The 68,246-nt window shown below is 55.5% G+C and overlaps 4 protein-coding genes across 4 annotated transcripts in view; 3 read left to right on the plus strand and 1 right to left on the minus strand.

Moving 5' to 3' along the window:
• DNAI2 (dynein axonemal intermediate chain 2) overlaps nucleotides 1-747 on the plus strand; it is an 18,714-nt gene extending 17,967 nt beyond the window's left edge. Inside the window, exon 12 of the mRNA XM_033089073.1 lies at nucleotides 18-747. Coding sequence (XP_032944964.1) covers nucleotides 18-104 — 87 coding nt within the window. The 3' untranslated portion in view covers nucleotides 105-747. The remainder of the gene's footprint in view (nucleotides 1-17) is intronic.
• Nucleotides 748-6,054: 5,307 nt separating this feature from the next.
• On the plus strand, nucleotides 6,055-30,102 carry KIF19 (kinesin family member 19). The gene is made up of 20 exons (XM_033090976.1): nucleotides 6,055-6,359; nucleotides 7,873-7,953; nucleotides 17,246-17,356; nucleotides 18,018-18,105; nucleotides 18,396-18,532; nucleotides 19,536-19,661; nucleotides 20,019-20,213; nucleotides 21,653-21,799; nucleotides 23,042-23,164; nucleotides 24,312-24,477; nucleotides 25,101-25,275; nucleotides 25,405-25,603; nucleotides 26,217-26,487; nucleotides 26,576-26,697; nucleotides 27,144-27,277; nucleotides 27,522-27,627; nucleotides 27,820-27,916; nucleotides 28,451-28,848; nucleotides 29,048-29,207; nucleotides 29,445-30,102. Exons 1-20 carry the CDS (start codon nucleotides 6,321-6,323, stop codon nucleotides 29,576-29,578), a joined length of 3,009 nt encoding a protein of 1,002 aa, XP_032946867.1. The 5' UTR covers nucleotides 6,055-6,320; the 3' UTR covers nucleotides 29,579-30,102.
• Nucleotides 30,103-30,241: 139 nt separating this feature from the next.
• On the minus strand, nucleotides 30,242-35,196 carry BTBD17 (BTB domain containing 17). The gene is made up of 3 exons (XM_033090974.1): nucleotides 35,037-35,196; nucleotides 33,237-33,513; nucleotides 30,242-31,972 (listed from the first exon to the last, which is right to left on the minus strand). The coding sequence occupies exons 1-3, from the start codon at nucleotides 35,119-35,121 to the stop codon at nucleotides 30,898-30,900; spliced, it is 1,437 nt and encodes a 478-aa protein (XP_032946865.1). The 5' UTR covers nucleotides 35,122-35,196; the 3' UTR covers nucleotides 30,242-30,897.
• A 4,318-nt stretch (nucleotides 35,197-39,514) lies between these two features.
• On the plus strand, nucleotides 39,515-42,663 carry GPR142 (G protein-coupled receptor 142). The gene is made up of 3 exons (XM_033090975.1): nucleotides 39,515-39,603; nucleotides 40,541-40,699; nucleotides 41,382-42,663. Exons 1-3 carry the CDS (start codon nucleotides 39,579-39,581, stop codon nucleotides 42,251-42,253), a joined length of 1,056 nt encoding a protein of 351 aa, XP_032946866.1. The 5' UTR covers nucleotides 39,515-39,578; the 3' UTR covers nucleotides 42,254-42,663.
• The last annotated feature ends 25,583 nt before the right edge of the window (nucleotides 42,664-68,246 follow it).

The following is a 68,246-nucleotide window of genomic DNA, read 5'->3' on the forward strand; positions in this document are numbered from 1 at the left end:
CTGTCTTTCCTTTGCAGAAACAACGTAAGATGGAGGGAGATGAGGAGGTGGAGGAACAGGACGAGGAAGAAAAAGAAGGGGCCTCTGAAGAGACTCCAGCCTAGAAGGTCAGCCTTGCCTACGGCCCCCTCAACCATGTGCCTCCATCTCCCACCTCTTGGCACTGCCCTGGTTTTACAAGTGGGAGGCTGACCTCCTCCCTTACAGTGTTACTGGGGTGAGGGCAGGGGGAGCAAAGGGGCCCCGACCCAGCCCCCACGACCCACAGATTGCTGGCCCACACTAACTCACTGACCCCTGTCCTCAGCAACCCCTGGGAGGGGAGAAGGGGCAGGGTGCATCCCTGAGATGGGTGCCCCTGTCTCAGCCACGCCGGCCAGCTCCACCTCAGGTCCCACACAGCTGTCAGCCTGGCCCTGCACGTTCCTTTGATTCAGCTTCTCAAGGGCTTTCCCTCCATCATTTTCCTTCACAAGCTTGCAAAGCCTCACTGGGCTTGTCGCAGCCGAGACAGGGCCTTGGACAGAGCTGGGGGCGAGGTCTCTCCTTCTCCCTTCTTCACCCTCCCTGTCCACAGACAACCCAAGGAACAGAAAGCCTGTCCACTCTAAGACGTCTTTCCAAGCAACTCTCCCAGCCATGTTTACCTCCAAGAACGTGAGAGTAGATCAATGAATCGAGCTTGGTTATTCTTATGCTCTGCAAGCTTTCTATTATCTTAATTCTTGTAAAATTAAATTAATAATAACAAGGCTAACCATTAGTCTTATTATGTATTCTGCACTGACAGCTTTTCATGTTATCTCGTGTAATTCCTTTCAAAAGTCCCTGAATGTTTGTACTCTGGTTACCCTCACTCTGCAGAGGAAGAAACAGGTTCCGGGAGAGGTATGGGGACCTGCCCAGGCCACGGGGTGGGTGAGGGCAGAGCAGGGCAGGAGGCCAGGCAGCTCACTCACAACCCTGAATGTCAGTCACCTGTAGCCAGGCACTGGGTAGGTCCCACAGGGGCCCCCATAGACTCCCCTGAAATCAGGGCACAACAAAATTTGGTGACCATTGCCAGAAATGTCATAGGCAAGAGGGCACCTCAGAGCCAGCTTTGCTCCAGGAGACGTCCCAACCACCATTCATTCTGTGGGTGTCTGGTGGTCCTGACAGGGACCCAAAATACCCTTTCTAAAATGCCTGTGTTAAGAATCTTATTGGGAAGGGACCCAGGGCCAGCTGTCCCTTGTGCCACCCCCAAAAAAATTGAGTGTCCATTGTGGCTAGACCTTGATAAAATAATCACCACGGTCACATTGATTGGGCACTTGATCTTCAAAATATCCCCCGGAAGGAGTGCCATCATCATCTTCCATCCCTGAGTCACGGATGTGCCAAGTGAGACACACAGGGAATGAGTTGCCTTAGTCTCACGGGAGAGAGTGGAAAAGCTGACGATCAGCCCACAGGCCCAGCCCTGTTGCAAACGCCTGTCCACACTCCTGTCTAAGGCCTCCCAGGAAGAGGCTTCCGTGCAGAGGGTGTCCACATGTCATGTGTCCCTCTTTGTACCGTTTCCTGTGATGGGCGCCTCCCTGTGCAGGGACGCAGGGAGCCCTGGACTGCCCATAGAGCAGTGGTTTCCACCGGGGTGGTTTTGTCCCCGATGGGACACTTGGCAATGTCTGGGCACGTGTTGGATTGGCATAAGTTGTTGGAGGATGCTCCTGGCATCCGGTGGGAAGAGGCCAGGGAAGCTGCCCAATATCCTACAGTGCGGGGACCGCCCGCACCACCAGTGATCTGGCCTGAATGTCAGTGGGTCAGGGTGGAGAAACCCTGACTTAGAAAAACCCGTCCCAGTGAAATGTCCCAGGAGAAAGTTACAGCTCCCTGTTGCGTTAGCCCTGGGCACACTGACGGACCCCTCGGTGAGCTGCTGGCGTGACAAGTTCCAGTGTTCTCCAAAGGAGAATATTCTTTTGCTGCAGTAGGCTTTTGGCTTTTGGCTTTTGGCTTGTGCTGGTAAGTGTGGGCCACCGGCTGGCGTCTGCAAACCTTTCACCATGGGTACAGAGGCTACCACTGTGCCAGGATGGCACTTGAGGAATGGGTGTGGGAGAGAAGAGGAGGGCCTCACAGACATCGCTGGGCAAGGGGCAGCGTGAACTCTGTGAATTCAACACCCATCACTGCCTGTCCTTAGGGCCATGACCTTCACCTCCTCGTTTCAGCAGCCTCACACGGAACCTGTTGCTTAGTTTCTCCCAAGGGGAACAAAACCAAACCATAAGGCCTCATCGGAGACCCGGAGGCTGCTGGAGGAAACCGCCCCTGTGGGTGTGGAATGTGGCATGTGGAACGTGGATGACAGGGCCTGGGTGCAGGGACACATCCCAGCAGGGTCAGAAAGTGGCAGAAGCAGGGGCCGGACCCAAGTGTCCGCAGCACAGTTAGGTCCCGCCTCTCCATGCACACGTGGGGAGAGCGTGCCCCTTCTCTTGGACCTGTTCTACTCAGCTGACTCCATTGATAAGCTCGTAAGCTTGCAGCCATGACAGCCCCGTGGGCTCCGAGGAAATTGATCACTTTCCCACATTCCCTGTGGGTGGCAGCTGGGTACAATGGGCCCCAGGGCAGGACTCTGTTAGAAACAAAAGAAAGTGCCCCACCCCCCGCCAGGGTCCAGAGGCCCCTGGGATGACACTGAGCCAGAGGGATGCAAAGGTGGCTGCTGGTAACCCGCAGGGTCCGATCAGTACCCCACCTCGGCTCTCCCCTGGCTCCCAGAACCAGAGCCCCGGGGGCTAGCTCCTCTGAGTGCCGAGGGCCTGTGGGATGGAAATGGGAACGGTGGACAGCGGAGGTGTGTTCTGGAGCTTACAGGCAGGCAGAGGGGTCTGGCCTTCGAAATCTGCATCCAGCTCAGGCACTTGCCGTCTAGGAAACATGCTTCTGCTCAGCACTGTATCTGGCACTGGGAACAGAGCGACCATTAAGCCAGACAGACTCTGCCGTCCCAGAGCTTGTACGCTAATGGGAGACAGAGAGAGAGAGCTGGCGGCTGTGCAAAGCAATGAGCTAAGGAGAAGTGCGGGTGCTAAGAGGGATACTAGGAGGAACTAACCTAGACTCTAGGGGGGACACAGCTGTCGGGGAGGCCTCCCTGAGAAAGTGACAATGAAGCTGAGAACTCAGTGTGACGGAAGTGTGGTCAGCAAGGGCTGGAAAGGCAGGAACGAGCGTAGAGAACATGCAGGGGCCAGGCGGGTGGGGACTCGAAGGTCCAGTTAAGGATTTCACCCTTTCTCCTAAGGTCACTGAGAAGCAGGGGAGAGGTGTGGTTGGTCAGATTTACACTTTTACAAAATGACTGGGCAGCTCATGGATGATGGCCTGGAGGGAGGCAGCCTGGAGGCAGGGTGGGAGGACATCGGGGTGTCAGGTGACAGAAGATGGCAGCTTGGATGGGGGCGATGGCTGCGGAGTCTCTTACCTGTCTGCACCTGTTACCTACCTTGCGGTGGGGGTGAGGGGGTGGGAGAGAGCTATTTGGGAGTGTAAATGAAATACATGGCAACAAAACACTGCAACTAGGTTCAAAGTGAACACTCAGTTTCTATTACCTCCCTCACAACCAAGACAGCCTTCCCCAGGGACACCAAGTTCAAGGTCAGCAGGAGGAGCTACTAGGATGGTGTGTGAACTGGTTACTTGGGATCCCTTCAGCATGTGGACGCCAGACCTAGAGGGATCCTGGGCTTCTTCAGAGAAAAATGCGCAGTGGATGTTTGTTTCCTAATCACTCTCTTTCATTTCCCCTCCCAAGCTCTAAGTAGTCATCTCCAGCTTACAAGCCAGGGGTCTTTGGTCCCTTGGGCCCCAGAGGGTCACAGGACTTTAGGAAGTACTCAGAGTTCATGGAAACTAATGAATTCGACAGCAGGTGGGTTTGGAGGGAACAGGATAGAGTCACATATCTCTAATGGAAAATATCGTTGCCACGTGGGAATGAAGGTCACTGATGACGTCAACACTCGGGGCGCAGCAGTGACCTCTTCATTAGGTGAGGGAGCTTTTGCCCCTTGGAAACTTCAGGCAAATGGATGAAGAGCTCAGTGAGCTCAGAAAGAGGCGAGGGGACCTGTAAGATGAGTTCTGAAGAAGGACTGAGCCAGTCTAATAAGTGGAAGATGGAACTCCAGGGATAAGAGGCAGGGATATCCAGAATGCTGCACGTGGATGAGCACAGCCAGAGCAGAGGTGGGAGGAGGGGAACAGGCCAAAGGTAAGGCAGGGAAGGCAGGGGCTCCAGGCTATAGGCAGACTCCACCTGGGAGGCAGTGGGGAGCCATGGCAGCATCTCAGTGAGGGGACAGCACCCATCTGTCTGTCAGAACGACGACAGGTGGAAGTGCATTGGAAGGTAGAACATGCAGACTGCTGTGGTCATCCAGATGGGACCCTGTGAGGTCCCAGCCTGTGGGCAGTGGCAGCGGAGATGTGGAGGAGGGACCGAAGCCATGGGATTGAATGCGTGATGATTCCAGCGCCGTGCCTGTCTGTGGAGGGCCGGTACTGAGCACTCACCCAGGGCCCAGGAGCTCGCTCTGAGGGGTCTTGAAGAGCAAAAGTAAGAGTTTGGTGGAAAAGGAGGGAGGGGTCTCGACCTCGTGATGAGCATGTAACACGGGCTGGGACCGCCTGCTTAGAAGCTTCTCTTATTTTGACCACGGGGCCATCTGGGTGGGTTTGTGCCCGTGGAGGAACAGAAAAAGAAAAGTAGCTCTGGTCCAATTGACCAGGGGCATTCTGCGACTGACCATAATAGATTAGATTCAGGGGTCTGAAATGTAAGCCAGGAGGGCATTTTCGACCCTTCAAATTGACCGATTCTCATTGCAGCACGCCAGCCTCAGGGTGAGCCTCGGGGCAGCCCGGGCCAGAGGGCAGGACAAAACCTTGGGACCGCCAGCAGGAGTGTTTGGTTTCTGCCAAACTTCTCTTGGTTTATCTATTTATCAAGCCCGAAGCCACAGGCGGCTTCCTGCTTATTAATAACTATAAAACACAAGCTCCTTGGGGAAGCCAGTCCCCGGGCACCGGCTGGCTCTGCTCTGCTCTGCCTCTGGATGTGTGCCAGGCCATCTGAGACAGCGCCCGGGGAGGAGCTTCCTGACCCAGCTACTTCCGTGGGAAGTGAACCCCCTGGCTCCCCTTGCCCAGCCTCTGCAGGAGGGTTGTCCTGCTCAGCTTCAGTGGGAGCAGGAGAAGGCAAGAAAGATGGAATTAGAAGTGGGAGGAGCTCCACCATCACCCAGGAAACCAAGGCCCCGTGCGGGCAGGAAACACCTGCTCCTGGTGGTTTGGCAAGTTGGATGCAGAGCTGGGACTAGATTCCTGTTTTCCAGGGGCCTCCTGAGACCAGGAATCTTTCCATTGTGCTCCCGGAGTGTGTAATTGCTGTTGTTCTCACTAACCACGGAGACTGTGGTGTTTGGCCTACACTTTCTTGCACAGTATTGTGGCTCTTCCAGCAGGCAGAGAGCCAGAAGGGCACTCAGACATGTCTCAACCATCTTGACCTAGATTCTGGGTTTCCCGATAGGGCTATTTGCCAGTGGGGTACGCTGAGGTGGGCTCTTCTGTCACACACCCCAAGTAATGTAAGTGCTCCCCTGCACCACTCCGGTAGGGACACCTCTTTACCCCCTCTGTCATTGGAGACAGAGACTAGACACGCCAGAGACACCAGCCACAGCCACGATGCGCCCATGGAAACACCAGGCAGCCAGCCGCCGCCCTGGAGATGCTGAGAGAGAGAGAGAGAGGCAGGCATGCCGGCAGCAGGTGCGCGAGGCCAGAAGGGCAGGGAGGGCCGCTGTCCAGTGAGCGGCGTGGCCGCAGGGCGCCCCCTGGTGGGCAGTGAGAAAGGGGTCCGCGCCGCGAGCCGTGGGGCGCGGGGAGGCACCCACAGCTACCAAACGGATGCGGCGGCGCCGGGCGGACGCAGGGCCGCGCCGAGGGCCGGAGGGACGCACAGGCGGGCATTCGCTGGAAAAGCGGCGCAGGCTCGGGCGCCTCCCTGGCGGAGGCAGCCAATTCTCGGCCGCAGCACGGGAGGGGCGGGAGAGCAGGAGGCAGGAGGTGCCGTCGGGGCCCTCCCCTTGCCCCGCCTCCCGGTCAGAGCGCTTTGCCGCGGGCGCGTTGTTGGTTTCGGGTTGTCAGGCAGCCGCAGCTTAGGCGAGGCTGCGGGGGACCCAGAGGCGGTGGGGGTTTGGCTCGGCCATGCCCGCTGCTGTCGCGGCCTGAGCCCCTCCATCCCCGCAAGCATGAAGGACAGTGGGGACTCCAAAGACCAGCAACTCATGGTGAGACCCCATCAACCTCCTCGATTCCATCCGCAGCCCAGACTCCTAGTCGGCCTCCTGGCTCCCCCCACCCGGCCAAAAGGACGTTCAAGATCAGGGCATGGGACTATCCAGCGCAACTTTCCCTAAGTCCTGGATGTCAAGAAGGACGGCATCATGGCCATCCTGCTGAGGCCTGAAAAATTAGCCCAGCTTCAACCCCGGCCCCCTTTCCACCTTTCCACCAGGGGACCCCTCCCTCCCCCAAACCCTGTGCAGATGGGTCTCCTGGGGCAAGACTGATCTCTGATCCAGAAATGCCAAGGGCAGGGTGGGCTTGACCTACCTGGGAGTTTCCTGGGGAACCAGCCGGATGGGGTCAGGAGGTTAAAGGGACTGGGGATCACAGGTCGGCAGACAAGAGCCCTCAAGTGCCAGAGGAGCTGACAGGTGTTGGGGACTGGCTGGTTATTGGGTTGCAGTACAGATGCTGCCCCAAGTCAGAGCCAAATATTTCAGAGGAGTGCTGGAATTGACTGGGGGGGGGCCCCAGAGCCCGAGGGTCTGGTGCAGATGAAGAGGTGTGAATGGGGGCAGGGTGGGGGCAGGTAGAGACTGAAGACAGATTCCTGATTATCAGTGGTGTTGGGTCAGAGTGATGAGGGAGAAGGCTCAAGTGACCCCCAGGCCACCACCCCCTCTCTAACGTCTGAGATATGGGACTGGGCCTTTGTCACCAGCAGGTGGGTGGTGATGTAACTGGAGGATAATGCTGTCCTCAGCCCCCAGCCCCCAAGCAAGCCTCTGGAACAACTTCTCTGGCTGTTTGGAATGTGTCTCTTTGAAAAAGGCTTGATGCTGTGCGCCCCCACACCAGGACAGGGACAGAGGGTCCTCGCCTCCCACCGGTGGAGTTTGGCTGAGGAGGCTGGCACAGGAGATCCGACAGGCAGTGGAAGCCCCTCTGAGAGTGGAGTTCTCTACTCAGTGGAAGGGCCCACACCCCCCATTCTTTTGGGGAGGCCCAAGCACATAGTGAAAACCCGCCAACTCTCACTGGCTGGAGAATAGAGAAAGGAGGGGCCCCGATGACACTGGCCCCCGGTAGGAATGTGGTCAGACTGTTAGGATAAGGAGGGGAAGATCCCCAGGCCCCCAAACGCCCCCCGCCACTCTCAGTGCGTGTACTATTGGTTGCAGTGCGTCATTCACAGATGCACAGACAGGTTGCTCCAGTCCCAAAGGCTCCAAGTTCAAAGCGCACAGGAGCTGCCAGTGCTTAATTTGGATGTGTGCCTGATGCAGCGCAGAGGAGCAGGCAGCTCTCCCCCTGGGGCTCTCCCTGAGCCACAGGCTCCTGGGGAAATTCATAAACTCAGATATAGCCCACAAGCTGTGGACTTGCTTACCCTTGACACAGCCAGTGGCCGTAAACCACTTAGTTTTCCTTAAGACAAAGGAGGCCTGGGATGGCTGGATGCAGGAGGACCCATGAGTCTTTGTCTAATCTCAGGTATCTGGCCTTCCCTCCCAGGTGGCGCTCCGGGTTCGGCCCATCAACATGGCAGAACTGGAGGAAGGAGCCACCCTCATCGCCCATAAAGTAGATGAGCAGGTACACGGTGTTGTGTCTGGGAGCTGCAGGGCAGGACAGGGCAGAGGTCTGTTCACACCTGATGGGGGCAGGTACCTGCTCACCTGATATGGACAGGAAGGGCCCCCTGTGGCTTGCAGCACCATTCTTCCTCTACCCCCCAATTCTTGGGCTGACCTTGAACTGGCAACATCGTCAAGGAAACCAGGGTTCTTCTTTCAGGAAGCCTTCCTAGATTGATCCAAAGAGCTGAAAGCTTCCCTAGTCTGAGTGGTTCCTGATCCCCTCAGTCCAGCCCTAAAAGTTTCACATACCTTCCATGTGCTCATGCCATGACTTTCCCACCTTAATACGTCTACTACCTAGAGAGCACATATTTATATGGTCTAGAGTTAAAGCCCATCTCCAGAGGGTTCATGTTTTGCAAAGTCGTAGGATGTCTGTTTGCTCTCTTAATCCTCATGTCACCATAATGAGGTGGGCAGGGCAAGTCCCACCTCTGTTTACACAGGAGGCAATAAATCAAGTACCCACAACATACTGGGGACACTGCTAGGAGCCGGGAAACTATGGTGAACAGAAAAGACCCTGACCTCCCTTCGTTACCTTAGAGTCCAGTGTGGGAGGACAAGACATTAATCAAAGAACTGAAGCACAAACAGATGTGAGTTTGCAGCCAGCGAGGCTTACAAAGAAAAGCACAGTGCTATGCGATCATGTGAGAGAGGGACTTGACCTAGCCCGCAGGTCAGGGAGGGCTCCCTAAAGAAATGGTGCTGGAGCTGAAACAGGAGGGCTGAAGAAGAGGTCATCAGGAGGGTGTGTGAAGGGAGAAATTTGAACCAGAGGGACTTGCATGTGCAAAGGCCCAGTGGTGAGAGGGATTGTGAAGCACTCAGGTAACGTGGCTCAAGCAGGAGAGAGACAGGGCGAGAGGTGCGGGAGGAGGCTGCAGGCGTGGGGAGGCACCGGACCACACAGGCTGTAGACCACGGCCAGGATGCTTCCGTAGGTAGCCACTGAGGACTCAGGTGCTGGGGTGGGGATGGCCGCAGTGGTGGGGGCAGCAGGGGCAGGTTTGGTGCCCGGGTAGGAGCCTCACGGTGGCATGGCCTGTGGTGAGTCCGAGAGTGACCACTTGCCTCCCTTCAGTGGCTGCTGCCACTCGCTTTTCCTGAGTGTCACTGCTCATCAAGGCAGCAGGATGTGCTGGTGAAGTGGGCATGGCACTGTGCCATGAAGAGAAAGGCACAGGTGGGCACCTGCTAAGCCTGGGCCTGGCAGGCTGGATTCAGGAAGCCCAAGGTCCATGGGAAGCACATCAGAGGTGGACTGCATAGTGTGCCTTTCCTGCCTGCCTCTGGGCTCCCTGAGGGGCAGGTGCCCACTCCAGCCTCTCCTTCAGCTCAGATGGTGGAGCTGTGGGCATAGCAGAGACAGGTGGTACCAGCCTCCTGATTGCTCTGCCACTGTTCCCTCTTGGAAAGAGTAGCCTTTCTCAAACACTTTGGGGAAAGTAGGGCATGACTGGGAGGATCCCAACTAACCCGGCTCGGTCAGCAGGAGCAGAAGGGACGCACGGAGCTCTGTGTACTCTGCCATTTGTTGGCAGTGTGGCCTTGGGCAGGCTGCTTTGAGGACCCCCAGTTGCCTCCTCTGTAAGTGGGGACGGTGACTGTGATGCCCCCTCCAGAAGGTCTCTGTGGGCTGATGTAGGTACAGTGCTTCCCCAGTGCATGGCATATAGTAGGAGTCTAATAGATGGGAGTTCTTGTTGTCTATTAGTGACTGAAAGTCCCCAGGTTGCTGGATTGGCTGATGAGAGGGGCCAGCCATCAAGAGCCAGAGAACACAGGCGGTGAAATGTTCCAGGCGAGGCCACTCCCTGTTTGTCCAATTTGTCCCCAAGGATCTCAGGTCCTCAGGGTGGGGACAATGATGGCTCTCTCTCTCGGCTGCTCTTGGCTCCCAGCTGGAATGGGGGCTGATAGATATGAACTGATGCTGATAGAAATGCTCCAGTCTGGGGACAGCCCATTCTCTGCCCACACGTGGTGAACACTGGTTCCTTTCTGTCCCTGCCAGTGGAGAGGGAGGGTCTGGCCTGATTGGGCTGAGCTGCGCCTCCAGGATGGACCCGGCTGGGCCGTGCCAACAGGGCTGCTCCTTTGTCAGCTTAGGGTGCAAGGAGGGTTGTCTGAGTAGCGTGGGCTCAAGGCGGTCAGCATAGACCCCGAGCTCCTTCTGTCCCCACTGGATTCAAAGATGCACTGGCCTGGCCTGCAGCTGGGGAGGAGCCACAGCAAATGGCAGGCTGGGAACCTCTGGAAAACCAGCCGTCCCCCAGTTGCTCTGTCCCTCTGACCAGTAAGGCTCTGACGAGCAGGGGTCCGAGAAGCAAAATGGACGACTGACTTTCCTTGCTTCCCACTCTGAGCAGTCCCCACCCCAGACCTCCATCCTTCTCCAGTGACCCCCACAGCTTGTCTGTGGCCCTGGTCCTGAGGAAGGCTGGGTACACAGGCTTGGTCAGCCTCACTGATGGGCCAACTGGCTTGTCGTAGCTCCTTGTTCCTTTCCTCCTGCGGTCCGGAGCCCTGTGGGCTGCTGGGATGAGTTTGGGAGCGTCCCCAGGACAACGTGGCCGTGGAGTCTTTCCAGCACAGGTGCAGCTGGGCCTGATCAGCGGACACAGTACCCTGCCACCTCTAAAGAGACATCTGGTTGGGATGTGGAATTACCCACCTGCTTTGCTTTGCTGCCTTGCTTGTGGCCGTCTGGCCTGTGTGGCCCAACTCCACAGGAGGCTCCCCAACCCAGCTTCTTCTGGCCGGGGCTCCTGGGCTCTGCCTGGTGCCTCTGATCTCCCCTCTGTGATGTGTGTTCCTTTGCCCCTGCTGGGGATATCTCAGGCCTAGCGGTGGGGAGCCACTGAGCAGAGCAGCCCAGAGGTCACTACTGGGGGCCCAGACCCTTGGTGGTCAGCAGGGAGGCAGGTGCTACCAAAGCCCACCAGTTGGGGGTCCTGAATGGGGAGATGCGGACCAAGGACTCCGTCACCCACTAGCTTGGGCCACTGCAATGGGTCCTAGGGACAGCTTTCCTTAGAGCGAGGCATTATTCTTCTGGGGACGCTGCAGATTGTAGCAACAGTCTGTGCAGAGGTGGGGACAAGAGGCCAGTGTGGCTGGATTCCGGGGAAGCTGGAGTTAGGGTTTGGATGTGTAGAAGGGACGGTTCGGGTGCCTTGGCCGGCCTGTGGTCCTGGGACCCCAGTTTAATTCAGGACAGGAATCATACGGCCTTCTTTAAAGGTCTGTGTGAGCTAATGTACACACATGCTTACCCAGTGCCTGGCACACAGTAGGGCTTTAATAGATGTTAGTCTATCTCGAGGGCTGAAATACGCGATGGTTTTAGGCCCCAGAAGTAAGTGAAACAGGGCCCTCCTGCTGCCTCCCTACTGCCTGTGTCAGAGCTCTCAGGCTGGGGTCCCCCGGCGGTCACCTCCACACGTCTATGTTCCTGGAAGAGTGTGGTAGGAGCGCAGTCTCCTAGTAGCATCTGGACTGGGACAGGGCCTGACACCAGACCTCTCAGAGATGCCATTTTGGGGGGCAGGCAGCCTGAGAGGCTGGTGGGGCCCAGGGGGTCCTGGCTGGAAGCAGAAGCTCCAGAACAAACAGCTACCTTCTTCCTCTTCCTCTCCCCCACCCCCACACAAAGCCCACAGCCTGCTGACCCTCCTCCCAGCTTTCTAGACTGTTTATTGGCAGGATTTAAGTCACCTGACAATACGTATAATCCCATAATTAGCCTTTATCTGCTCAAAGCCCAACTGTCACCCGCTGTGCCTCTGGGGTCCTGTCTGAGGAGCCATGCAAGAGCCCTCCAGCACCTGGCTGGGTCTCCATTTCCTCATCAGAGGACAGGAATTAACCCACTCCACCCAGCTGCTGAGAGGATTGTAGGCGCTCCTGCACGGGGGAGCTGTGGCCACACAAATGGAAGGCTATTGTGAAACATAAATAAAGTATAAGGTGACAGACGCCGAGTGTGGAGACGGTGGGTGCTGTGGGGGGCAGCCAGCCGCCTTGGGCCCTTGTGCCTGCCTGGGGGAGGGGCTCCCTCCACACCCACCACCTGGATGCTTTTTGGCCCCATTGCCCCAAGAGCTGAGCCTGGTGGCGAGTGACTGGGAGAGGACGGGAAGGTTCTTTACCTGGCGCCCCTTAGTTGTCACCCCACCGACCCCCCCGGCCCCAGACAACCCTAATTTGCTTCCCATCTCTATAGATGCACCTATTTTTGATGTTTCATATAAATGGAATCATACAAAGTGTGGTCTTTTGGTCGAGCTTCTTTCACTGCCCAGTGTCTTCAGGGTTCATTCGTGCTGTAGCACGTTCCGTGCTTCACTCCTTTTTGTGTGGCTGAGTACCATTCCACGCTGTGGATGCACCACATTTGTTTGTCCATTCATCAGTTGATGGGCGTTTGGTAGGGTTTCCCACCTTGGGGCTGTTGTGAATGACACTGCGAGGAGGCAAGGATTCTTACACTTAGTGTCTGGATGGCTAAGAGGCAAGAGTGCCGGTTAAAAAGGCAGCTTTGTGGGCCCACTTCCCCACAGATTCAGGGAAGCTGGGCAGTGCCTGGACGTCTGCCTTTCACAAGCTCCTTGGGGGACTCTGAGGAAGGCATCTGCAGACCCGTGAAAGACACAGCCCTAGACTATCTTGTAGGTCACACCTCCCCTTGTTCTGGGCCGCGGGGCCCTCGGAGTCCGGTAGGCAGGTGGGGACTTGGCCAGGACATCCGTCAGGTATGGCTCTGTCCTAAGCAACCAGCAGGGGCCTGGTGGCTTTACAAGCTCAGCGGGCTCCTCCTTTCTGGTCTTTTCTATTTAGCCTGAAGGCTGACAGGGCCTGGGGACGCCCCTCCTGGATCAAAGTCTCCTTTCTTGAGCACTCACGGGATGGCACATTTACAACTAGAAATAAGACCAGTAACAAGTTCTCCTTCTTAAAGAAAAAAACAAAACAATAAAAAGCCTTCCAGGGGTGATATCTACCTGGAATCAGGCTTTTGCTTTGCCTTGTCTTGTTTTCACCCTGAGAATAAAGGGGCTTTGGGCCTGGCTCCCGGGACTGGTCCCCCAGGTTCTGATTCTTGGCTGGGGCTCCCTGAGTAAGCTGGGGGTGTTGGTATGATTTCTTCTCTCAAGATTGTGGCCCTGTTGGTCCTCCCTGACTTCCAACCTGGAAGAACGTGAGGCTCAGAGAGGTGATGCAGCTTCGTCTAGGCCACACAGCAGTGGTGGGCCGGAACCCCATTGGTGGCACCTCCTCCCTCGGGGAATCTTTGCTGCCAGTCTTGGAGGTTTCAGAAGGCATCGTCTAGGTGAGAGGTTCTCAACCAGGGGGCGATTTTGCTCCTTGGGACATTGGGCAATGTCGCGACCGGGAGGAGGTTGTGCTACTGGCATCTGGTGGGTAAAAGGCGCTAAACATTCTACAGTACACAGGACACCTCCTGACAACAATGATCCAGCCCAAAGTGTCAGTATTGCCAAGACTGAGAAAGCCTGGCCTAGGTTTAGCCATCTCAAGGCCAAAAAGAAGCGGGTTCAAACTGCAGAGTTGCCCAGGGCACCGGCAGCCTAGTGGGGTGCAGCTGGAAGGACTCCTGACATGCTTTCTTCATGATACTTCTCACCTAGGAGATGCTGGCAACCAGCCTGGTCCCTAATGGGGACACAGTTTACAGATTACACACCCTTCCGCTGGCCTAGTGGATCTCGGGTTTCTGGGCTCAAAGTCTGGCACTGTGGAAACCCTGAATTAAGAGGAGGTCTGGGAGAGGAGGCAGTGGGGGTGGGCAGAGGTCACCGTGGAGCCTCTGCTGAGTGAGGAAGCCTGGGACTGCAGGGCAGAGTGCCCCCTCCCCGGTGAAGCTGTCCACCTCTCGGCTCCTGGCCCTGCCGGCCACCCCCTCACCTGCACTGGGAGGCCCCTATGCGACCTGTGTGAGCAACATCCCCACTGAAACCTCCCAGAGGCAGGTGCCCAGCGTGCCACGGGCATGAGCGTTGTGAAAGAGAAGGCCAGTGCTGAGCCCACCACCTTAGGGCTGGGGGACGGGCCGGCTGCGGGCCCAGCTGGGGTAGTGGCAACCCACGTCCACCTCCCTGCAGCAGGTGAGCCTGCCGAGGTGCTGCATTAGCTCTCGAGGCTGCTGTAACGGAGTACCATAGACTGGGTAACTTCAGCAACAGAAGTTTATTCTGCCGTGGTTCTGGAGGCCGGAAGTCTAAAGGGCCGGTTCCTTCTAAGGCTGTGAGGGAGAATCTGGTCCAGGCCCCTCTCCTTGGCTTGCAGATGCCACCATCTTCTCCCTGTGTGTCTTCATATGGCCTTCCCTCGATGAGTGCCTGTGTCCAAGTTTCCCCTCTTTGTAAGGACACCAGTCACACTCCTGTATGACCATATCCTTCCTGAACTATTTACTTCCGGAACGACACTGTTTCCAAAATAGATCACGTTCTGAGGTCCTGAAGGTTAGGATTTCAAACAGTGGGATTTGGGAGAGGACACATTTCAGCCCATAAGAGATGGGCATTTGCCTGGCCAGGCCATGTTGGGCCACATGTTCACTCGAGAGGCGGGGCGGGCGGACTGGTGGTTAGGAGTCTGGGCTCTAGAACCCAACAGCTGTGAGTCAGAGCAGCTCTGGCTACATTACCAATCCAATTCCTCCTTAACGTCCAGAGATAATGCGAGTGTTACTCTAAGTTATCAGATAAAATGAGAACATGTGTGCAAAGCGTTTAGCACTGCGCCTGGCACACTCAAAGCTCCCCCAAAGGCCGCTTTATTCAGCAAACATTCCTTGGGCATATTTGAGTGCCAGCCAGGGTGACATTTAGGGGAAGTCTTGAAGGATGTACAGGAGCCTCCCAGAGCGGGGGCCAGCATGTCTCACAGAGGGGCCCAGACGTCTCGCCTCTGTGGCCATCTTGGGTCTATGCTCTGGAGATTCCTGGCTGTGAGGACAGGAAGGGAAATTCCTCGGCTCTCTTCCCAACTCTGCATTTCTCACAAGAATCCCCAGTGATTCGGAGCTGAGACCCGCTGCCCACAGCCTGCCTCTCCCCGCATGGCCTTGCTCATGCTTTTCTCTAGAAGGCTCTCCTCACCTCACATCTCTCGGCCAACTCCTGTTCAAAGACTCAGTGCTGGTGCCACCTCTTCCAGGAAGCCTTGCTCTAGTGGGAAAGTTAGATCAGGTGCCTCTCCTCTATGTTCCGATTGCCTCCTGTAGCCCAGCACTTGTTATTAAAATGATCTGTTCTCTGTTCACCTGTGAGTGTCAGAGGCAGGAAACCAACCTCACTATCTCTCCCCGGGGCCTCGCTTAATGCCTGGTCCATAAAAGGTACCCAGCAATTGTGCTCACCTGGCCTGACTCCCTGTGCTGCTCTCTCTGGCATCCCAGAGCACCCCTGCCCAGCCCTCCATGGCTCGTCTCCAGTTCACCTGGCCGAGGGCACAAGGGCTCCATTGTATGCCAGAGTGGCCAGGGAAGGGGGAGATGCTCTGGATGGTGGGGTGCAGGCTGGGGCCCAGACAGATGGAGACCCAGACAAAGCCCTCTTTTAGAGGGCATCATGGCAGCCGTGCTGACAATGCACTGATTCAGGAGCCTGGATATCAAAGGAACAAAATGCCCAGGCGGCCATGAACTTGGCAGTGCCGGAAGGTCGTTTGAAGGTGATCAGTGGGTGAGGGGACTCAGTGCATGCTGTTCCCCTCCTCCTGCACCAAAGGCCCCCAGAGGGTACCTCTCAGGCCCTGCCTGTGTCCACACTGGCACCCGAGAGGTGAGAACAGGTATGGCTGGTCAGGTTCCCATTACATCCCTCTGGGACCCACGCCGGGGACTTGTCAGCGGGTTTATCTTCAGTTGGGTCTGAAACTTGATCAGGGCTCATGCTGCTGCCTTTAGGGCCTGAGACAGGAACTGGATCCTGGAAGAGGCTGACAGGGCAGCGGGACTGAAGCCCGGAGGAGGTGGCTGGGGACAGGTGGGCACCCCAGGTAACAGCACAGGCCCAGACGACCTGTGTCCAGTACACTGACCACCTAGCCTTCGGCAAGCTGTGTGTGTGTGTGTGTGTGTGTGGGTGGGTGTGTGTGTGTGTGGGAGTGGGGGGTGGGGGCCCAAAGTCAGTGCTTCCCTGCACAAAGCCCCAGCCCAGCCTGTCTGGAGCTGTCCCCTCCAACTGGCTTACCTGGAATCCCATCTGACTGGATGAGACTTCTGGGAAAAGGCTGCCAGGGTCGGGTCTCCTGGGGAGCTGCCTCACCCCTCCCACTCCCCTCCCTCCATGGAGAACCCCAAAAGAGGGCCGTGCTCGGCTGCTGAGGGTCTTGGGCCGGTTTGAGGCAGTGAGCCCAGGTGTGTACCTACTGCAGGAGTCCAGGTGCTGAAGGGCGCATGTAGGGTGCTGAGGAGAGTCTGGTGGCAGTCCCAAGGCTGTGGTCCTCCTGGGCCTGAGGCACCTGCTTCCTCACCTGTCACTCAGCCACCAGTGGCTCTTTGCCCAACCCCTGGGCTTACCCACTGGCTGAAGGGGTGTGTGGAGGGGTGAGGCAGGGCAGGCCAGGCAGGGTCCCAGGTGCCTCACGGCTGCAGTGAGACAGTAAAGGGTCTGCAGCCTTTGAACCCAGATCCTGAGTTGGAGTCCTGTTCCCCCACTTGCTAGCATGTGAGCTTAGACAGGTCACTGCGTTGGGCCCCCATTTCCTCCCCTGTAAAGTGGAACTAACAATGAGCCTCTCTGCCTGGCCTGTGCGGGGAATTAAAGGAGTCCATACGTTATGTGCTCAAAATAGGTCTATTTAATAGACACAAATGAAATGCTTAACACATGTGAACCATTGTTACGGTCGCTCCTCCTTTGGGGAGGCACATGGGGCATGGTGTTGCAGTTAGAAGAAGTGGATGCAAATCTGGTGCCTCCCGGGGCCTGGGGCACCATGGCACTCTCAGCTCCTTTGGAGCATTGTCAGGTTGAAGGGGGACGTCCCCTTTAGGCATCCAGGCCCAAGCGCCCAGACCGGACCCCTGAGAGCTGATGAGGGCCGGGCTGGGCCGGGGCTCGGGCCGAGGGCTGCCGGCTCCAGGACCTCCAGCAAGACCTGGCCGTGGACCCCTGGCTTCTGGCGCCCCCACCCCTTGCCCCCACCCCGAGGTCCGTGTGGGCCTGGAGATCCTGGGTGACTGCCGGCGGCCTCGGGGACCTTTGCAGATGGTGGTTCTCATGGACCCAATGGAGGACCCTGACGACATCCTGCGGGCTCATCGGTCACGGGAGAAGTCCTACCTGTTTGACGTGGCCTTTGACTTCACTGCTACTCAGGTGACAGAGGGCCTGGGTCAGGGACACCTGGGCCTGGAGGCAACCTTTGCCCCACTGAGAAGGGAGCCCTCCGGCGACCTGCCACCGACCCTCAGCCTTCCCTCTCCCACTCGCTCACTGGCTTTCACCCTGCTGGGTCCCCACGCACTCTGCTGGGTCCCCATGCACACAAGTGTGCACGTGCCTGCATGGCGCATACACAGCCTCCCACATGGACACACCCAGGTCGATGTGCAGACCCCACCCTACATGGGTACCCACACAGCACACCCTGCCGTTGGCCCTTATGGGGGAAGGTGCTTGAAGCCCATCTGGTGTGGGGAGGAGAGCCTCAGGGAAGCTGACACCCTCCCAGGGACCCCCATCTTGCCCATCTGCAGGATGATCCCAGGAGCAGATGTAATGCGTCCTTGGGGCTGGGGGCCAGGAGCCAGCTGTGGGGGGGAGGGGTGTCTCAGGTGTCCTGAGCTCTCTTTCAGGCTGGCATCCCCCCATGGGGTGAAAGCAGAGACATCCATCCCCCACTCCCCACCCCCACTTCTCTGAGCCAAGGGCTCCAGGGACAGAAACCCTCCTGTTGGGGGCCAGCACATGCCAGTGGGCGTGTGTGCTCTGCCCTGCCAATGTTCCAGGCCCCTAATGGGTCTCCTCTTCCATACAGGAGATGGTGTATCAGGCCACCACCAAGAGCCTCATCAAAGGTGTCATTTCAGGCTACAATGCCACCGTCTTTGCCTATGGCCCCACAGGTGAGGAGCTCAGACCATGGGCGAGGACTGGATGCCCACTGCCCCCCTGAGGGACAAGCCCCCTCGTTCTCCATCAGAGAACTAGTCTGGCCCCAGCGGGTGCAGGAATCAAGGATATGGCTGACCGAGGGGCCCCATCCCCAGCCAATGACGCCATCCTCTCTGCTCCCCACCTCTCTACCATCTGGGGGGCTCAGCCTTGAGGACAGACCCAGGGTGCCAGGAGCCCCTACCCAGTAAGGTCACGCTACCGGCTCACCCTGCTCACCCACCCACCTCTTCTGCCCCAGGCTGCGGGAAAACCTACACCATGCTGGGCACAGACCATGAGCCCGGCATCTACGTTCGGACCCTCAATGACCTCTTCCGCGCCATTGAGGAGACCAGCAATGACATGGAATATGACGTGTCCATGTCCTACCTGGAGGTGAGCCCTCCCCCCACACCAGCTTGGACAAGCAGCCCTGGGGCCAGGTCACTGGGCAGCTTCCTGGCGTGCTTATTGCTCTTGCTCTCCCACACACACTGTTGACTTCACTTTACAAAAATCTAAGGCTCAGAGAAGTTAGGCAACTAGGTCAACATCACACTGTAAACGAGGAAGCAGGGATTCAAACTCAGGACCCCATGGCTTTAAAGCCAAGCCCTGCTTGTTGTCCCACACTCCAAAATAGCCTTGTCACTGAGCACAGGCTCAGCTGCCCTCCCAGATGGCTCACCATGTCGCCATCCTCACAGATCCATTTCTTAAAGCCAACCCTGTCTGCCCTGCCAGGCTACCTCCAGGCACTGCCTGTACATGGGGGCAGGTGAAAACCGTACATGCATGGACAGGCTTGAACCTGCTGGCCTCTGCTACCTACGCACAGACCCCGGTGCTCACCTGTGGGAGTGCTACCACAGGCAGTAATGAGTCAGCGGGGGTGGGAGCACCGAGAGCCCAGAAGAGGCGGGAGAGCCAGTGGGCTGGACTCCATCTGGTTCCTTGCTCCTTTGGCTCCCTCCAGGAGCTGATAATCTCCTGGGTGACAGCTCAGGAAGGGCAGTGAGGCATGGCTGCCAGAAGCTGCTTCTCCAGCATGCTTTTGACCCTACCAGCAAGTTGCACTTGGTGTGGGCAGCGGGGAGAAGTGGCGTAAGGGTTACCTAGCAACAAGCAGGGCTGGCCATCAGTCAGGTCCCCATCCTCTGCCCAGTGCCCAGCCTGGCCGCAAAGGGAGTCCCACTTGGCTTTGCTGCCTCGAATCCTTGGCTCTGGCAGCCTGATGTTCGCCTGTGGATACTGAAGTCCTCACCTCCACCCCACAGACAGGAAGGGGCCTGTGGGCTCCTGTCCCCTTCTCACTCGGGAGGAATGGGGAACCTGACCCTTGCCTGGACCTCCTGCCCTTAGTCTCCCATTGACACCAGTCACCCACCTGTCCCATCAGATCTACAATGAGATGATCCGGGACCTGCTGAACCCCGCCCTGGGGTACCTGGAGCTGAGGGAGGACTCCAAAGGGGTGATCCAGGTGGCAGGAATCACGGAGGTCTCCACCATCAATGCCAAAGAGGCAAGTCTTATGCAGCCAGCCGGGGCAGTGGAAAAGGACACTGACCCCCCAGGGCACAGGAGGGGTTAGAGAACTGGAGCCAGGGAGCAGCTGCTACTCAGCTGGGGCCGGGACAGACACAGAGAATCCTGTATGACCGCAAGCAGGGGACTGGCACACCTGCGTCCATGCCCCCAGCCCGTGCTGACCCTGGGGGACTGACCCGGCCACCGGCCTCCCCGTTTACACACAGACGCTACACTACCTTCCCCAGGCTTCACACATAAGGGCTGACCCACCCCTTCCTGGGCCCCTGCCCAACCTGTGGGAGCCTCACCAAGAGTGGCTCCCCTCCTTCCCTCCCACCCACCCACCCAGATAATGCAGCTGCTGATGAAGGGGAACCGGCAGAGGACCCAGGAGCCCACGGCAGCCAACCAGACATCCTCGCGCTCCCACGCCGTGCTCCAGGTGGCGGTGCGTCAGCGCAGCCGCGTCAAGAACGTCCTGCAGGAGGTGCGGCTGGGCCGGCTGTTCATGATTGACCTGGCGGGGTCTGAGCGGGCGTCCCAGGTGAGGCCCGAGCCCCTGCAGGCTGGGGGACAGGATGTCAGTGGGGAATGTCGGCCTGCAAGGTGAGGTCGGCTCCCAGGGACTGGGGAGAACAGTTTTGGGTGGGGGAGGGCAAGGATGCTGGCTTCCCAGTTCCCTAGGCAATGGGGGAAGGGTAAAAAGCCACCCCAGGGAGGGTGGGGATAAGGAGGTCCCCAGAGTAAGGGACGGGGGTGGGGTGGGGTGGGGGGGTGTTACCGAGGAGCAGGATGGGAGTGTGGGGTGGGGTGTCCTGAGGAAGCCCCCAGGGGCTTTTTGTGGAAAGGGGCATGGGGGGATGGGGGTTTCTCCAGGGAAGGAGACTGACTGCCCTGGAAGAGGTTCAGATGGGAAAGAAAATGAATGGACCCAGATTAGGAGCTGGTATGGGGGAACAAATATCCCCTGCCGGGGGGGCCCTGGGCAGAGCCTGGGAGAGGGCCCTGCCAACCACATCAAGTCGAGAAAATGGTCTGTCACCCATTTCTCACAGCATTTGTCCCCTACCACTAAGCCCTGCTTGTCTGGCTTTTCAGCCCTGGGCCAACAGCAGCACCCAGCAAGTGTAGGTCCAGGACCCCATCCTGTGGGCAAATGGAGCTCCGTGTTCACCTGCCCCACGAGTCTGGGTGATGTCACTGTTAGCACTCAAGCAAATGTAAGGGACAGGACATCGGCCTGGGAGAATTAACAGGGGTTTGTGTCTGAACGTGTGGGGTTGGGTTTGAACAGGGTGAGGTTCGGGATACATACCCCTCTCTTCCAGCAAGGCCCCCGGGCTTCCTGGAGGGGCACCGGGGAGCAGCCAGTGGGAGAGAGTGTGCTCTGCCGCCATTGGAACAAGTCCCAGCTTTGGAAGGCTGGGCGGATACGCGTCCTGTGGGCACATCCTCCCCGGCCTGACACTGCCCTGCAGGTCTAGGGGAGAGAAATCTACCCTCCAACACACACGCTCACACATATCCATACACGCTCACAGATACACACCCTGTCTCACACACATGCTGTCACACTCACTACACGCACATCCACACCTTTCCCTCCTGCCCCCCTGAAGCCTGGGACGCCCTCTAGAGCCAGGTGCCTGTGGGCCCGCTGCCTGGAAAGCCACCACCTCCCTCCATCTCATTCTCCCCCATGCACTAAGGTGCGAGGGGTGCCAGCCTCGGGGACACAAAGAAGCAGGCTGTCTCAGCCCTACTCGGAAGCCTCCAGTCTGTCACTTTTCGTTCAGAGGCCTTCTTGTTCTCTTACCTTCTCAAATGCTTGGAAGGAGGGTGGGGCAAAACCCGTAGTCATCTCTACATTTCAGAGCCCTGAGGGAGAGGGAGGAGTTTATAACCCAGGATCCCCAGGGTGTTGGTGGTGACACCTGTCCTCTGCCGCATAAGGCCACAAGTATGCCCCCTGCTTGCCCCCAGACACAGAACCGTGGGCAGCGCATGAAAGAGGGGGCCCACATCAACCGCTCCCTGCTGGCCCTGGGCAACTGTATCAATGCACTGAGTGACAAGAGCGGCAACAAATACATCAACTATCGTGACAGCAAGCTCACGCGGCTCCTGAAGGTACCAGCTGCAGCCGGGGCTAGGCGCTGGGCACCAAGGTGGGGGTGCCAGACTTAGCAAATAAAAACACAGGATGCCCAGCTACATTTGAATTTCAGATAAACAACAAAATTTGTTTTAGAATAAGTATGTCACATGCACTATTTGGGACATACTTATACTAAAAAGAAGAAATCATTTGTTGTTTATCTGAAATTCAAATATAACCGGGTATCCTGTATTTTGCCTGGTGACCCTCACCAAAGAGTGGGCAACAGGGAGGGAAAGGAGCTGCACTGGGGCTGTGGGTGTGAAAGAACTAAGAGCCGTCTGGATTTGGGGTTTAGGTGGATAGATAGGCTTGTGGCTCACAAGTCTGCTGTTTGGGGGCCCACTTCTGGCTGGGCTCTGTGTTCAGTGCTTCACCCACTGGCTCCTTTCATGCTGTGAACTTCTCTTTGAATTAGGGGGATTAGTATTTCCATTTGCAGGTGGAGAAACCGAGGCACAAAGAGGCTAAGTAGCTTTCCTAAGGGGTCTCACTAGTGGGAGTGCTGGAGGCAGGATCCAAACAGGTCTGTCGGGTCTAATGTCATAGCTGCAGTTTGCTTCACGGCCACCCGCCATCATACTGCACCCACAAGCTGGGAGGTAGGGACAGCTGCGTAATTACTGCCAATTTTAGAAAGCGTGGAAGCTAGGGGTTAGACAGGTGAGGCGCTTGCCAGAGGTCACTCAGTTGCATCACTCTCCAGGACACGGTCAAGCCCAGGGCAAAGGAGGGGGTGGCCACAGGCCATTCAACCTTCATACAGAAGTCCCCATCCCTCACTCAAGCCAAAACAGCAGTGTCATCAGCAGTCAGAAAAGGGGTACCTGGGGGCCAGAGGTGATGGGATGGAGGAGGGAAGAACCCCCTCTGATTCCCATGCAACCATGGCTGCTGCCTTCCCTTGTTCTCCTGTATGAAAGGAAGGAAAGGGAAAGCCAGAAGGTCCTGATCAGGATACTCGAAATTTTCAAATTAGAATTTGGAGAAGAAACTGGAAGTGGAATGGAGGGGTATGGGAGAGGAGGAGAGGAAACCTGGGCTCAGGACCTGTGAGTGTGTGTGTGTGTGTGTGTGTGTGTGTGTGTGTGTGTGAGAGAGAGAGAGAGAGAGAGAGTGAGAGACAGAGCGAGAAGGAAGGCACCCACGACAGGTGCCGGCTGGGGTGGGGGGGACGTCCCCAGCGGGCCACAGCCACCGCCCTCCCCCCCCAGGATTCCCTCGGGGGGAACAGCCGCACCGTGATGATTGCTCACATCAGCCCAGCGAGCAGTGCCTTCGAGGAGTCCCGGAACACCCTGACCTACGCCGGCCGGGCCAAGAATATCAAGACCAGGGTGAGGGCCCCTGCTCTGTCCCCCAGGGCACACCGTCCTGGGCCGAGATTCGAGCCCGGGACCGATTTCAGACCCTGCCACTCCTGCCCCACTCTCTCTGGAACCAGCCACCATTGCACTAGCTTCATTCCCCAGTCGAACGTCACCCTCGGGTCCCCTCCCTGCACCTTGAACACCTGCTCGCCTGCCAGGAAGCCTACAGCTCCCGAGGGTCCCCTTCTTCTTCTTGTTCAAGGTCTGTGCTCCCCTGGCCCAGACGTTGACATTCTCAAAGTACCTCCTCATCAACGCTGAGCCTTCTAACATATCATCCCATATGATCCTCAAATGAGGCAGGAGTTATCACGATCCCCACTTTACAGTTTAGGAAAATGGAGCTGAGGGAAGTTATGTGACTTCCCAGGTGGGCAGTGATGACGCTGAGATTATCCCCGCTGCCTACTAGGAACTCTGTTCCGACCTGTGCGTGCAGAGGGGCAGGAATGGATAAACATAGATAGGAATATTCTCCCAACACTACAATTTTCCAGCCACTCTTCCCGGTGCTTTGATGTTCTATTCCAACCCTCAAGGAACTTAATGGGGGAGGAGACATGTCCTTAAAACAGTTCATTGACCGTTCAGAATATTATTAAGAGCAGGTAAGTGATGCCAGCAGTCAGTGGGTCACGTGCTCCCTATAGGTGAAGCTGGGATCCCATGGAGCTCTTTGGAGACTAGGAGCGGGACTCTGAAGCATGGGGGGACATTCCAGAAGAGAGGGAGCAGTGGGGGTAGAGGTTCCAGAGGCAGGAAGGAGATGGTGTCTGTGGTGTGGGGATGGGGAGAGCAGGATGAGTCCTTGGCTAGAGCAAAATGTTCATGATGGAGCAGTGAATCCAGAGGAAATCCAGAGAGACAGTGCTGGGCCTTCAACACCAGGTGGAGGAATTAGGGCATCCCCCAAGCAGCAGGAAAAGCATTTTAGGAGCATGGCTCTGTCAGTCAGGTAGTGTGACAGGTTGTGGGGTTGCAAGCAAGGAGGCCATTACTTTCATCCAGAAAGACGGGAGGGTGGGGGAGAGAAAGAGAAAGGAAGACCCGGCAGCCAGGCCCTGGCACCTGGGGTGACTGTCCCTGCTCTGCCCCCGTCCCGTGCTCCCTACAGGTGAAGCAGAACCTGCTCAGTGTCTCCTACCACATTGCACAGTACACCAGCATCATCGCCGACCTGCGGGGCGAGATCCAGCGCCTCAAGTGCAAGATCGACGAGCAGGGTGGGCGAGGCCAGGCCAGGGGACGGCTGGAACGGGGTGACATTCGCCACATCCAAGGTATGTGGGTCTATGCTAGTGGGAGCCCGGCTCCTGCAGCCTTTCCAGGCTGTCTCAAATTGCTCTGGGGTCAGGCAGTGCTGGGTTCAAATCCAGACTCTGCCCGGGTAGCCTTGGGCTAGTAGTCACTCTACTGCTCTGAGCCTTCTATCAACTGTGATCTCTGAAGATTAGGTGGGGTCACAGGAGTGAGAGGCACCTGAGCATTTAGCTGTGTAGGACGTGACCCTCAGGGTTGCAATGTAGGACTGGGAGGCTATGCCCAGCTAAAACCAGAAGGGGCACAGTCTATAAGAGACTATATTTGCAATGTATACTTGCAATGATGGTTTTCCCACAGATGGCAGGGAAGTGTCTAAAGGACGCCTTTTTATAGTTAAGGGCTAGCAGAAGCCCAGTTCATACACAGGAGCTGGGGATCACCTTCAGGCCACAGCCTGAAGGCTCAGTGTGGAAGTGGGGTGTGGGAGGAGGTAGCAATCTAGGAGGTCTTTCTAGTGGAGGTGATTGGACCGGAAGTAGTTTGGAAAGAAAGGGAGGGGAGGGCCCCAGGTGGGACTAGACTTTCCTGGCCTGAAGCTTCCTTCTTCACTGAGCTCCCCCATACCTCATCTGATGGGCAGCCGAGGTCCAACAGCACAGCGGGCAGGATGAGCAGGCCGACATGGGACAGCTGCGGGAGCAGCTCATCAGCGCTTTCCAGGAGCAGATGGACGTGCGAAGACGCCTGCTGGAGCTGGAGAACCATGCCATGGAGGTCCAGATAGACACCTCCCGCCACCTGCTCACCATCGCTGGGTGAGCAGCCCCTACCTGCCCCAGGACCTGGGCTGGGGACAGAGGGGCTGGAAGCTGTAGCTACTCATTGTGCCCTGTGCCCCATGGCCTAAATCCTGTGTCTCCCCCGGGGGGGTGGGGCTGTGGCAGCTGGGAGCACGAGAAGTCTCGCAGGGCACTCAAATGGAGGGAGGAGCAGCGGAAAGAATCCTACACCAAGGACGACAGCGAGAAGGAGTCGGACACGGGTGATGACCAGCCAGACATCCTTGAGCCGCCAGAGGTGGCCTCAGCGCGGGAGAGGATTGCTGCCCTGGTGGGCGAGCAGAAAAAACTGCGCAAGCAGAAGGTACCCATGATTTGGGGACAGGGAGACAGGGTTTGAGAGGCTAGAGCCAGAAGGGGCCGAGGGCAGTACGAGAAGAATGAGACCTGGTAGTTCAGGCCACAAACTCTGTGTGACCTTGCTAAGTTCCTTAGTAACCTCTTTGCACCTCAGCTTCCTCACCTGTAAAATGGGAGGAGTCATGGTGCAGCCTAGTGGAGTTGTTGGGAGGATTAAATAAATGCCTTTCACATACCAAGGACTCAAACAATGGTAGTCAATATTGTAATTAGGGTTTTCCAAATAACGGGTCTTTGCCTTCTGTTCTGGAGCATAACCACACGGGGGGGGGGGGGGGGGGGGGGCTTCAGGGTACGTGAGCCGTGAGAACCTGAGATGGGCTGGGGTTGATGGATGGGTTGTGGTCAGGGCGTCCAGAAGGTGGGCACACAGAGGCCACCAGGAACAACCCCTGGGTGCAAGGTCCAAGATAGAGCTTCCAGAGTGGGCCTCAGAGTGGAGCTTCAGCGGGGAGCTCGGAGTCTGTGGGGAGCTCGGAGTCTGGGGGCTGGAGAGACGTGGACAAGCTGGACGACCCCTTGCCCGCTGCCTGGCGCTGACCTCGCGCTGTCCCCAGCTGGCGCTGGAGCAGCGCTGCCGCGAGCTGCGCACACGCAGTCGGCGCCTGGAGGAGACGCTGCCGCGGCGCATTGGCTCCGAAGAGCAGCGCGAGGTGCTTAGCCTGCTGTGCCGCGTGCACGAGCTGGAGGTGGAGAACACCGGGATGCAGTCGCACGCGCTGCTCCGCGACGGAGCGCTCCGCCACCGCCGCGAGGCCGTGCGCCGCCTGGAGCAGCACCGCAGCCTCTGCGAAGAGATCATCCAGGGCCAGCGGCAGATCATCGATGGTAGGCCCCGCGCCTTGGAGCCACCCACGGGCCCCACTGACCCGCAGAGGGTCCGAGGGCGCGCCTGAGCCCTGCCCTCCCCCAGCAGACTACAACCTGGCCGTCCCCCAACACCTGGAGGAGCTCTACGAAGTGTACCTGCGGGAGCTGGAGGAGGGCAGCCTGGAGCGGGCCACCATCATGGACCGGGTGGCCTCTAGGGCCCTGCAGGTGGGTGCCTGGGCATGTGCTGATGTCCATGCCAATGCCTGCAGGGAGATGGAATGGCCATGGGACCAGGCCGGCTGGTACCCCAGGGAGCTGACTCCCTTTCCTTCTTACCCCATCCAAAGCCTGGCCAAGTCTGAGTAAGGTCCCCATCCTGGGGTGTTCTTCTCTGGCATTTGTCCCCACCCAGGGTCTGAAGGGCCGGGCTGGCTATTCAAGATATCACAAATGGCCCCGGATGCCCTCCCAAGAGACTAAGCCATCAGGTGGTGACGCTGGGGATGCTTAGCAGCCTCAGCTTATTCTTTGGGACCCAGAACACAAACCCACTGCCTTCTGGGACCCCCAGCCCACGTTATGGCCCTGGTCTCCCCGTGTACCTTTGCCACCCTGTGCCGATATCTGGGCCAGGACCAAGTCTCCTGACGGTCCATCCCTGTCCCCTCCAGGACTGCTCCTTGCCCAGAATTACCCCAGCAGGAGCCACGCTGACCCCGGAGTCTGACCCGGAGAGTGTGAATATGCTGAGCTCTGAAGCCCAGCGCCTACAGAACAGTGTCCTCCCTCCTCTCAGCACGGAGAGGTGAGACCAGGACCCACTTCCCGCCCGTCCCACAGGCTGTGGCATGTCCCAGGCATGCCAACCCAGATTAGGGCCTCCTGGGGGAGATGGAGCAGGAGCAAAAGGGAGGATGCGGCATAGGTCTAGAGCCAGGACTCCTGAGTTCTCTCTCTCTTCACGAAAGTAGATCTTCCCTGGGCTGGGGGTGGGACCTCTGTGGGACCAGCCTGGTCACCAAATACCCATCCTCCTCTGCCAATCTCAGTGAAAGCAACCGTGTATTCAAGGCCAGTCCCCGGGCCTGGCAGGTGAAGAGCTCCTCTGTGACCACGCACCCTCCCATCCAGATCGGCGGCCTGGTGACCCAGGAGGTGAGCCCTGAGCACCTGCTGGGCCCATGGGCTCCACTGCTGAGGGTGGGGGCACAGGGGTGCACACCCAGCTGTTGGGATGGGTCCTTTCCAAAACGGACACCACCCGTGAGGCCCTGCTGTCTCTGTGAGTGGGTCCTGGGGTCCCTGCCGTGTTCAATGCCTTTCCCTTCCCAACCACTTTCCCTGCAGGCCCCCACTCAGGACGGCCTGGTCAGCCTGAGCAGCCGAATCAACTCTTCCCCCGACAGCAGCGAGACCCTGTCAGAGATCCCTTTAAACTACAAAGGTGTGCCCCCTGCCTGGCATCCTGAGCCTGGCATCATCTAAACTGCTCAGATCACGCAGCTTATAGACCTTTCCAGCCCTGTGCACTGCTGAACACACCCCTGCTACCCATTCTATGAAAGGGAGTCACCAATGTCCAGACAGGATTAACCACCTGCCCAAAGACACACCGACCTGGGTGCACAATCAGAAATCAGATTGGGTAACACATGGCACGTAGGATCATAGCACCCCTTCCCACGCAGTAATAATTGTAATGGCAAATATAGCTCAAACCCATACCCCTTGGCCATAGACTAAGCCTGTTATCTCAGTTAATCTCATAATAACCCTACAGGGTTAGTTTTACCACCCCCAGTTTACAGAGGAAAGTGAATTCTTAAATGGCAAGCAAATGGGGCGTGCGGGGGTTGAAACCAGGCATTCTGCTTCCTATTCATTTCTGCCTAAACAGAGGAAGGGTGTTGGAGGTGCAGGAGGGAGAGGACTATGTGGCTTTGATCCCAGGCTGGGTGTCCCCTCTGTCTTGCTCCAGAAAAGAAGGCGATCCTGACAGGTACCAAGTGCATCTCAGTGAAGGCGGCCCGGAGGCGCTCGAAAGCCCTGGGCACCGAGGGGCGCCACCTGCTGGCACCTTCCACGGAGCGCAGCAGCCTATCCCTGCGCTCGCTGAGTGAGGCAGAGGATTCGCGGCCACCCGGCCCGCTGGCCTGCAAGCGGCCACCCAGCCCCACGCTGCAGCACGCTGCCAGCGAGGACAACCTGTCCAGCAGCACGGGCGAGGCCCCGTCCCAGGGGGTTGAGCATCGTGGCGATGACCCTGGGCCTTGGCTGCGAGGCCAGAAGAAAAGCCTGGGCAAGAAACGGGAGGAGTCACTGGAGGCAAAGAGGAGGAAGCGGAGGTCCCGGTCCTTCGAGGTCACGGGGCAAGGGGTGAGGCCAGGGATCTGGGCCCCTTCCTGCAGGTGGGGGATGGAGGACTGGATCCCTCCAGAGCCTCCAGGGCACCTGCACCAGCCCTGCACCACTCCGCATGCCTCTGTCTCCAGGCTCACATGGGAGCTGGAGCAGATCCCTGTAGCGGATCCTGATGCAGCCCCTCCTCCCCTCACTTGTTCTCCAACCAACACAGCTCACCCGCCCCAAGACACACCTCCTGGGCCCTCGTCCCTTGGAGAACACTGCGGACCACAGGATGCCAGTGTGTGGGCGCCCAGCCCCTGGTATCCGGCATCTGGGAAAAGTCATGCTGCCTTTGGCCAAAGTCAAACTCCCTCCAAGACAAAGTATCGGTCAGTACCAGCAAGGGAGGGAATGGGGAAGGGGAGCCCTTGATCAGCCCAGGGAGGACGCATGTTGAGCTGCCTGCCTAGATCTGTGGCTGCCCCTTGCTAGAAACAGGGTTCTTGCAGAATATTCATGGGACTAGCAGGTTGGGGTTGTGCCCTGAGGGAGTTCAAGGCTACTGGGTGATCAGAGAGGAGAGGGAGACATCCTAATCCCTGCTCCTGGCCCTTCCCCTGTTGCAGGCCCTAGGGACTCCTCCCCTCTTGCTGTTCCCTCCAACCCAGCTGGTGTTTCCCGACGGGCTACACAAGGGCCCCGCCTGCCCCATGGCAGCGCAAGCACCCACGGCAAAGATGGACGCTTCCGGCATAACTGAGGGGCCTTGGCCGGAACCCTCCCGCCTGCCCCTAAGACTGAATGGGGTATAGCAGGAAATGGGAGATGGAGGCTGGGCAGATGGGGTGACCTGGGGACAAGAGCTCAGGATCTCAGAAGGCTGGGGCTCCTGAGGCCCAGGAATTGTGAGGGTGTCTGTCCACCCCTTCCACGCGTGCAGTGCCACTGGGGAAGGAAGGTGAGCTCAGGAGGCATGGCCAGGATGACAGGGCTCCCTGGCCTCCCAGCCCTGGACAGAACCCTGTTGCCAAAACCCTGCCCAGACCTGTGGCCAGACTTGGCCTCGGAAATGGGGGTGGGGGCGGAGGTGGTAGTGGGACAGGGCTCCTCGGCCCACACCTGGGGTGACGGATCCTGGATGGTGGGGAAGGGGCCAGCCAGCACTTCACATACTGCGGGGTGCGATGGGGTGTGGGGGAAGGAGGGGGCGGAACCTGGTTTTGTTCCTTGGCAGTGGATTTTTCTCCCCTCCTTTTTAACAGTAAAATCCCATGTTGGTCTTGACAGCTGTGTTAGAAACTACACCTTGTCTGGAATGTGGTAGCCATGACTGATTTGAGATTCAACTCAACTCCCTTGCCCCTTCCTCCCCCGAAACCCCATCTCCCTCTGGCCGGTTGCACAGCACCAACCTACAAACACCTGGGGGGGAGGGGTTTTTCTCTAGACCCTGAGGCCACTCCCAGGAAGGGCGGGGCTAGCAAGTCCCATTCATGTCCCATCACACCTGCCCCGGGCCCCTCCTCCGAGAGGTCAGAAAGGGGGGTGGGGTGGCGCAGACCACAGGAAGCCGCAGAACTCAAATGAAATTGCCCAGCTAAGCTCCTAAGCTTCAAGGTGAGAAAACTCCTCAGGCTGGACTTGCTCAGGCTACCCAGGCTGGCAGGAACCCTGACCATTCAGCTGTTCTAGCTGCCCTGTTCTGTGTGGGGGTAGGAGGCCTCCAAAAAACGAATGAAAGATGAGGAACCCCTAGACTTGTGGGATCCCCCTTGGGCTGATTTCTTTCCCCCTGGGATCCAGCGGTTCAATCATCCCATTGCCTCTCCGAGCGAGCGTCGGTTTATTCAACCAAGTCAGCTGTAAAAGCAACTCCTGAAACCTGGCATCTGGTCTACCGCCCTCACCTAGACTCCACCCACCTCCGAAGTCACCAGTTTCTGGCCAGCCCAGGGGGCCAGTGTAGGCCCCTCCACTTGCAAGGCCCCTCCCAGTTCCTCTGAGCTATCTATGCCAGGCCTTTATTTCCCCATGCGGAGACTTCCGGGACCCAGTGTTCCCCGCTCCAGCCCCGCATAGCTATTTGGGGGTCCGGATGAGGGTGTGATAGACGGGCTTGATGATGAGGTGGAGATGCAGGGCGTTCTCCACCAGGTACTCGGAGTTGCGCCGCTGCAGGTCGGCGTGAGCCAGGAAGTCGCCGGCCTCCTCGCTGCTCTGGTGGAAGCTGTAGGCGTGGCGGACCAGCAGGCGGCCGTGCTGGCGCGCCCCCACCAGCACCGTCTTCTGGAAGCTTACACCGGCCGCTTCGCCGCTGCTGCTGGCCGGCGTGACCACGAGCCGCGGACGGCCGTCCTCCGGGCGCGCGGCTGGCAGTGCGGTGCCCGCGGCGTCCGCGTAGACAGGCCTCAGGCTGATGGGCAGCCAGCGCGGTGAGAAGAGCACGTTCCACGTGACGCGGCGGCCCAAGTCGTGGCCACTCGGGCCCAACTGCGTCTGGAAGCTGGTGCTACGGTCGTCGCGGGCCGGGTTGTTGATGACCCACGGGGCGCCCCAGGCGGGCGCGAGGTAGTTGCGAGGCAGGAAGGCACTGCTGTTGACATCGAAGAATTTGGCGTAGTGCAATGGCGAGGCGGCGTGGAACTGGTAGGCCTGCAGCAGAAGGTCGGCCACAGCCTGGCCGTAGCGCGCCAGGACCGCCGAGCGCGCTTGCAGCTGGAACAGCTGTGCGGGCGGGATCATGGGGTAGCGGATGGCACGGAGAGCCCACTCGGCCACCTCGGGTGATGGCCGCGCGCGGCTCAGCCACGCCTCCAGCGCTTGGAACAGCTCCAGCTCGTCCTGTAGCACCAGGTCCGAGCGCGGCAAGAGCTGTGCCAGCAGCTCGGGGCTCACGGCGCCCCACTCGGCGCTGCCCACCACGGCTGACAGGTTCCAGGCCAGAAACTGCAGGCAGCTCTGGCGCAGGGCTTCGTCCCCCATGCTCACCGCGTAGTGGTACCAGCCCACCGCTGGGCCTGCGCCCCCTGCCAGGTGCCCGCGCATGTAGTCGGCCACGCCCCGCTGCAGAGAGGCCACTCGGTACTTGGTGGCCAACCTGTGCAGAGGGATGGCCTGGGCCAGCAGCACCGTCAGCTCGCCGCAGTAGAGGTACCTGTGGGAGAGATGCAGATATGGGACAGCGTCAGGGCGGAGCCACCCCCTCCACACACACCTCCGCCCCCACCCTGTGACGATTTCTGAGTCCGGAGGGGACCCGGCCATAGGGGGAGTGCTTCGTAGTAGGGACACAAACAGAGCAGCGGGCCTCCAGGGTTTGTCCTGGGGACATGGAAATAGCATGTATTTACTGAGCATCTTCTAGGTCCTGAGCTCTATGCTAGACCGAGACAGACGTGCTCCTGCCATTGTTGGGTTTACTTGGATCTACGTTCAGATCCAAGTTCTACCACCTACTTGCTATGAGTGAGCGAATAATTTAACTTCATTTATCACTCAACCTTATGTTAACCGTCTAGGAAATCGGGAATAACATCCACCCCCTCAGGGTTATTGAGACAATTGGAGAAGGAACTGTACTTGCTACAAAGCAGGTGGCCACAGGTTAATTCCCATTCTCCCATCCCCCTTTTCTAGCAATCCCATCTTTCCCACTGTGTCTTCCCCCCTCATTGTGCGTGTGCCTCTGGGAATAAAAGATGTTTCCCGGGTTCCCTCATGTGAGTGTGACCATGTGACTAAATTCTAGCCAGGAAAATGTTAGCAGAGGCACGGTATGGGGTTGGGAAAAGTCTGGTGAAGTAGAAACTACTGGGGTGGGAGGAAGACCCTCTTTGCCCTTCTGTGTTATCCCTCTTCCTGTTGTCTGGAACTTGGACGTGATGCTGGAGTTCTTGCAACCGTTTTGTCTAAGCCATTAACACAGGCTTACTTTCTGAGACTACAGCACGCATGGCACCTCCTGTGCCGTCCACTGGCAGTAGGAAGGAGCAGAAGAGAGCTGGCTAATGTTTTCACTCCCCAGCCCTGTGGTTTAAAGCCTGGCCAGACACCAAATCACACAGAGGCTTTAAAAATTAAAAAATGCCTGCTAAACCCAATCCCAGACCTGAAGCCAATATTCCAGGGTGGAGCCCAGGAATCTGTAGTTTTAAAAAGCTCTCCTGGCCAGGTTTGGAAACAGCTCTGCGGGCATTTGGTAACTGACATCAAACCACAGGGCTTACAGTCAGGGACGGAGAGTCACGCTGCATTTGCAAGAAAGAGAGCCGTGGGAGACGGGATGGAGGAGGTGGTGGCATCATTGTCCCAATGGACACAATGACCTAAGCGGCTAGGGCTTCCATGACCCTGTGTGTAGAAGGGTCGCAGGCTTGGGAAGGGGTGAAGCTTCCCCCCCCAGTCCTTCCCCTCCCTACCTGATGAACTTGTCAAAGATGGCAGCGCAGTCCCTGGGCTCCAGCAGCATCACCTCGCTCTGGTTACTCAGCAGCTCCCGGAACAGCTCGCTGTGCAGTCCTAGTAACAGGCGGTGGGCATGGAAGACTCGGACCTCATCCGTGCCTGCAGCCTGCACCCGCAGAACCACGTCGCTGGCATTGCCCTGCCTCAGAAGCTCCTGCAGGCGCTGGAGCAGCATCTGGGAGTGGTTGATGGAGGTGCCTGCTGCCTCGCCACTGACATCGGCTCTCTGGGCTGCAGCGGGAAGGAACACAGCATCACCTGAGAAGACCCCCTGAGCCTGGGACGGTGATCTAGGGGTGCAGAGGGACCCGCTGGAGACACCTGTGCCTGGGTGTGAGAAGAGACTGGATGGGCCTGGGGAAGCCATGTGCACACCGGTTTGTGCTCATGAAGTGCATGGATTCCTGTGTCTGCACACAAGCCCATCCTGAGTGGGGAAGGTGGTGAACCTGACCCTGAGCAGAACCTGAGAGGATGCTCTTGAAAGGGAGGTGGGTTCCTGGAAGGCAGAAGACATAAATCAGTGTGGGACAAAATGCCCAGAACTGGTCTCCATAACGCCAGACCCCCAGGCAAGGGTTGGGGAATCTCTTGGTACCCACCCTTCACTTCCCGAAGAATTGTCCTTGAAGTTGTGTGTTCACTAACCAGTATTACATGCCAGACACTCTCCTAGGAGCTCAGAATAGGGCAGTGAACAAAACAAGGGAGGTCCTTACGCTCAGGAAAGTCACAGTAAGTACACAAATAAGCACTCTAGTTTTAGATAGTGACAAATAAGGGAGGTGACAGTAGTGGGGGTGAGGCTACTTTAGGTACGGGAACCAGAGATGGGCTCCCTGAGGAAGAGATGAGAAGGAGCCAGGTGGAGGATGAGTGTCCAGGCTGAGAACCTGCCCTGCAAAGGCTGAGAGAATGGGCCTGGGGTGCTCAGAGAGGAGAGGGGGTTAGGGGGCTGGAGCACCGAGTGGGAGGGGAGGGGTGGAGCATGAGAAGAGATTGTGGGCATGGAAGGGAGCCGTTTCCAGGCCCAGCCACCTCATTGGGACCCCAGCTGTGAGATAGAGTCCACTCTCAGCGAGTGGCCTAGCCAGTGCTGGAATGGGACTCTCGTGGTACCTGCATGTCAGGGCTGGCATCCCCCTTCCGGGCTGGCCATGTGGGGCCTGTCATGTTTCTAGGGATGCCATGAGGTCAGACGGGGACACGCACTCAGATACGGAAACCTCGGTGACAGAAAACGCTGCCAGCAGCTTCCCTAAGCAGAGAGTGGTGTGAGGAGCCTCACAGGGCAGCAAGGAGGGCATCTGACAGCAGCTGGGCACCCATTCCCCTCCCCCACCACATTGAGGCCTGTTTGGACATTAGAAGAGAAGATTCACACGAGAGCAGAGCATCTGTATGTAAGAGACAGGGAGACAGGGAGGGTGAGAGAGGAGTGGTGGTTCGTTTCCCAGCCCCACCTTCCCAAGCTGTCACTTTAAAGGACCTGAATGCAGATAATATCCCATCAGCCTCTGCTTGGAGCCAGCTGCCTGGACAATGGACAGTGAAAGGGCCTCCTTGTCGTTAGGACTCCCGCCCATCGTCCCGGACCCTCCTCCCCTCTGAGGCAGGCTGCCCTCCTCCCAGATGAATGGACTCTGTGCTTGCCCTGGCCGCTAAACACCGCCCCCTCCCTGTGTGCAGCTAGAGCCGGAAGGTTCTGCCCTCCTCCCTGACCCCTACTCCCACACCGCCCACTGCACACTCACCTGCACGAGTGGCCAGGCCCACCAAGGTCAGGATGGCCCAGAAGCTGCCCCAGGACCCAGGCTTAGCACAGCCCAGTCTAAGCATCTTGTGCCCAGTCCCCAAGTCCCCTGGAGGGACAGTGAAGCCCAGACCACGGTGCTCACATCCCTCCTCCTTATATAGGATCCAGCACAAGGGGATAGCACCCCCTTCCAGGCCAGCGTCCCTCCCCCCACCCAGCCTCTGCCATGGATTGGTGGAAAACTGGCCCCAGCTGTTGCCCAGGCAACCTCTTTAGCCAGAGAGTGGCAGCCCCAGGGGCTATTGTGCTGCCTGTGGGCCCCGAGGGGGACAGATCCGGCACCCTCCCCCACACCTCCTACCACCCAGCAGAGTTAGCCGGTCCTCTCCTGGGAAATTTTGGGGCTCTCCAAAGGGCAGGCAAGGGTCTCCAGGACAGCTGGCAGCACTGGCCTAGAGGGTCCCCAACCCCCGCCCCCAAGCTCCAGGCACAGCCTCCACCCTGGCACAGAGCACGCTTGGCAGCGTCTTGGCTGGAGTACCACAGTGAGCAGGCTGCAAGGAGGGAAGGGCCTGCTAGAGGAGCGGGACAAGGCAGCTCAGGCTCCCACCCCTCCCCCTCTCCCATTTTGGGGTGAGTTAGCTCTCCAGAGAGGAGGGCAAGGGTCTCGAATAAGGGCCCATGGATAACTGGTATCAGGTTCATGTTCTTTGTTGAAGAATGTCCCTGGCATGCTCTGGGATGGATGGTGGGCTATGACCTTTGACCCCTCCCCCAGGGTCAAGGTGAGCCAAGACGGTAAGGCCAGGCAGACAGCAGATGCACCCTACCCCATGGACCACTGCATGGGGGCACCCCTGCCCAGAGCAGGGCTAGCCAGTTTGCAGGCGGCTGGCCCTTGACGGGCAGCCCACCCCCTACCGGGGCAGCCCAAACCTGGGCATGGGGACTGGAGATGCTGAAGTGGGCACCTGTCTGCCCCATCCCAAGTGGCTTCATGTCTCTAGGTTCACCTCCTTGTAAGGTTTCTTTTATCTGCTCTATCCAACTTCCGACTATAATTTTTCCCTTCCCAGAGTTCTAAGGAGACACACAGCAGACCCAGCCCCACCTTAGGCACACCACCACCACCACCACCACCGTGGGGAGACTGAGGCAGAGCTAGGTTGCAAGCTCTTGCTATTACGTAAGTACAGGGGAGAGCTCTACTGAAAACAAAGGAACAGAGAGAGGAGGATGGAGTCTAGAACCTGGGGCAGTGTGTGGGCGGGTGTTGTTGAGGCCTCACCTTTTTAGGGAGTAAGTGAGGCTTGGCTCAGTCTTCCTGGGAAGAACTCCTTCAAGGTTTATAAATTGAAGTGGGGGCTTCTGAGAGAGCCAGCGCAGAATTTCTCCCCATGTCAGGCCTTTGACTGGGGGTCGGTCAGAGCCTGCCCTCCCTGCTCTCTGGATCCCAGGGAGCAGCTCGATGCATTGATTTCTGCCCATGGCTGGCACAGAGAGCAGGAATTGGGTCTGGCACCTGCCTGTCCGGGTTGGCAGAGATGGCGCTGGACAGCCCGGCGGAAGCCCCTCCTGGCTGCCCTGACCTTCATGCCTGGTCCCCCTCATCCAGATCCATTATCCCTTTCCCACTGGCTGCCTGCCTGCCCTTCCCGTGGGCTGCACCACCTCCCCAGCCCAGCGCAGCAAGACAGAGCCTCAGTGTGATGGGAGTCCGGGCTTCTGAGGGCGTCCAGCTTCCATGTGCAATGCTTTTCAATAAGAATGGTATTGAGGAGAAAGAGATGATGTTAAGAGAACCTCCTACTCAGAAAGTGGTATTTTGGTAAACACACTTCTTAACTCCAGCCTCCTTGAGGCTCTCCATTAGTCTTTCTTGAAATGGCGCCTTTCTGGAAGCGTAGCCCACCTCCCCCAGTATTTTCAAAGCATCCTGGGTGATTGTCATGTATACCCCAGCTAAAAGCTACCTACTAGAGTTAGGTGGATGGCATTTCAGGTGTGCAGGAATAAGGGAGGCCCCAGGTTACCAAGAAAACCCAGGAGGGTCCTCTCTGACCCCCCGTCGCTGAGAGACCTCACCTCCTCCTATTTCTAACTTCCATTATCCCTAAAACTCCTCTAATAATTTAGAAACTGGCTTTCCAGGAATAGGCATTCTCTCTTCTCGTTTTCTTAGTCTGAGTATTGCTGGAGTGTGTGTCTGCATGCGTGTGTGTGCACGTGTGTGTATGCATGCATGTGTATGTCTCGTGTGAGCATCTTGGAGTGGGAGAAAGGAAGGAGGGTGTTTGCCCTGCCCAGTCTTGGCGATAGAGGGTCTGAGACACTGTTGTATTTTGCCCTGAGGATCTGGAAGCTCCACGATTCCTGGAGAGCAAGTCTGATGAGCTCACAAGCTAGAACAATTCTCCGAGAAGAGTGTGACTTCCTGACCGAGATGAGAGTGTTTATAAGCTACGTGACTTGGTCTCCCAGCCAGGATCGGGCAGAGCCAGGACTCCAGTGCCGCTTTTCTGCTCCACTTTTCTTTCCACAACCCTGTGCTGTCTTTTCTGGCTATTCCAGTAGCCATGAATGTCCCCACCGGGCAAGGACTCTCTTACGCTGTAAAAGCAGTTGAAAATCTTGCAAGCGTGGGGCAGGATGGAGGGTTTCTGAACCTGCAGAGTGGGTGATCAGACCCTGGAGTGTGATGATACCCACCCCGGAGGGTGGGTCCCAGGCCCAGCCCTGCCCAGGCTGCACGCAGGCGCCCTTGCATTTGTAACGTCTCCCTTCCTGAGCTGGGGTGCCCCCAGACACTTAGCTGGGGGATCAGGGAGTTATGAGTTCAGGTGTCAGTCCCCGTGTGTTCGAGGGCACACTAATAATAAACAACAAGGACTCTTTCCCTGAAGTAACTCGTGCACTATTGAAAGCGTCCCCTGAAGCCAGGATGCCCTGTCAAGGTCGCATATTGCTCTCCTGCCTCAGCACCCTCCATCATGCTATCCCCCAACGGGAATGCCCTTCCCCATCTGCATGCCCTCCCTCTGAGCCACGTCCCCCTCCTCCGTAAAGCCTGAGTTCGCTCTGTGGTCTTCGCCTAGTTGCTGAGCTTCTCTGAGCCTCAGTCCCCTCTTGTGTGAAAGGGAGGTAACCCGAGTTAGCTTGTGGGGCTACCTACCATGAGGGTGGCAAGTGTAGGGGCAGGGTGGGTGTTCAAGAAATGTTGGTGGGGCCCCTCCCACATAGCGGGCCTTTACAACTCATCCATAAGCAGCTCCTGGCTCACGAACAGCTTCGTGGTACAGACAGGTGGTGGCCTGGTGCATTCTCTGTGCTACTTGCACTCTCTGGGGCTGGGGTTCCAGATACAGCCTGGTGACCTGAGTGGGTAGTTTCTACTCTGGTCCCACTGTGCCACCCAGGGGACCTGGCCAAAGCCAGTGGACTCTCGGAGGCCTGCAGGGTCAGAACTTGCCACCAGGGGGCAGCAAGGCCTCTGTGATTGCCCTGCTTTGGCCCTGGAGGTGGGGATGCGAGAGCGGGGGTCAAGGTAGCCCGAGCCCGAGATGTGGAATCTGACTTAGGTAGCCCAGAAGCCAGACTGCTCCATTCTCAGAGGGCAGGTGTGGGAAGCGAGGCCAGGCTGGGCATCAGCTTTCCGAATCAACCCACACGTTGCACCCACTGTGGGCTGCACTGGTCACTCTTCCCTGAAGTGGCCGGGAGCCAGCCGGTACAGATTCCAGCCTCTCCAGAGTGCTCACACACCGGCTGGTGTTTATTTGCCAGTGACTGATATTCCTTGAGGGATGGTCCATTTCACCAGCACCAGGAAAACAACAGCTTGCAGGGGGCCCCTGGGTCTTGGTTTCCCAGTGCTGCTGGCAGCCTGCTCAGGCTTCTCTCAGTGGTCACCGCCACCACTGCGCACGGCTCCCTGCCCCCCTTCCAAGCCAGTAGCCCCTCGGGTAGCCTCCTCCTGGACACACCATCGGCAGCTGCTGCAGGACTGACTCCTTCAAACCTGGCTGACGAGACCTCTCCAGATCTGGGCCCTGCCCATGGGGGCCTCACCTCTCCCTCCCCAGCACTGGTTTTCCCCACCTGTCTCTGCAGACCTGCCCTTCTCTCCTTGATGCTGGTAAAGTCAGCTCCCCAAATCCTTCTGCCTGTTCCCAAAGTCCTCCCCTCAGGGTGAGCCCAGGCCAGTTCCCAGAGTGCCATGGGGCATGAAGTAGTCCATCCAGAGCCCCGATCCTGCCCTCTCCCTAAGGTCTCCCTCCCAGCCTGACCCCTGCCCTGCCCGTGTACCCTTGGGGATCCTGGCTTGCTCCAGGCTGCATCTACTGTATAGACGGATTCTTCCCTTGAGGCTCAGCCCCACCCTTTCCTTCCTCCTCCTCCCTCCTCTCTGCACTAACAGGGCTCAGTGTGGCTGGAAGACCTCTGGACAAACAACTGCTTGGAGAGCTGGTAATGCTGGGAGGGAGCTTCAGGGACCCCAAGAAAAAGCCACAAGGTGACCCCAGACTCAGGCCCCAGGAGCATGAGGCTCGAAGGACAAGAGACAGGTAAAGTACCTAGAACTGGGTGGGTGGGGGGGGAGAGTCAGGTGGAAGGACAGGTAAGGAATCCAGAAGCCAGGGCTGGAGAGCTTGAAGCTGATCATGAATGAGCAGTGGGATGGGGGAACTAGGTTTAGCAGAGGGCTGGGAGTGTGGGGGAGGACCTTCAGCAGAAAATAAAAGCTGGAAGGTAACACCTGAAGACCTAAAGTGTCGGCTAAGGAGGACAGGAGCCAGAGCATGTGGCCGCTTCTCTTCCCAGACTGGCCACAGCCAGCTGTGCGATTGTCGGCAGGTCACCTTACCCTCTGGACTGAATTTCTCCATCTGAAAACCGGGGCCATTACAGCTTCAATAGAGCTAACCTATGAAGACGGATGCGCTGTAGCCAAGGAAAGAGGGGGACCTAGTAACATCTCTCCTTGAAGAGGGGCGGCTGTTGAGTAGAGCCGTGCAGCTGCCGTGGGGCGCTGTGGGGCAGGATCGCCCAGGATGCTTATGAAAAACACAGCTGCTCAAGTCCCTCCAGACCCTCTGGCTCAAACTGCCTAGAGCGAGGCTCAGGAGCCTGTATTTTCATAAGTGCCCCTCTCCTGCCTCGACTGTGCTGTGCAGCCTGTTTGGGGGCCCCGCTTTCCAGGCTAAAGACCCACCAGGAGAAATGCAGTAGAGAAATAGTCTCCATGGCAGCAACAAACGCCACCGAGAGCTTCTTCCCATTATTAGGGAAGCCAGGCCCCTGAGGGGCTGGGGGTATGGGCTTGGCCATAGGGATTGTTGTTTGGGTGGGCCTGATCAGGGGTCTGCACAAAGCAAGGGTGAATAAAGACCTCAGGGTCAAGGTGAGGGTCAGGGTGAGGGTGAGGGTCAGGGTGGGGCTGCTGCCGGGCCAGGCTGGAAAGAAACTAAATGTTCTAACCCCGTGCCCTTCCGCCCTCTTTAGCTGGCCAGCCACGAGTGACCCTGCTGCCCACGCCCAATGGCAGTGGGCCGAGCCAGGAGTTTGAAGGCCATTGGCCAGAGATCCCAGGGAGGTCCCCGTGTGTGGCTGGTGTCATTCCTGTCATCTTCTACAGCATCCTGCTGGGCCTAGGGCTGCCTGGTGAGTGCAGATCTGGGGTCTGGGGCCTTGCGGATGGCCAGAAATTGGGGTCCTCCTTTATGGATTCCAATCCTCTATGCAGACCCCTGAGGATCATAGACAAAACCCCCGAGGCTCCCCTTGCCTTGATGGGGGTGACCTGGGTCACTGGGGAGCAAAGCATAGTAGGGAGTAAAAGTGAGGGACCAGGATTTGGGGTACTCACAGTAAACCCGAGGTTTCACCAGAGCAGACAGCCACCTTTTACCCTCAGCAGTGGGCACTCTGCTAGGACGTCTGAGTTCATGTAAAACTGCCCTCAGCTCAGTCAAAAGCTTCCTGTGCCATCCACTGCCTTCAGAGAGCAGAGCTGGGGGTTGGAGCGAGGGTGTAGATGCAGGGAAGAATAGGGGGGCTCAGCCTTGGGGGATAACCCATCCCTGCCTGTCTCCAGGGAAGCCTGTTTGTAAGGCAAAGACCGCCCTGGGTGAAGTCAGTGGCTGGCAGAATGTGGATGGACAAGGAGGGCTGGTCTGGTCAGCCTTCCAACAAAATGAGTTTTAAGAAGAGTCTGAAAAGAGGAAAAGAGAAGCCAGAACAAGCAGGTGGGAAGGGACGATAATGACACCTTGAAAAACTCAGTCTGAGCAGCCTTTCTAACGCCTCTGACCTCTCTCCCCTCTGTGACCTCGATTGCCATCAGTCAACCTCCTGTCCGCCGTGGCCCTGGCCCGCCTTGCCGCCAGGACCAGGAAGGCCTCCTACTACTACCTTCTGGCGCTCACAGCCTCGGATATTGTCACCCAGGTGGTCATCGTGTTCGTGGGCTTCCTCCTGCAGGGAGCTGTGCTGGCCCGAGAGGTGCCCCAGGCTGTGGTACGTACGGCGAACATCCTGGAATTTGCTGCCAACCACGCCTCAGTCTGGATCGCTGTCCTACTCACGATTGACCGGTACGATGCCCTGTGCCACCCCCTGCACCATCGTGCTGCCTCGTCCCCAGGCCGGACCCGCCGGGCCATCACCATCGTCCTTGGTGCTGCCCTGCTGACTGGCATCCCCTTCTACTGGTGGCTGGATGTGTGGAGGGATGCGGACCCCCCCAACACACTGGACGAGGTCCTCAAGTGGGCACATTGCCTCACTGTCTATTTCATCCCTTGTGGAATTTTCCTGGTCACCAATTCAGCCATCATCTGTAGGCTACGGAGGAGAGGCCAGAGTGGGCTGAGGCCCCGGGTGGGCAAGAGCACAGCCATCCTCCTGGGCGTCACCACGCTCTTCACCTTCCTCTGGGCACCCCGGATTGTTGTCATGCTCTTCCACCTGTACGTGGCCCCCGTTCACCGGGACTGGAGGGTCCATCTGGCCTTGGACGTGGCCAACATGGCAGCCATGCTCAATACAGCGGTCAACTTTGGTCTTTACTGTTTTGTCAGCAAGACTTTCCGGGTCACCGTCCAAGAGGTCATCCACAGTGCCCACCTGCCCTGCAGCCTGGGGTCACGGCCAGAGGGCATGGGGGTGGAGCCTATGCTGAAGCCCCCAGGACTCCCCAAAGGGGCAGAATTGTAGAGAAGGGGTCCAGCCAGAGAGCTTGGGGTGGCTCAGAGCCAGATGTACTGGGCCTTTGTGGTTGTGCCCACAAAACTTTATCAACACCCAACTTTGCAGTCTGGGGGTAGGGCGAGAGGTTCCTTCCTTCAGCGGTGGTCCCCGCCCAGGTAAAGGGGGGACACTTTATCCAACTTTTACGTTAGCTTCACCAGCAATTCCCATTTCCTGGGGCAAGGAAAGGGCTCTGTCAGGCACAGCCTAATAATGTCAGCCGCTATGGGCATTCCTTTGTGAGGGACATTTCACCAGCCACTTTATGAAGGCTAAATGAATGTTGGTTGAATGAATGAATGAATGAGTGAATGAATGAATGAAAAGATAGATGTGGAAGTGAATTGTTTCCAGTCCACCCGCTTTTCCTAGCGCCCACCTCTCATTCCCTGAATTTATCTCTTCTCTGGCTTCCAGTGGCAATGCCAGGGTGAAAAGGAAGGTATCTCAGGAGTCCTGGGCTGGGGGAACCGAATGTGCTAGGCCAAGCACTGGCAGGGAGGCTGCTTGGGAAAGGCAGTGGTCTTGAAGCAGATTTGACTCCCAAGCCCTGGGGAGACACAACCCCTTGGGTCTCAAACATGCTGGTTTGATTCCGTGTGACTCCCTGCCCTGGAACCAGAGTACGTTCAGGAGCCTGCAGGTTTCCTGGGGCTGCACTTTTCATTGTTGCCATGACTATGTGGAGAAGGAAATGCCCTCTTAGCCCAGGGGCCAGGGAAGGGAGAGCAGGAAGGGAGGACCTAGCCCAGCCCTCCGAGACCACTCCACTTGGGGAAAGGCCTCGGTCTCCACTGCAAGAGGAAAGAGATGGCTCCCCTCAGCCGAGACGGACGCTGAGGGGCTCTGCTGGTCCCCTCCCAGCCTCTCCAGGGCCCCCTCTCTCCTTTCAGCCATGTCAGCCTGGAGTGGCAGCTGGGAGAGATTAGCAGATGGACCTCCCACCTGCTCAGGGCGTTGGGTAAACACATTAGCGGGCTTGCTTTCTGCTTTCTGGTCAGACTCACCTGACCTTTCCCCTGAATGAAGGGTCTAACCCAGCCCCTTAATGGGGTTACATGGACAAAAGAGCCTGATATGTGCGGGGCACACAGTCAGTGCACAATAAATGCTTGGCTTTCCCACTTTCCTCTCTCCTCCCCAGAGCAGGGCCATCCAGGAAGGGACTTTCAGCCACGCCCAAAAGGAAGAAAAACCAGGTCCCCATTCCTTTATCCACAATTCTAAATTCCAAAAAGCTCTGAAAAACCGAGATATTTTTCCTGAGTTTGCCACTAACACATTTAGTAACAAAATCTGATCTGAACTGATGGGAGAAGATGTATGTCTTGATGCAAACCGGCTGCCTAGGTTCCTCTGGGTGTGGTTACGCCTGCAGCCCCACCCTCTGCTAGAATCAATATCAAACACTTAGAATAGGCCGCACATAACCTTTCTCTATTCTGAAAAATTCTGAATTCTGAGACACATCTGGTCCCAGGAGTTCAGAGAAAAGAAAGAGGACCTGTAAGTCCTGCCATTTTTGCCACAGTGTGGTCTCTGCTGACCCTCTGTGGATTTGGGGCATGGGGTTCCCCAAGGTGAGAGTTCATGCGCCGGGCCTTCATTAAATGCCTAAGGAGAAGGGGGTGCAAGTGCAGGCACCTCGGGGGATGAAGGGGGTCCTGGAAGGTGAGACAGACTATGCCCCTCCCAGCCCAGCCCCCTGGCCCAAGTCCACCCTACAGAAGGAGGCTCTGGGAAGAAAGGCGCCTTTCTGATGCAGAGCCAAATGGAGCACGGGCGGGAGGGATCTTTTTTCTGTAAACTCTGTAAGAAACCTGCGGGACCCTGCAGCAGAGCCGTCCTGAATCAGGAAAGACCCTTGTCATGGAGGTCTTCTGCGGAGGGGGCAAGACCAATGACAGGTTGTCTCTGTCAACTGGTTAGTGGACTGACCTCAAGGAGGCAGAAAGATTCGCTCACTTATCCTGACACTGGTGAAACCAGAAACTTCCTGAAATACATAGGGAGTCTCTATGGAAGCAGGTCAAGTTTGGCAGAGGTTGGGGCTTCAAGCCACCAGAACCTGGGTGTCACTGCGACCTCACTTGTACGCACAGTCTGGAGCACCATCAGTGTTTTCAGACAATCCCGTATCCTGAGTATTGTAACCATTTTACAGACTGGGGAAAGAGAGGCAGCGAGATTGGATGATACACACCTGCGTCTAAGCTGGTCCAGAGCAACAGAGACTCAAACCCCAAGCCTGCAGGTCCCTGGTCCGTTCCCCTGTCACCTGTCACCTATCAGGAGCAGAAGGGCAGCTTCAGGGACACGTTGCATCGCTTATCACCTTTTGGTCCTGGACTTCCCGGATTTGGGAACCAATATTGTATTTTCCTAATAAGCTGCATTAGGTAACATTTCCTTTTTCAACCTGTTGGTAACCTTTACTGAAATGAAGAGATCCTCGCTTTGATAAGCCTCTCACAGAAATGTAAATGAAAAGTATTATTAAAACTGTTTTTCTTTCCCTTATGCATTTTTATCTTGATTTCTTTTGTTTTTCTGTTTTGTTTTTGTGGGTTTTTAAAAATCCTAAAGCTGTCAATGGCTCCTAGGGAAGAATGAGGCTGCAGTGGCGTGGATGCCCCTTCTCTCCTTCTCCAACCCATCTGCTCAGACATCCTGGCAAACAGAAACCCTTTGTGAAATTCTGTCTCTTCCTTACAGGACCCCCCACATATTGTGCAATCTGTCGTGGATCTGACGTTTTGTCATTAACACTTTGTTAATATTGGAGGACAGTTATTTTGAAAGGGTCTTTCACTTCTTCCCAAGTCTATATATGATTTTTGCTGGTTTGGAAGTTGGCTGACAAATTGTTTTCTGGTCTCTATATCGACGTGGAGTCATTTTCTAGGGCTGCCATAACAAAGCCCCACAGTCTGGGTGGCAAACCCGATGGAAATTTATTTTCTTACAGTTCTGGAGGCGGGAAGGCCAAGATCAAGGTGCGGACAGGTTTGGTTTCTTCTGAGTCCTCTCTCCGTGGCTTGCAGACGGCCGCTTTCTCCCTGTGTCCTCACACCGTCCTCTGTGTGGGCCCACTCTGCCATCTCTCTGGGTCCAAATTCCCTCTTCTTATAAGGACATCTGTCGGATCAGCTTAGCACCCACCCTAACGGCCTCATTTTAATGACCTCTTTAATGACCTCTTTAAATTCACATTCTGAGGTACAGGGAGTTAGGGCTTCAACGTACGAATTGGGACCGGACACAGTCAACCCTATAACGCTATGGTTATATATAGCGCTTTAAAATAACGCTATGGTTATTTTAAAGAGAAATGTCAGTTTGGCTGCACATCCAGTTTCTCTTAGCCTTAAGTGAAATGGCCCTCCTCCGTTCTCTTTCGGGTTGGTGTAGCAGGATTCAGCTTCGGTCTTGTGTCTTTAACCGTGGCCTCTCTTCCTGGAAGATGTCAAAACTCCCAGGCACCTTTCAGGGCGTGTCCTCACTCTCCCAGCCCTGCCTCTTCCCACGGCTCTCTTCCAGCTCATTTGAGTTTTCCCCTTGAGGGGCTTCCCTTTCTCTTTTTGTCCGGGAAAAAAGGTAGGCTGGTTGGGTAAAAGGGGCCCACAACTGTCCGGGCGACGGGGAGGGGGGGGGAGGGGCGGGGGGGCGGGGATGGGAGGGGACGTGATGGGGACAGGAAGGCAGGTTTCTGGATGATCTCCTACCCAGAGAAGGAGCTGCCAGAGGGCAGGACCACACTTTCTAATTAAACATTGAGCTCTTTGGCGGGCCAGGTTATACATGTGCTGGCAGGGACGACAGAACAGTCTTTGACATGGGGCGGTCTGGGGAATACTGGCTTCCGCAGACCCCCCGTGCCCTGCCTCCTTTGTCAATGGGGAAGCTGGAGCGGCTCAGTGTGGCGGGACTGCGCCTTTTGCCTGTCACTATCAACTCAGACAGCAGGGGGCGCTGCAGGACTGGCTGGATGGACAGACGGGACTGGGAGCCTGGCTGGCTTTAAGGCAGATTTGTGGGAGATCCAAGTTATCGCACAGAAAGTGTGTCAGCCCTGGGGCCCAACGGTCAGCGGGTAGTAGTTGGGTGGCAGAGCTCAGCTGTTCCCCTAGTCACTCTCCTCCGCCCTGAAGCCATGAAGCCATGTCCATCTGCCAGGCTGTGGCTGTAGTTTTCTCAGATCATTCTAGTGGTTGGAAAGTTTTCCTGTGCTAGAACTGTGTGAAGGGCCCTTTCATGGCCCTCCTCCCTCCACCCTCCATTGGCAGGGTCCAGCCACCCTTCCCACCGGCCTGCCTTCCCCACTGTGGGGAGCTCCGCCTGCCTGGGCTCAGAGCCTGAGGCCTCTGTCAGTGCCTCCGGTGTCCCACTCGCCCCACCCAGTCCAGTTCCACCTGGACCCAGCCCCTGGCCAGCAGGTCCATCCATAGCAGACACCTGGGCATCCTGCCCTCTAAGGGAGCTTGAGCCTTGGCAGCAGCCCCACAGGACAGGGATGGAGAGAAAGAGGCCGGGAAGGTGAGGGAGGGAGACTGCCAAACCCCACAGTGAGTCACAAGCAGAGCTGGGACCCAGGGCCAGCCTCTGTCCACACCTGCCGCTGCTTCTGGAGGTGTCCCCTGAGCTGCTGCTGAGTTTGTCCCTCTGGTCACAAAGCAGGAGGGACAGTTTTTTGCCTGCCCCACTTTTGTCCCCCCCCAGACAACTCCCCACGAGCCCTCCCCTGCCCTTGCCAGCCCGCAGCCTGAGAGGGTGCAAGAAGGTGGGCCTTGTCCTGGGCCATTTGGGGAAGAAGGAAAGGTAGAGGGTTAAGTGCATCCTGGGACTCCCACCTCCTCCAGTCTGAGGCCTGCTCCCCAGATTTCACACCTCGATTCAAGAAGCCTGGAAAGGGGACCCACCCTGGGGAGAAGGTGGGCCGCCTGCCCGGCACTCCCTCACCTTCTCATGAAAGGAGAGCTGAGGCTTTCCTTCAGTTCTTTCTGAAGAAAGTGGGTTAGGGCCTGACAGCCTCACTGCTGACAGGAGATTTGAGCAACAGACCCCCACCTGCCCTCCTTTACCTCAGCTTCCTCCTTCTGGGCAGGAGTGGGGTTGGGGGGAGGGTGGTGAGAGCACAGTTGGTCTCCTCCTCACAAGTCATCCCCAGCAGGGACCCCAAGACCCGTCCTCCTGGCCTGGAGTGATGGACAGGGCAGAGGCTCCAGATTGCCAGCCACCCTCCCTTCTCATCTGCCCTCTTTATGGCTGCTGGAGGTGAAAGAGTTAACGAGGTCTGGGTGTTTCCATCCCGGATTCCTCCACGATGTATATTTAGCAGGCAGGGCAAGAGGGAAAGGAATGCCAAGATGCCCTGGCACCATAGCCTCTGATTTGCCACACCACTCCCAGGAAGGGGGCGGCAGGCGGTGCTGGAGATGGGATATGGGGACGGGGTGCCACGAGAAAGTGGGATGGTGGAAAGGGAGACTAGCCAGTGGAGGGAAGGGGGCAGGGCATGTGTGAATCAGCTTTAAAGGGAGGGCTGTGGTGTCAGAACAGCAGGCCGTGGTATGGGGAGAGCATTGCTCTTTCGCCATGGGAGAAGGACCGAGTGGCCCAGTCTCCCAGGGACGTGGATGGATGTGGAAAAGAGGGGGCTTACGGGTGAAGGGCGAGGGGGCAGAGCTCCTACCACCTACTAGAATGGCTGTGCTGCTTCCCTGTCTGAATGCCTCCTCTGGTCCTCGCCGTGAACCTTTCCACCTCGAATCTTCTTACCTTCCATTTCTAGAGCTCTGGGCTCTTAACCAGCTCTCCCACATCCCCTACTCCTTTGACCCCAATGTGGGAATGAACGAAGGCCACCCAGAGGAAAACAAGCAAAGGTTCTGAGCTTGCTGTACCAGGGGTCCACCACCAGCACCTGCCTTTGACAGGGACTCCAAGTGGGACAAAGAGAAGGCCCCCCGTGTGCCCGGATGGGAGGTTGTCAGCCAGGAGAAGCCGTAGGGGGGCATCCAACGTGATCGGTTAGAGGTGCCTATTTGGTTTTAATTGGCCCTAAGTTGTCCCCAGGAATCAGGGACAAGAATTAGGGAAGCTGTCAGACATCAATCAAGTCCTGGCCACTGGGGCCAACTGCTACAGGGGTTATTATTTGGTCTCCTGGACCAGTCGTTAGGGATAGAGGTCTGACTCCCTACAAGTCTCACTTAGATAATAGGCCGGCTTTCTGGGCTGGTTCCTGCAGATTCTGGGACAGAGTTCTATTTGTGTAGAGAGGGTCTGGCCACTGTCCACCTGTCTAGTCATTCTCTCACCAGCAACCTGTGTCACCCCAGTATTTCAGGCAAGCAAACTAGGAATCAGGAAGGATCGCTGACTTAGCTAAGTCACAGAGCCAGTTTCGGAACTTGGATGGGAACCCACTGCGTTTGTGCACAGACCTCTCCTTTCAGTCTCCTGAAGGTGAGGTTCCTGTCATCTTGCCTCCAGCTCCTCCACCAGTACTTTGAGCAATCTCTCAATACATACTTATTACAAAAAAGAATACTAATTTTTATGATGCTCGTGAGATTACCAGGTAAAAATGCAAAGAGACAGTGTAGGATCCTGGCTGATGGGCCGTTGTAGGCTGGACTGCCAAGCTCTTGGCTCTCTCCTCTCTGACATCCTGTGACCATCTCTGTGCTCCTTGGGTGGACCCTGAAACCACAGGCTGAGACTGTCTGGGCCAGTTGGGCTGGGAGGGAACCAGCCTCCAGACGGCAAGAGTAGTGTACCCGAGGGCCTATCACCCCACTGTCCGCCCCACTGTTATATAGATGTATTGGGGATTCTGATCTGGCCTCACGGAGTGACAGGGGCTGCCAGACAATGGCAGAGGACACTTCCTCCCAGGAGCTGACCTGGCGTACAGCCAGGTAGGGATACAGCAGCCTCAGATCCTGTGGAAGGCAGAATTCTAAGGTGGTCCCATGATAACAATCTGTGTCCTCATGAGTTACTCTGTGATTTTACTACATTACACTGTAACCGGGATTTTCAATGTGGGAAGAGCTGCACTGCTGGGAAAAGGCGGTGGCCTGAGAAGAGTCAGGTGACCTGGCTGCCTATGTGTGTCCTGTACTGGCCCCGTAGCCCTGGGCCTCCGAAGCCCCAGTTTCTACATCTGTGAAGTGAGGCACTGGTCAGTAATCTAACACTACCTATTGTGGTCCGCATTGTTTTGAGCCCAAGAGAAGCCAGGATTAAGGCCAGCTCCCCTGGGTGACGCTGGTCAGGCGGGTGTAGGTGGCTCCTCGGTCCCATGGAAAGGAAGACGCAGAAGAAATCCTTTCTGAATGTGGGTGGGCCCCTCTCCCTCTCCCCCTTCCCCGTTCCTCTTGTTCCCGGCGGAAGGGTTACACCTATGAAGGAACAATTTCAGGTGAGTAACAGGTGTGGCTATTGGTCTTTCCGAGGGCTTGGTTCTGCTTGCTGATGAGTGAACACTTCCTGGGGCCACAGAAGAGGGGTGCGATCACAGCCTGATAGAGACTTCCTGAGCCTGGGGACAACCTGCTCATTTTACACAAGGTTGTGCTTCAGGAGTCTGAGCCCCGGCAAGGAGGTGACTGGCCCATGTCTCTGCCCTCAGTCACAACCCTTCTGACTTGTGTGGGGGAGGGGAGTTGGGACATTTCAGTCGCTCTGCCCTTCCGCCTTCAGCCTCCTCTTCTTTCTTCAGAAAGGGGTCTAGCAGAGGTACTTGATACTTCAAACAATGAAGGGGGGAAAAGTATAATATGGGCTTGGGCAGACAGAGGAGAGAGAGACAGGGGGAAAAAAAAGCAGAAGTTTGAGGGTTTGAAGAGGAAGGAGTCCCAGGAGGAAAGAGGAAAGGGAGCTGTAACCTGTTCAGAAGCCAGAGGGGCTAAGAGGAGACAGGATGAGAAAATGCAAAAAGAAACGGGACTTGTAAGAATAACCTCTGCTTTGGCAGAGCTGTTTGGTGCCAAATCAGATTTGGCAAAGGGCACACTTAGTTTTCATTATACACTCAATTGTGGGTTATTGGTGCTTATGGGGAGGAGGAGCTTTGGTCCCCGGGCCACTCACCTCTCCAGGATTCCAGCAGCGGGTTCCTACTTCACCCCACCGCCTCTCTCCTCCAGGCTTGTCCCCTCCTCTTCTCAAAGCAGTCCTGACCCTGTCACTGCATGAAGCCAACCAGGGGTGTCCCATGCTCTAGGAGGAAGTCCTGGCTCCTCCACATGGCAGCCCTTCTGGACTCGATTCCCGGCCTCTCAGCCCTGGCTCTCCCCAGGTCACTTTCCATCCTTGCTCCGGCCAAGCTGTCCGGTTGACCATCAGACTCCTAACACCCTCTCAGTGCGGGTGACAAATGGACATTTTTATCCATGACCGCAATAAATATGTTCTGGGTGCATGAATGGAACAAACCATCTGGCCAATCAGATACATTCCTTTCAGCTTTGAAACTCCGAGTAGGACAGACATCAATCACATCCTTGCTCACCAGCCAGGCCCTTGCCGTGCTCATCCTGTCCAGTGGCTCTGCAGTGGGAGTCTGCGCCCCGAGGAACTAGAGGGCTGCCTGGCCCCTTACCACCCACATTCCCTGTTGCCTGCAGAGAACCATGCTGTGCCACTCGCTGCCTTCTGTGGGGTCCCAGGGGAAAGGAAAGGCCAAAAGCCCCGTCACATAGCTTCACAAGGGGACCTTGGATTAAGCTGTTTGACTACCAAGAAAGGTGCCCTCTTCAAGTTCTGCAGATCCTGAAACTTGCCAACAAGAGGGGAGACCAAGGTTGAGTCTGAGGTGGGGCCAGCTCCGGGGGTGGGGTGGGGAGAGCGACGGGGGGGGGGGGGGGGGGGGGGGGGGGGGGAGATTGCACAAAGGGTAGTTCTGCTCCTTGGGGCCCAGGGGAGAGGCCTGCTGCTAGGAAAACATTTTTAGTGGTTTTTGCTGCAGGCACCTGCATTCCTGAGTAACTGAAGGGGAGAAGGCCCCAGGTCGGGGGAGAGGAGCCTCCCCACCTGCCGTTGCTACAAGAAGCAGGCATTGAAAGAAATTAGAAACACGTTCCAGGAAGTGCTGGGAGCATGGTAAGGGCAGACCCTCAAGGAAGTCTGGAGCCAACAGGCGGGTGGCGGCAGGGATAAGGAGGTAAGGTGCGGAGAGGCGGTTGCAGCAGGCTCTTTGGGCAGGACCTCCCCACCCCTCTCTCCCCTGCCCTCCCCAATGGCAGGCCATCTGCGGGGGATAAACCAGGAGCTGCCTCTCTGGCCTGGCACCATCTGGGTGGCCAGGAGGTGGGCCAGGGAATGCCAGGGGGGCTGCCAAGTCCTGAAGTCACTGTGCCCAGGCCTGCCCTTCCCTCAGAGAGGGTGTGTGAGGGAGGGTGAGGCAAGAGGGTGGGGAGGCTGGAGAACTCTGGGGCTCCGTTCAGGGCCTGAGACCTGAGGGCGAGGGTGAGGGGTATTGGGGAGGCAAGTCGGGCCATTAGTGGGTGAGCTCCCAGCTTTATTTCTCTGGGGTGCAGAGTGTTCTATGCAGTGTGGAGCTTCTCCTTGGACAGGGGCGGGGTGTGTGTGTGTGTCGGGGGAGGGATCCAGTCTCCATGAGGCTTTGAGAAAAAGGAACTTTGCGGGGTGGGGTGCGTTTCCCTTCTGTTCCTAGATCTCTCACGTATATTCTAAGAGCTGGGGCCAAGCCAGTTGGTCACCCCATCACCATGACTGAGGGGAACCAAACAGGGCAGCTCTTTGGCTAGAAGACAAATGACACCACTCTGGGTCCCAGATACCAAGCCTCAGGCCCCAGGAAGGCAGAATTCTAAGATGGCCCCTGATCTCTGCCTGTAGGTGTCACTTCTGTGATTATTTTACATTATAAGGCAAGAGAGATTTGCAGTGGAATTAAAGTTACTAAGCAGTTCACCTTCAAATAGAGTGGTTATCTGGGTGGGCCTGACCTAATCACACAAGCCTTTTAAAAGCAGTTTCTCTGGGGCAGAGGAAAATCAGAGATTCCAAGGATAAGGATTTGATGCACCATCACTGGTTTTGAAGAGCGGGGGTTGCATGGAAAGGACTTGAGAGCAGCTTGTAGGAACTGAGACAAACCACCAGCCGACAGCCAACAGCAAATGGGGACCTCAGTCCTGCATCTGCAGGGAACTAGTTCTGCTGACAACCTAAGTGAACTGGGGGGCAGGTTCTTCCCCAGAGCCTCCGACAGGAGCTCAGCCTAGCCCATACCTTGATTTCGGCCTTGAGACCCAGGTTCAAACCCCGTGAAGCCCACCTCAGACTTCTGCCTTACAAAACTGAGCTACTAAGTGGGTATTGTCAAGCCTCTAAGTTTGCGGTGATTCGTTACTCAGCAATAGAGAACTAATACAGGTGCCTGCACAACGAAGGCTCCAGGTGATGCACGTTGACTCTAGGTGAGAAGGAAAAGGAAGCGTTCTGATTCCACCCACAACCTGGGGTTGCAGCCTCATCCTGCTCGCTGGCGCCTCCTCCATACAGAGGCATCCAAATCTTTGTCCACGCAGCTTCTGCCAGAGGCCCAAGCTCCAAACAGTGGGCTGGGAAATTTGGACACAGACTATTTATAGATAGACCAATTGCAGGTGAACAGCACAGCTTCTTAGCCCTAATTACCCACTTTTGCTTCTCTGCTAGCTTTCCCCTGTATTTCTGCCCAGTTCTGATGCTCTTGGATCTTTGAGTCCTTGGCAAGAGCAAAATCCTCTCCAGCAAGTTGTCTAAAAAGAACTCCCCCATTGTCAGCGGCGGGCAGCTGGCGAGAGCTGCCATGAGCTGCTGTGAGCGGCCCACCGACTACCGATGGACTGCCTCACTGATGGGGGGTGGGGAGTGGGGGGGTGGGGGGTTGGGGGAAGTGGAGCGCAAGGCTCATAATACCAGCACGGGCCAGGGAGCTGTGTCCTACACAGCTAGACTGAGAAACAACGGCTTGAACCGGAGTGGGGGGCGGGGGTGGCGGAAGAAGGGGGGAATGAAAAGAACTCCCTAGTTTAAGATCCGGTTTATTCTTCCAGAAAGTCCCCTAAAACTTGGAATGAATTGCTTTCTTTCTTGGTCCCATGACCTAAATGCCTTGATCGCGTCCTGTTGTAGAGATGGTTAGCTGTCCACCAAAATCCTTGCTCCCCTTTCATAGTATAGAGTTGTCACTAAGGAGCAGTGACTATACTTCCCAGGTGCTTTTGCAACTCGGGGTGGTCATGTGACTAGTTCCCACCAATAGAATCTGAGCAGAAAGATGTACGCCACTTCTAAGCCAAAGCAGTTAAGAAGTGGGTGGGCCTCCCTCATACTTCCTTTGTTCTTCTGCCAGCTTGGTGTAGGTGACAATGAGACCCTGGGGAATGGCAGAGCCCTGAGATGCCAAGAGCCTCCGTCCCTGAATCACCATGTGGAGGAAAGCCACTGGCCAACCCAGAAGGCCTGTCTTGGTGTGTTACACGAGTAAGAAACAAATTTCTAAGGTATTTGAACCATTCTACACTTTGAGGTCTATTTGTTACTGCCTTTTAGCCTACCCTTTATAATACTCGTTCCTGTGCTTGGCCTTCAACCTGAATCAAGTTGCACAAGGTGCTGACTGAACTCCTACGAAGAAAGCCTCCCAATCTCCCTGTGTTTCGCTTTCCTTGGCTGGCTCCCATCCCGTCTTGGTTCACACTGTCTGCTTGCTCCAAAGTCTGGCTGACTCAGCTGGCCTGGGCCACCATCCATCTGCTGTCAATGAGCTCCTGGCTCAGAGAAAAATGCACATTTATTCCCCAAAAACATAGGGTTCTTTTTTTCAGCAAAGGTGCTGCGGCAATATATTTGGAGAAGGGAGCTGCTCTTCAGCACATGGCTCCTGGTTACTTTGAGACACCGCCAGGGAGCACACGTCGTCAGCCCCAATTCTCTAAGCAAGAGCCTCCAGTGGTTGGGGAAGAGGTGCAGCGGTATAATGGAGAGGGGGAGGAAACCAGAAGGAGGTGACAATTCTCTCAGAAAGCAATTAAGCATTTCTTGGTGGCCTCAGAGACAACCTCAACTTTTTGTACTTTTCCCCCAAGGAGGCTGAGGTGTGGGGGAGGGGAACATCTATAGCTGCAGTTCTTGAAAACTCTGCTTTGTGACATGCAGTTTTAAAGGCTCTGAGAAGCTCACAGCAGGGAGGCAGCCCATCCTGCCCCATACCCGGGGCAGCTCCCTCCTGCACCAGCATGGCGAGCCCTGCAATGGACCGTAGTGGGGTCAAGATACCAGGGAACCCCTCCCACTGTCCACTGTTGAAGTACAGCTCTGGCTCCCAGGTCAGCAGAAAGGAGAGGCTGGACTGTGGACGGGGGTGCAGCCTAGAACAGGCCTGGGGCTCTCCTGTAGCTCACTGAGGCCAGAGCCCAGCTCCCCTGTGGGGTGAGATGCCCGGAGGTCATAACGTTGCATAGCATCCCCTGCTGCAAAGGGCTCCAGGGTGATTCTGCCTCAGCAATTTCCAGTGCAAATTTCCTTTTTGTTTGAATCTAGAAATAATGGCATCAGGCTCCCCAGGGCCCAGGAATCCAGCCACTGTCTCCTCTTGGCTTCTGTCTGTGAGCAAGATGCTGCCAGATGCATAGGGTGACACTGCGGTTAAATGGTTAAATGACAACAGTCTGACCGGGCTGCCCCGCACACGCTGAGACCCCACTCAGACAGGTCAGCAGGGGTCACCGGGCCTCTCCATACCTCTCGCTGGTCGCATGAGTGGCCTGGTCCTCCATGGGCAGCCGAGGGGGCATTTCCACTTCCAACTCCAGGCAGCTCTTAGCACTAACCCTGAAGTGACGGTGAGCTGAGGAGCCGGGAGCAGGTGTATCCCATGCAACGTGAATTTAGAGATTTCCGGTGAGAATGTTCCCCCAGCTACCGGATCCCGTCGCTGTGGCACACTACCCTCCCCCCCCAAGTCCTTTCCAACAGCTCAAATCCTCCCTCCTCTACACACCGCCTGCTTCCTCTCATTCTGTCACTTAGGGCAGACCTTGCTCACTAGTTCCTTCCAAGTGTTCCCTCTCCAAATCTAGTCGAGTCCTTTCCACGCCTACTTTGCAAATATATCTGGCCCGATCCCTACCTGCAAGCCCCATTTCTCCCAGGGGGACCAGGGAGCCCGGGTTTGACAGGTGCAGTGATCTAGCACGACTGCGCTGAGCACCCACAGGGAATGCCAGAGACCAAGGTCTCCCCAGGACTGGCAGCTCGGATGGCTCCCGGGGCAGAAATAACCTGAGCCTTCTGCCCTTTCCTTTTTGAGAGTGACTCAGCAAGAAGCTGGCAGATAGAAACACAAATCTAGGCCTGGATCTTGCAGAGGGGATAATGAGCAAGGTCGTGGCCTCCGTCTGCGTCTGCGTATGGAAACAGGCTAGCCATAGGGCTGGGTGCTGAAAAGATGCTCAACCTCACTTAGCATAAGAGAAGTCAAATGAAAACTACACCCAGACGCCATTTTCCACCCAGCAGATTGGCAGAGATCAAAGGTTTCACAACTCTGTGAGTTGGCAAGGATGGGGAAAAGCACTCTCACGCTTTGCTGGCAGGACTGTAAACCCACAGCTTCCATGGAGGGCAATTTGGCAGTATCTACTAAACGTACAAAATCTTTTACCCAGCAGTCCCACTTCTAGAAATGTAACGTCCAGCAGGGCACGCACATTTGTGGAATGACCTAGGGGGCACTGTTCATAAGAATGATGAGGGAATGGAAGTGCCCTCCATCGGGGACTAATTCCACACTTACATTAGGCCCCATGGCAGGAACAGAGAATTGGAACCCGGGATTTATGGCAACAGAAACATGTCCCAGAGACACTGCAAAGTGGAAAAATCAAAGCAAAGTAAAGCAGGCGCTGAACAGCTGTGCGGCTGGCTGGTTTCAGTTCTCCAGGAATGAATGAACTGGCATGCTACTGTTTGGGTAAAAAGAGGCGAATGGAAAACAGTACGAATGCTTGTCTGGTTATATGTGCTGAAGAATATCTCTGCATGGAGACCCAAGAAACTGGTTTCATCGGTTACACAGAAGGGAGCGTTTTCATTCTGTACCTTTTTTTTGCAACTTTACATTTTTGAAGTGTGCGAATATATTTCCTAGTGATAAAGAAAATACAGCTTAAAATAGGTGCCCCTGTGCACCTGACCTCCATAATGAAATGGAATGGCCCCAAAAGTGAGGGGCCAATAAGTTCCAGGGAGAGATCATTCTGCCTTACGTTCACACGGCGTGTTACATTTTACAACGTGCTTCATTTGTATTGCCTCATGCAAGCCTCAGAACAGACCCCTTTCTTTCAGATGAAGAAATGGAGGCTCAGAGAGGTAAAGTGATTTCTCAGAAGTCACACAGCAAATGGTAGCGCCAGGATTTGTGTCCAGGTTTTCTGGCTTCCTTTCACATGCCTTTTGCTACCCCACCCTGTGGCTGGAGAGTCCTGGGGAATCAGGCCCCTGCTGTCCCCGTTTCCACCTGGAACACGATCCAGGCCGCAATGCACACTGGTTCAGTCACCAGCAGTGATGTCGGAGGATGGCATCAAATTCTGGGTCAGCTGCATCCTACCTGCATGACTTTGGGAAAGTTACTTATTGGGCCTACTCAGTCTCTTCACCTATAAAGCAAGGAGAGTAATACTACCCACTTCAGAGGGTTGTTATGAGGATTAAATGAGCTAAGTGCCCAGAAAGCAGCAGCCAAGGAGTACAAACAGGCCTGGCTTCCTGCAGCCTGGAGCGGCCCTCTGACAGGGGCCCTCTGAGGGCTGCCCACTTCCTAGGAATCTTGCACAAATCCAAAGAAAAGTGTTTTGCATTCACTCCAGGGTACATTCTGCACCATCGGGCCTGCTGGGCATTCTTTCTGATGTTCTCCCCATATTGTATCTCCTTCTCTTATTCCTGCTGTCTTCCCTTCTGCTCCTGCACTGGCTCTCAGCAGCCTGAAGAATAGACCTGGGATTCTGCATAGAGATCCAGGTTAGCAGGGCCAGCAGAGAAAGATGTCGGTGGCTCTCCCAGCAAGAGCCAGGTTCCACCCCTTCTCACTCCTACCCCCCACTCCGCTAAAATATCCAAGATTTGTTTTCTTTGGAAATTACAATCAGAAAGAAACAATGGAGAGGAAAAGGCAAATAAAAGACAGTTTTTGCTCTCTCTTTCCCCCCATATAGGTTTGAACACTAAGCCTTTAGCTAGACATCATCCTTTTTTTCTTAGTAAGATCAAAGTTTTTCTCTCCCATACAGTGGTCTGGAGGCGGGAGGTCGCGTGTGTCAGGGTTGCTCTGCTCCACAAAACCTTTCAGAGAAGCAGGTCGGGTCCAGCTTGCCGCACTGCCATTCTCTACGATATCCTCAGCTGCACGGCGGAAGCAGACGTACTGCCAGGTTGTCTCCATGCCTTTTATTCAACTGTACAGTTTTACAGCCCAAAGGACCTTTTTGCAAATGTCAAAGGGGGTCTCCCTCAGACAAATACAAGTCTTGATCAAATGGAGGGTAGCTTTGCACAAAAGAGGGGTACCCACTCTAGACAGACAAATTAGAGAAAGACACTCTGTGATGAAGGAGGCCGCTCCATGGGACAGTAGCTAGGGGAAGAAAAAGGTATCCTTTCTTCTGGGCAGACAAAGCCCATGGTTTGGTGGATGGAGTGAGGAATTCACCAGTGTCTGGGTTCCTGCCGTTCTGGAGATGGGAAGTCCAAGGTCAAAGTGCCAGCATGGTTACCTTCTGGTGAGAGCTCTCCTCCTGGTTCAAAGCAGGTGCCTTGTGGCTCTGTCTTCCCAAGGTGGAAGGGGGATATCCTCCTTTAAAGAAAGAAAATATTGACAAGAAGAACCCATGTACGTCTTAATTCAGTCTCCCTTTCCTTGTTCATACTTTATTTTTTAAGTTAACATACAGTAAAAGTGACTTTTATATTTTTTTGGCTTTTTTGGCATTTAGATTTGTGTATCCACCACAACAGTGGGGATACAGAACAGTTCCACTGCCCCAAAACCTCCCTCATGCTTCCCTTTGGGGAGCCACACCCTCACCCCACCTGTGACCCCTGGCTGGCAGCCACTGATGTGTTCTCTATCACTGTAGTTTGTCTTCTCGAGAATGTCATTCTACAGTAAATACCCTTTGGCCTGGCTTTTCTCACTCAGAATAATGCCTTTGAGATTCATCTCAATGATTGCATGTATCAGTGGGTTGTTCCTTTTATTACTGAGCAGTATCGTTGTACGGTGTGCCATACTTTGTTTATCCATTCATTTGTTGAAGTACATTTGGGTTGTTTCCAGTTTGGGGTGATGATGAACAGAACTGCTATACACACTGGTGCGCAGGGTTTTGTGTGAACAAAATTTGTCATTTCTCTAGGGCAGTGGTTCTCAAGTGGAGGCAATTTTGCCCTCCAGGGGACATTTGGCAATGACTGGAGGTATTTTTGATGGTCACAAGTAGGGCGTGCTACCAGCACCCAATGGGCAGAGGCCAGGGGTGCTGCTAAGCGTCCTACCGTGAACAGGACAGCCCACCCCACCCCAAACCATCTGGCTCCAAATGCCAACCGTGCTGTGGTTGAGATCCTGGTTCCACTGTAACTACTAAGAACTGAGATTGCTGGGTCATATGGGACATGTATGTTTAGCTTCAGCAGAAATTGCCAAACTGTTTTCCAGAATGACTTCACCGTTTTGCATTCCCACCAACAATGCACGAGCGTTCTAGGTGCTTGGCGTCTGTGCCTTGATGCCAGTCTTTTACATTTTAGCCATTATGTGTGTGGTGGTATCTCATTACGCCTTTAATTTGGTTTCCTTAGTGGCCAATGATGTTGAACATCTTTGCATGGGCTTATTTTCCATCTGTCTGTCCTCTTTGGTGGAGTGTCTGTTCAAGTCTTTTGCCTGTCTTTTAATTGGATTGTTTGTTTTTTACTGTTGAGTTTTGAGAGCTCTTTATATATTATGGATACACGTGTTTGGTCACATATGTGATTTGTCTCTTCTCCTAATCTATGGCTCATCTTTCCATTCTCTTCACAATGTCTTTAGCAGAGCAAAATTTTTTAATTTTGATGACGTCCAATTTGCCCCCCCCCTTTTTTTTCCTTTTATGGATTATGCTTTTGGTGTCATATCTAAGAACCGCCTAACTCTAGGTCATGAAGATTTTCTCCTAGAAGTTTTACATTTCGAGCTATGATCCATTTTGCGTCAGTATTTTACAAGGTATAAAGTTTAAGTCTCCCCCCTTTTAACATATGGAAGTCTAATTATTCCAGCATCCTGTGCTGAAAAGACCATCCATTACTTTTGCCTTTTCGTCATAAATCCGTTGTGCCTATTTGTGTTTCGTTTATTTCTGGGTTCCCTGTTCTGTCCCATTGACTGATGATATTACCTACCTCCCCTTTTGACAACACCACACTGCCTTGATTACTATAGCTTCATAATAAGTCCTGAAGATAGTATGGGTAGTATGATTTGAAGTCCTACCACTTTACTCTTCTTTTGCAAAATCATTTTAGCTATTCCCATTTCTTTGCCTTTCCGTATGAATTTTAGAACCATCTTGTCTATATATTAGGTTGGTGCCAAAGTAATTGCGGTTTAAAAGGTTCAAAATAAATGCAAAAACCACAATTACTTTGGCACCAACCTCATACAACCTGTCCTTGCTTTTACACGGCTGGAGTTTTTTCCAACACCACCCTGCAAACCTCCAGTTCTTAGAGGACATCAAATGGATGTCCTACAAATTTAACTCAATTCTGACACTATCTACCTGAAGATAGCACCAGATCCCACAGGTTAAGGGTTCGGGCCCACTAAACTATCGCCTCCCTCCCACTGCTTCCTCCACCCGCCACCATTTCAGACACCAATCACAAGTCCTGCGCGTTTGACTGACAGGGTATAAATCAGAGCCTCCCATGACTCCCTCCTCGGGTTTGATTAGTTGGCTAAAGCTGTTCACAAAACTCAGGAAAATCGTTTGCTTACTAGAATACTGGTTTATTACAAAGGCTATTATAAAGGCTACAGATGGACAACTAGATAAAGAGGTACATAAGGCAAGGTCCAGGAGGGTCCCAAGTGCTGGAGCTTCGGTCCTGGTGGAACTGGGGTGTGCCAAAATCTTGGCCTAAGGAAGCACCACCCTGGAAGCTCATCAAATCCTGATGTTCAAGAGTTTTTCTATGGCTTACCTGCCCGTGCTGCCTCACCAATGGATGGAGCTGACAGCTCCAACCATCCTATTACTCAGTCTTCCTACTGACCAACCCCAGCCAGAGGCTATAGGGACCCCACCCTAAGTTACCTCATTAGCATAGATCAGAAAGCTTGTCATGAATAACAGTTCATATCCTATCACGTAGGAAATTAGAAGAGTTTGATGAGGTCTGTGCCTGAACCAGAGGACAAAGACAAAACATATTTCTTCTTATACCACAAGTTATATAGACTTCTGATGCCCCAACTTTCTTTGTTCTAGGTTGGACTTCGACACTCAGAGCAGACTATGGGTAGGTTCTAAGGGAGGGAGAAATGCTGATTTTATAGAAAACTCAAAACAGCCATTCACCAGCTTCCTGGGAGAACAGACTGTATTTTGCCTGAGGATTAGGAAGAATGCAAATTTACTTTCTCTGACTCACGCAGAGCTGATGTTTGTAAAAAGATTCATGGACTAATGAACACTCCCTACTACCTTGCAAGACCAAGTTGTATTCACTCTTTAACAGCAAAACGGTCACAACACTTCTGACTTGCCCTGCAAGATAATACTTATCCATTTAAGACGTTTTTCTTCGGGTCCAATAACTTGCCAGAAACTTCACATATAATTTTTTGTATAGGTGGAATGGGGATTCCTCTTGTCTGTTATGGCGTTGTTGGGTCTGAATACATCGCCCTCCAATTCTCTTGTTTCTAGAACAAATGAGGCTGTGCCTCAAGACCAAAGCCAAGGTCAGAGTAGAAGTGGGAGTGGGTTCCGCTCGTTCTGCTGGTCCCACCAGAGCCCTCTCCCCACTGGCCTCCTTCCTGGGACTGAAGACCTCTCTGTCCTTCTAACCCTCCGCTCCCAGGTCCTTTATTCTTGCAGCTGCTAGACTTGGGGCAAGGAATTTCACATCCTCGGGCCCCATTTGGCTTTCCTATAAACTGGCAAGTATGCTACTGACCTGTGCGACTCATGAGTTGTTGCAAGACGCAAATGATCAAGCATAGAAATGTCTGAAAGCTTCCGCCTGCACCGGTTAGAGTGGCTTCTCCAAGGAATGGAACGGGGGAAGTAGAGAAGGGGGGACATGGGGACGTCTTCATCTTCAAACAACTCTGATCTTTTTTCAAATTTTTTAACAAGTATGAATTTCTTTTGTGATTTGAAAAAAAAAAAGTTTGTAAGTAAACATGTTAATGTAACAATGTACTTTGTAGTCTTCAAAATGTTTCCAGCCCTGCTAAGCCACAGGCTACTCTTCTGTGTGTGTGTGTGAGTCCCTTGGTCCAGCGAGGACACTTTCAGTCTGCGGGTGCCAATGAGATCAGCTAAGACGGGGACCTGGGTGCCAGGGCAGGTGGGAGAAAGAGAAGGCGGGCTCCATGTTTGCTGTGAGTGTGGCTCCTCCCTCCTTCCTCTGAGCCCCCAGGAATGTGACATATGTTTCTCCCTGGCTACCTGGCTGGCCAGACCAGCCAGCAGGCAGGAGCTGTGGTGCCAGAGGGAGGGACGATAGAGAACAGAATGGAGTCAGCACAGAACGCATTTTCAAAAATCAATCCTTGGGGCAGCGGCGCAGCAGAGTGAGGGGGCTGGGAGCCGGGGCCACCCACCCAAGGAGCCAGCTTGCAGCTAGGGGTTCTGGGTGTGCTGATGGCCTAGCAGGCACTGAGGCCAGCCTGGGCCAACTGAATGTAGTGCCCGAGACCAAGAGCACAGCCAGGGGCTGGCACACCCTCGCTGGGCAGTGAGGAGGAATGGGGCCGTGTGCATTTGTGCTTGTTTATTTCTGTTTGAAGTTCCTTACATGTTGGTTGGGTGCTGATTTGTCTGCCCAGGACAAGCCCCTCCCTCGCTCACAGCCCCTCCCAGGCCTGGGAAAGCAGCTGGGGGTGCAGTATTTGAGGAACCTAAGATACCCCAGGAGCACATAAGGAGACTACTGTTGTTTCTGATAGGGGATGTCCCCACAGACGAGACCCAGTGGTAGGAGGAATGTCCCCAGCCTTTCTCCCTGGAAGGGGGAGAGAGGCAGGGGTGCCAGGGAGCCCAGGCCCCTCCAGCTAGACGCATAAAGCAGCTAGCTCTCTTTAACGGCTGAGATCAAGTTACAGTGGCGTCAGCCCCTCAGGAATTTACCTCCTGCCCCAGGCCCCTCGGTCATTTTTGGGTGTGTGGGGGGAATTCCTCGAGTACTGAGAACAAGTTCTGTCCTGTCTTCCTGGGCTGCCCGAGACTTGGGGGGTCTGGGGGACCTAGGGGACGGAGGGAACCTGGGGTTCTCTGCTGGGGACTGCAGCTGCTCAGTGGCCAATGAGACTCAGGGTGGGGGTGAAGAATACCCAGCGTCTGAGTCAGCTCCATTTCAGACTCCAACCTGCTCTCTTCCTGAACAAGTCCAGCCCGGCAGGTTGGAAGAGACCCAACAGATCCCCTCCAACAGACTGTCTCTTACTGAAAACACACATCTCTTCCCTCCTCTGTCAGCCCAAACAGAAGCCCAGACAGAAGTCATTTGGTGCAGAGAGCAGCCTGAGGACTCCTCCCTAATTCAGGGCTCAGCAGTTTCTATGAAGGGCCAGAGAGCAGAGATTCTTTACTTCCTGGCCAGTGGTCTCCATCACAACTGCTCAGCTCTGCCATTGTGCGTGAAAGCAGACATACAGAATGTCAACAAACGGGCGTGGCTCTGTTCCAATCACATTTTATTTCTAAAACCAGGAGGAGGGCCGGATTTGGCCTGGGGAGCGTAGTTCTCTGATCCCTGCTAGGGCAGGTCTGAGCAGCCATTAGGATCGGCCGTCCTCCTTAAACTCTTCTGGACCTGCAGTAGCCACCCCAGGTCCCCCAAGGCCCAGGTGTCCACCACCGCAGAGAGGACGAGAGTTTGTGTGGGGGGAGAGGAAACAGAAGTTTGCTGAACTACCCTCCCCCCACGCCTGTAACTCACTTCACCTTCACCTGATGTGATTAAACCTGAACCGATACCTCCCAGATACCAGGCCACATGTTTGTGGCCCCTTACAGAGATGAACAAGGAACGATCCATCTCCAACCAGTATGTGAGTCCAGAGAACAAGCTGGAAGCCTGAGGAGGCGCTCCCATCAGGCACCAGAAGCAGAGATATTTTTATTCTTATTCACATCATCTTGGGCTTAGGACCAGGCTAGAGAGGGGAAAACTGGGTTCAAGTCTCCCAACTGTCACTTACTAACCGAATGACCTTGGGCAAGTTACTTAATCTTTCCAACCTTTAATTTCCTTGTTATACAAAACAGAGATAAAAATATGACTTGGTTCCTGGAGCCCTGAGGTTTCTATCAGATAACCCACGGAAACATTTAATGCGTTACCTAACATAAATAGGCATGGCCAGACTTGAGACTGTGACTGCGGGCTTATTCACCGGCACCTTCCGTGTGTCAGACCTGAGCCAGGAACTGCTCAGGTAGATCTCGTTAAATACTCAGAACAACCCCATGACTAGCTCTTATTATCCCCATGTTAGAGGTGGGGGAACTGAGGCTCAGAGAAACAATACCTTAGCCCCGGGCGCACAGATTTGCTCTAGTCCAAAGGAAACCACAAAAGTGCATATGTAGGAAGGAAAGGATGGGAGTGAGTGAGGAAGCGTGGACCCTCCGCAGACGAAGGGGCAAAGGGGCAGCCCAGTTGGAATAACAGCGTTTTCACTGTCTGGAGAGGAAGAGGGCAGTTGCCTTGCAGCCACCAGGAGCTCAGCTGGGGGCCTGTCTCTTGTACACCTGCCCGTGTTTCCCAGGAAAGCTGACTGACCTGGGTGGAAAGGTTCTTTGGGGGTTGTTGAGTGAACATCCCGTGTCTCCAGGTACTGGGTTGAATGGTGTCACTCAAAAATTCATATCCGGGGCCGGCCCAGTGGCTCAGGCAGTTAGAGCTCCATGCTCGTAAATCCGAAGGCTGCCGGTTCGATTCCCACATGGGCCAGTGGGCTCTCAACCACAAGGTTGCCAGTTCAACTCCTTGAGTCCCGCAAGGGATGGTGGGCTGCGCCCCCTGCAACTAGCAACGGCAACTGGACCTGGAGCTGAGCTGTGCCCTCCACAACTAAAACTGAAAGGACAACAACTTGAAGCTGAATGGCACCCTCCACAACTAAGATTGAAAGGACAACAACTTGACTTGGAAAAAAGTCCTGGAAGTACACACTGTTCCCCAGTAAAGTCCTGTTCCCCTTCCCCAATAAAAATCTTTTAAAAAAAAAAAATTCATATCCACCCGGAAGCTCTGCCGACACCTTGATTTTGGACTTCTAGCCTCCAGAATTGTGAGACAATAAAGTTCCGTGATTTGAAGCCACCAGCTTGTGACAAATCGTTAAGGCAGCTAGAGGAAATTAATACGCCATGTGTGAACTTTTGAGGGTGATTCCAGGTGTCCCCTGGTGCCCAGCACACTCAGAGGACTCCCTACTAGGCTATAGGAGGAGAGCACGGACAGGGAACTGACGCAGGAAGGGAGAAGTCAGCTGGGTCAGGGCTGGTTTGGAAAGCCAGGGAGTGGAGTACAGGTTTAAGGGAAGCCACAGGTAAGAGCCAGGAGTGGGGGTAGTCAGGAAATCAATAGGAATGGTGAGGCTGGCCGAGCAAGGCTCCGTCTCCTCTATGCCTGAGAACTGCAAATAAACAGGCTGGTGACAAGTTCTTTATTAAAGAGAGATAACCCAGCCAATGAAAGGACTGCTTGGTTGGCTGCCCTCCCCCACTTCTGGCTGTCCTCCCCACCCCCACATCGGGGCCTGTGCCTGCACAGCTGTCTAGCAGACAGACACCACTCCCACAAAGCCATCCGACTGCTCGGTCAGAGCTGTGGTCAGGATGTGGGAGTGAAGCCAGGCTGGACGGTGGCCACCTATAGGCCTCTATATCAGCTCTGACCTTGGTGCCCCAGGGTCTGTGCCAGCCCCATTCCCCTTGCTCAGGGCAACCACCAGCAGCAGCAGCAGCACCTGGACGAAGGCTGCCCAGTGGCTTTTCTGTGGAGGGGTTTCTTCCTGTCCCCATATCCCTGCCAAAGCCAGGCTCCCCCATGGTATAAAAGCAACAGTCCTTCTAAGCTGGGAAGCGCAGGAGCTTGAGGAGTGGGGGCTGTCCCTTGTTCTGGGTGGTAGCTTACCTCCAAAGGTGGTGGCCATCAGTTCCTGCCCTCCTTGTACGTGCACACCACTGCCCCATTGAGAGGTAGAGGCCATTCCTCCACCCCGTTGGATCCAGGCTGCCTTGTGACTCTTTGACCAATAGAATTCGGCGGAAGTAATGCTGAGCCAGAGCAGCACCCAGCGCTTCAGAGGACTGGCCATTGCTACTTCCCCTTGGAGCCCTGCGCTGCCATCTGGGACATCCAGCCCAGCTGGGCCTTCAGATGACCAGAGCCCCAGCCGCTCTCTGCAACCCTATTGAGGTTCCACCCCCCTGGCTGAGGAAGAACAGGCCGGCTAAGCCCTGCCAACCCACACAGCCATGAGAGATAAAGCTGAAGTATTGTGTTAAGCACTGAATTGGGGGGTAGTTTGTTTACACAGCCCTCAGTGACAGGCATGCCGGGAAATATTCATCCCTTCACCCCCTCCCCCACCTTATTCACGGGCTACTTTGGAGCAAGAAGGACCCCCAAACTCGAAAGTCCAGAGTCCCTCATTGGGGCTTTACCCAGTGGTCTCCTGGTAACTGGTCCTGGTTACAGCACAGAGTTGCTGGGAGGTGCCGCTCCTTCTGGAGTTGGTAGGAAACCTTTAAGTTAAAATCAACAAAAATCTGTACAGCAGCTAGGATGTTCGGGACACTCTGAGCAACTCAGAGTCATACGACGCCTTTTATTTGAAGAGCATTAAACAGCTTAGAGCTCAAACATACGGAATCTCCTCTTACCCATGGCAACCACGGAAGGTAGCGGGGGCAGGCATGGTTCCTTTTGCTGTATAGAAGAAACCACATAAGACCACACTAAGGCGAGTGGCAGAGCCAGGGCTGGAAGCCAGGGCACCCAGCTACCTGTCCACAGGCCTCCTTCACACTGCACTCTGTTGTCCCCAAACCATCCTGGATAGCACTTTGGGGCTGAGTCAGGCCCATTTTCCTAGCTTGAAGGAACAGAGAATTGGGGAAGAGAAACCAACCACAGTTGTAGTTGTGGGCCCAGAGTGGCCTTCCTGGGTTTAGGCGTGGCTCTGCCCTTAGTTGAAATAACTTGGCAGTTACTTACCTTGCGTCTGCATCTGTAAAGGGAGATGCAGTCCTGCAGAGAGCTGCTGTGAACCTAGGGGGAGGGGAGGGCTTTTGGACTGCCTTGAATGACAGAGCACAGTGGGGGTGACCCTCAGGGATTCTGGAAGCCAGATCACAAAGTATGAGCTCTCTATCTTGCTCTTCATGAAGCCGGCTGACCTCCCCAGGCTGCCATGCTGTGAGGAAGCCCAAGTAGCCCACAAAGGGGAAGCCACATGGAGAGGCCCAGAGGCCACTCGGAGAGAGAGAGAGATGCCTACCCAGCTCCCAGCTCCCTCAGCTCTAGGCTGTTCCAGCACCATCCATTGTCTGACTGCAATTGAATGGAAGACTGGGCGCCAGAACCACCCAAAGTAACCATGAGAGATAAGAAAGTGGTGATTGCTGTTTGAAGTCCCTAAGTCTTGGACAATTTGTTACACAGCAATAGGTAACTGGAGCAGAGTTGGTTGGGGGTTTAGAGTGTTGAATGGTGTCTCTCTCCCTTCCCTCTGCCTCCCAGAAAAAAAGATATATCATCTGGAACCTCAGAATAATGACCTCTGGAATGATGGTCTTAAGATAAGGATCTTGAGATGAAACCATCTAAGGTGGGCCCTACATCCAATGACGAGTGTCCTTCTAAGAAACAGAAAAGAAGACGCAGCAATCACAGAGAAAAAGGCCATGCGATGACAGAGGCAGAGATAGAGTGATGGGATCACAAGCCAAGGAAGCCTAGAACCACCAGAAGCTATAAAAGGCAAGGAAAGATTCTCCCTGGGAGCCTTCAGAGGGCCGGGCGTGACCCTGCTGTCACCTTTGTTTTGGACTTTGCATCTCCTGAACTGTGACACAGTAAAATTTCTGTCAATGTGAGCCAAGAAGTTTGAGGCAGTTTGTTATGGCAGCCCTAGGGACCTAATCCAGGGGGCTAGAAGCAGTTCAGGACTGGCAGCTGTCACGACAAGGATTGCATTTTATGGCTCCTAAGTCAGATACAGAGCTGACAAACAGAAGTGCCCCTCGGGGAACAAGAGGACAGAAGTTCTGTGAGGAACGTGCTTCTTTGCCACAGTCAGACTGAGGCCCAGAGCAGACAGAAGGACCAGGGCAGGAAGCAGAGACGAGTGGCTTGCCCTCGGCTGTCTGTCTCTTGTAGTTCCTTATGGTGAACAGACAAGCTCACATAAAACAAAAACAGGAACAACAAAAAATATGTCCAGGCTCTCAGTGTCTTGATCCTAAAGTTCAGGTAACTTCTCTCCATTCCTCTTAATTCAACTTTTTGGCAGAGTGTGACCAAAAATCCTTTCCTCAGAAATGTTGTGTGGATGTGGGATGAAATCACCATCCAGGTGGAGTTGGCGTACTCTTAACAGGATGCTTCAAAAAGCACGGATACCTGCATGCAACAGGTT

This window comes from Rhinolophus ferrumequinum, chromosome 21 (genome assembly GCF_004115265.2).
Source record: "Rhinolophus ferrumequinum isolate MPI-CBG mRhiFer1 chromosome 21, mRhiFer1_v1.p, whole genome shotgun sequence".
NCBI classification, from domain to species: Eukaryota; Metazoa; Chordata; class Mammalia; order Chiroptera; family Rhinolophidae; genus Rhinolophus; species Rhinolophus ferrumequinum.

What these genes read in the sequence shown, in the direction of transcription:
- BTBD17 (XM_033090974.1), bottom strand. Translation starts at nt 35,121, where the DNA reads ATGCTTAGACTGGGCTGTGCTAAGCCTGGGTCCTGGGGCAGCTTCTGG. An exon ending in GGGCCTGGCCACTCGTGCAG is followed by an intron (nt 33,514 to 35,036) that starts GTGAGTGTGCAG and finishes TTCCCGCTGCAG; the next exon opens with CCCAGAGAGCCGATGTCAGT. An exon ending in ATCTTTGACAAGTTCATCAG is followed by an intron (nt 31,973 to 33,236) that starts GTAGGGAGGGGA and finishes TCTCTCCCACAG; the next exon opens with GTACCTCTACTGCGGCGAGC.
- KIF19 (XM_033090976.1), top strand. Translation starts at nt 6,321, where the DNA reads ATGAAGGACAGTGGGGACTCCAAAGACCAGCAACTCATG. An exon ending in TGGCCTCTAGGGCCCTGCAG is followed by an intron (nt 26,698 to 27,143) that starts GTGGGTGCCTGG and finishes TGTCCCCTCCAG; the next exon opens with GACTGCTCCTTGCCCAGAAT. An exon ending in GATCCCTTTAAACTACAAAG is followed by an intron (nt 27,917 to 28,450) that starts GTGTGCCCCCTG and finishes GTCTTGCTCCAG; the next exon opens with AAAAGAAGGCGATCCTGACA.
- GPR142 (XM_033090975.1), top strand. Translation starts at nt 39,579, where the DNA reads ATGAGGCTCGAAGGACAAGAGACAG. An exon ending in GCTCGAAGGACAAGAGACAG is followed by an intron (nt 39,604 to 40,540) that starts GTAAAGTACCTA and finishes CGCCCTCTTTAG; the next exon opens with CTGGCCAGCCACGAGTGACC. An exon ending in GCTGGGCCTAGGGCTGCCTG is followed by an intron (nt 40,700 to 41,381) that starts GTGAGTGCAGAT and finishes GATTGCCATCAG; the next exon opens with TCAACCTCCTGTCCGCCGTG.